Source organism: Zingiber officinale, chromosome 5B (assembly GCF_018446385.1).
Source record: "Zingiber officinale cultivar Zhangliang chromosome 5B, Zo_v1.1, whole genome shotgun sequence".
Taxonomy (NCBI): Eukaryota; Viridiplantae; Streptophyta; class Magnoliopsida; order Zingiberales; family Zingiberaceae; genus Zingiber; species Zingiber officinale.
Window position 1 is genome coordinate 12,894,918 of NC_055995.1, and position 60,054 is coordinate 12,954,971.

Sequence of the window (60,054 nt, forward strand, 5' to 3'; positions counted from 1 at the left end):
GTCAACTTACTTTATGTATGGTTTGACCTCATCATAGTTTAAGAGTATGTATGTTCTTGCAGCATAGTATTCTTGTTGAGTTAACCATCTAGAAATAGATGCACCCATTGGTTTATTAGAAAATTTGAAAATAGAAAGCATTGATGGATCTATATTCTGAGCATCATCAAAATTTCTAAGACACTTGTGATATCTGATTTTAACATTATCAGTAAAATAATAGGAGAAGAAAGAAGATGCTTCTTCAACCAGATAAGCATTACATATTGACCCCTCCTCTTGCTTTGTTACGAACATTATATTATTATTTAATTTTTTTCTAAAATTGTTCAAATGGATACATCTATTTGTATTGCACATAACTAGTTATTCGTGCCTTATATGGTAAATGTACTGGTAGATGTTTCATTGAATAAAAAAAAACTAGGTGGAAATATGTGCTCTAGCTTACAAAGTATGAGAGGAATGTCTGTTTCTAGCCGAAGCATATTGACCATCATAATACACCTCGCTGTCAAATCTCTGAAAAACAGACTCAACTATGTAAGTACTTGCCAAACATTATTGGGAAGTAAATCATGAAAAACTATTAGAATAAGTCTTTGCATGAACACGTGGTAATAATGACTCTTCATTCCAAATATTTTTAATTTGTTCATATCAACATATCGAGCCATATTTAAAGCATATCCATATGAGAATTTGATTGATTTCAATCAACTACATAAAGCTTGTTTACCATCTTTGTTCAATGTATAATAAGCATTTAGAAATTTATTGATTGTTTCATTCTGATGCAATTTTGGTCTGTTGACTAGTTATTTTAATTTCTCACGTGATTTTGTAATGCCCTTAGTTCTTCCAGGTACATTCATCATAGTGTTAAAGATATTATCAAAAAAAAAAAATTCTCAACATGCATCACATCTATATTATGTCAAATGAATAAATACTTCTAATAAGGCAGCTCCCAAAAAATATTCTTTTCTTCCAACCACACTTGCACATTCTATTAAGATATTTATTTATATTATCAGAATTAGGATGAGATACTGAGAGAAATCCATAACTATCTATTTGTTCAATGATTTCTTCACCTGAAGCATGGACTGTTCGGGGAAGTTTTCTGACTACATCATTCTTTAGAAAATTTTTCTTATTTCGCCTAAAAGGGTGACCAATTGGTAAAAATTTATGGTGATTATCAAACTAAGATACCTTCCTACTGCAAGATAATGAAAATATATCAGACTCTGTCATGCAATGTAGGTATGCTAATTTACCAGCTGTGCTCGATCCCAATAACATTGAGTATACTAAAAAATCACTGATCATCCATAATAAGGCAGCATACAATATAAAATTAGTTTTACTTGCAACATCATAAGTCACTGCCCTACACTCCATAATTCATTCAGCTCGGCAATCAAAGGTTGTAAGAAAATATCTATCTTATCTTTGGGATTGGTTAGACTACAAATAAGCACGGTAAGGAATATAAATTCATCTTTCATGTACATCCATGGCGGTAAATTGAACGATGTTAATATGAATGGCCAAGATGAATATTGCTGTCCCGACTGACCAAATGGTTGAAATCTATCTGCAGAAAGTTCCAATCTCACATTACGTGATTCCATTACAAATGAGGGAAATATAGTATCAAGATGTTTCCATGCAGGAGAATCACAAGGATGACACATTATACCTCTTTGTGCTCATGCTCATGATGTCACATCATGTGGCAAGCTGCAGCGGCAGATGCATACAAGCATTGAAGTCTAGCAATTAACGGAAAATAATACATCACTTTCCAAGTAATATTTTTCTTCTTCTTCCCTAGTATGCGAGTATGCTGCTTAAAATGAGGGTGAACATATATTTTGTATTCATTCAAATCACTATCTTTAATCCAAAATATCATGCAGTTGTCTATACAACAATCAATATTCTCTATAGGTAAACCTAAAACTTTGATCAATTTCTTTATTTTATAGAAGCTATCAATCATTATGTTATCAGCAGGGAGCAACTCTGACATCAATTGACAGATGCTATCGTAACATCTTTCAGAAAAATAATGTTTTGCTTTCATATTCAATAACCTTGCAGTAGCTGGTTAAGAATGACCAGAAGAAATGCCTTCCCATACTTCTCTTTCACTAGTCTTTAACATTTCATGTAGTTGCTGATATTCATGTGTTGGTATGTCATCTATATTGGAATAATTAACTGCATTCGTCGCATCGTGAACTATTGATTGCATTACAATATCAATATTAGTTGATGCTTTAGGAGCGGTAACAGTTATCCTAGATAACGAACCACTAGAAGACTCACTTGATTTATATAAATAAGGCTCTCTGTGACAGTACCAATTGTAGTAATTTGGTACAAAACTATTTCTACATATATGTATTTTTACAATATCTTCATCATGAAAAACTCTATTTTGACATTTTTATGATTGCACTATAACTCGGCATCATTCAAATATTCTGGATGAATTTTAGCAAAGTTCACAAATTGTTCAACTTCAACAATAAAATCATCTTTGATAAATTATTTTCTAATTGATTGTACATCCAAGCTTTGTTCATATACATTGTTACCTAATGAGAATATAATTTGAAAAATTATTAAACTTGTATCATTTGAAATAAGCTTAAATAAAACATTATCAGCTCAATTTCATCTCATGATCTTCGTATCATATTTCCAAAAATTCTCTCTACACTAAAGCAAATAAATTATAAACTTAGAATATAATGGTATTGCTTAGGGTATCATTACAAACTTAGAATTTCATGTTATTACTTAGGGAATCATTATAAACTTAGAATTTCTAATAAACCCATATTGTTGCTTAGGGTATCATTAAATGAAATAGCAATACATATAATGAAACTAACTCTAATAAACAAAAGATAATGCAAGTAAAACAAATCTAATCTATAGAATAATGGATATGCAAACTATCAAATCCACCTGAATATCACATCTAAGTTTTGTTTGTCTCAAATATTTGAGATCCTCTTCATGAGTTTAAAGATGTTCAAACAAATAGATATTAGCCACAAATATACAATGAAACAATTAAGGATCTCTATGGCTGAGCAAGCGCCTACGACCGACCGTGAGCAGACCATAGCAGCAGCTAGTTAGCAGCGAGCAGTCCTACGGCGGCCGATAGCAAGGGCCTGAGACCAGCTCATGTGCATGTGAAACTTTATAGGAAGAGACGAGGGAGGAGGAGATGAGCATACTCTGAGTCACCGATTGTCGATCACCAAGAATGGGAGAGGAGAGGGGTTGCTGATCGCCGAGAACACGAAAGAGGTTCGCGGGGAGAGGAGAGGAGTTCGTAATGCCCTAACTTCTATTTGGGCCTACAGAATTTGCATTTAGTCGGTAATTTTTGACGGAATTCAAATTTCGTCGAAAACCCCGAAACCCTAAACCCGCAAGCCCCGAAACCATGCCATGTTTAAGATTTGCCGATTGAATTAGGTAATGACTGATTGAAATTAATATTCAGTCAAGAAATACTGACTAAATTAAATTCAGTTGGTAATTACTGACTGAATTAAATTCAGTCAGGGATTCCGTCGTTATTCACATGATTTTTTGTAGTGTTTTTATATTTTAAGCTTGTTTGGTTGTTTGTTAATATAAATTTGTTTATTTATTATTATTTTTTAAATTTATTTAACATGTTGATAAAAGTTTTATTGATAAATATAATTCATTAATATTCTTCACGAGTCCTTGCAAGGTGCCCAGTTAGCTAGAGGGTGGTAGATTTATTATAGTGGGGCAGAAAACAATTCCTCAGGAGAAAATTACTCCCGCTCCTTAGTCACTTAACGATCTAAACACATATGTGTTTAAGCGTGTTCATTTAGTTTATGAGTTGTCTAAACTTGTTATTTAATTGATCTTGTGTGTATTGAACGAATATAAATAAGTTCTTACTTATTGAACATCAAGCTTGTTCACGAATGTTTGATTCATTTATAGTCCTATAAAAGAATTCTCTTCGATTTTATCATTTTCGAGAAAGAAACTGCTAAGCAAAGACACTTCTTATTTTTTGAAAGTTAAAAGGGCCTTTTTAAAAAGTTAAAATGACACTCTTATACATGGATGGATCCAAGATTTTAAATTTGGAAGTGTTGCATACTAAGTGACAAGTCTAGTACTATCGGATTAACTTTACACATTTATCTTTAGATGAGCTACAGTTGATTCTAGGAGAGAAGGGCTTCAGCTTGCAAGGTGGATAATTTATACATTTTATCTTACTCTTCTTCCTTGTTTGTCAATGTTTATTATTTCATTTTTTTGTTGTTCAACTGTTATGTCATGAGAAGATTTTAAAACTTTATTTTGTGTTTTGGTAGCGTTGATTGTGGTTTGAGAAATCGGGAGAGAGAAAAATTTTCGTGACAAATTAGGGTAGATATATGAGCAGAAATAGGGATATAAATGAACCAAATAGTTCGCGAGCTATTCAGAGCTCGATTCAGTAAAAAGCTCGTTCAAGTTTGTTCGTTTATCTTATCGAGTCGAGCTCGAGCTCGATTTTGAGCTCGACAGTTTTATCGAGCCGAGCTCGAGCTTATGGACATTCAGCTCATGAGCTCGCAAACATGTTTGTTTATAGGCTCACGAGCTCAAGCTCGAGCTTGGCTCGTTTAAAGGGCTCGAGCTTGACTCGTTTAAAGGGTTCGAGCTCAGTTCGATTAAAAGGCTCGCGAACATGTTCAGTGATATCTTGAGTTATGAAAGTTTAATGTAGTAGTTTGGGATGTTCAATGATGTGTTTAGTTTATATTATTTTAGTTGTTAGGTTTGTTGAATATCTATTCAAATGAGTTTTCGAACTCGCTTAATAAGCTTGCAAAACGAGTCAAAAATGAGCTTTAAAATGAGCCCGAGCTCGCTTAACGAGTTAAGCTCGTTAACTACGATAATCGAGCTAATAACGAGCCAAGCTCGAACTTTTTGTGAGCTTAGTAATTCCAAAATGAGTCGAGCTCGAGCCTTGTCATAAAAGCTCAATTCGAGCTCGAGCTGAGCTCGAGCTCGAATATAACTTAAATGAACCGAACTCGAGCTTAATACTGTTCGGCTCGGTTCGACTCGTTTACATCCTTAAGTAGAAATCTATTGATTTATTACATTCATGTGTGTTTACTAAAGTATTGATTGATTTTAATGGGTTTGAAAGAATTCCCTCGACAAAAGGTGCATCAGTATTAAGTATTAAGTATTAAGTATTAATTATCTTATAATGAAAGTCAAGTGACAATGAAGAGCGATTAATTAAGTTGTTGAATGCATACCCTATTGGCTGTATTTGACAGGATTACGACACATGCTTCGCTGATTGGCCATCGCTAATTGGCCAACTAATTATTCGACTAATTAGACACTAAAAATTCTTGCATTGCCTTTATTTGCAATTTAATTACCGTTGCCGCTTAATGAATCCATCCTCTTTCCTAATCATGTCGTTTAGTTGGAAAATTACCTGCCCAATGATGCCACCACCACGACGACATCATCGTCATTCCATCCATGCAACCGCAATGTGTGGCAGGATTCCCTTGCCGTGGCCATGTGTACGGGATCTAGCCGTACCAATCACCACAATGAAGGTGTGGAATGGCGAAGTGCAGTGGCACAACATGCGCATATACATGTAGCGTAGGTGTGGCAGGATTCCCTTGCCGTGGCCATGTGTATGGGATTTAATTGTACCAATCACCATGTTGAAGCTGTGGAACGACAGAGTGTAGCGGCGCGACACGTGCACATACACGTAGCGTAGTGTAGGTACTAAGGCGTCGCCTATCCAAGTGTTGGGTCCACTTGACATGCTAGGGCTGGGGTCATAACCCTCGCTAGTCCTATTCTAAATCTGCCCCTACTCCTATATCAAAAATGCGTATATGAAATATATTCTTACTTCAAAATGGTTAGAATAACTGGAAGTAAACTACTAAGAGGGGTGTTTGGAAGAGTTTTTGTTTATTTAAAAATGATTCTTATAGAGATTATTTTGAAGTTTGTGAGAAGTGAAAGTATTGAGTGTTTAAAAATAAAAGTCAAAAGCTAATACAAAGTAAAGTTGGAGTGTTTGATGAATAATTGCTTCCCAGCTTAATTTTTTGTTAAATGGCAATAATATCCTTAAACTATATAAATTATTTTTTAATTATCTAAATATAATTTTGATACACTATTTATTTATATAATTATTATTATATTTTAAATATGGTATCAAAATTATTATTTTTTATAATGAAAAATATATAAAATTAATAAAAATAAAAAAATAACAAAATTTATATAAATACAAAAAAATATGTATAAAAAAGTATAGAAATACAAATTATACAAAATAAAATATTATTTAAAAATAAATATCACACACATATATATATATATATAATTTTGAATTAAAAAATTAATTAAAATATTTTTTTTAAGATTTTATTTCTAGGATTCAGGCTTTCCAATTGGGTCATAATTTTTAAGATATTTTTTTTAAAAAAGATTTTACCTCTAGGGTTCAAGCTTTTAAATTGGGTTATAGTATTTAGTTAAAAGAAAAAAAATTAAAAATGAAACAAATTTAAGTATTTATGGAGTATTGTAATATGTTTAGGGGATATATTAATGTATTAGGGATTTATATAAGGAAATATTGATTTTTTAAATTTAAAATCTAAAAAAAACATCATCTTCATTTCTTTTATTTTTTTTTAATTTTTTTAATTTTAAATTTTAAAAAATAATTATAATATATTTTTTAAGATTTTATTTCTAGGGTTTAGGCTTCCCAATTGGGTTATAATATTCAAGCTAATTTTTTTTAAGATTTTATCTCTAGGGTTTAAACTTTCTAATTGGATTATAGTGTTTAGTTAAAAGAAAAATTAAAAATGAAATAAATTTAAGTATTTATGGAGTATTGTAATATGTTTAGGAAATATATTAAGGTATTTGAGATTTATATAAGAAAATGTTGACTTTTTTCATTCAATATATATATATATATAGTTTCGTGGTGTGTGGTGTTTTTAAAGATTCTGCCGTCTTTATTTTTCGTCCATCATTGTACCAATTTTGATATAGTAAAATTTTCTCCTCTTCCCATGGTTTTTTACCCACAAGGTTTTTCATGTAAATTTTGGTGTTCTATTCGCTCTATGTTTCGTTAAGTTTTTGGTTGGATTCTATCAAACTGGTATTAGAGCCTGATTTGTTTTGCTTTCTTTCGAATTAATGACAACCATGAAGTACGATATTCCATTGTTGGATTGAAATAGTAGATTCTCGTTGTGACAGGTGAAGATGAGAGCTATTCTAGCGCATAGGGATTTAGATGATGCTCTGTTAGGGATTGACAATATGCCATCATCGTGGGCCGCTGAGGAGAAGAGTTGCAAAGATCGCAAAGCTCTCTCTCAGATTCATCTGCATCTGTCGAACCAAATTCTTCAGAACTACTTGAAAGCAATGTCGACTACGACACTGTGGAGAAAATTAGAGCAATTGTGTATGACGAAAAGTCTCACCAACAAGTTGCATCTGAAGCGATGTCTCTACTCACATCAAATGTCAGAAGGTATTATTCTAGAAGACATTGAATGTCAGAAGGTACAATTCTAGAAGACAACTTGATAGTGTTTAAGGAAATCATCTTTGATTTGGAATCCGTGAAAGTAAAGTATGACGAAGAGGACTTAGCCTTGATTTTACTATGTTCGCTGCCTACTTCGTATGCAATTTTCAGAGGTACAATTTTATACACTCGTGATTCCTTAACACTAGATGAGTTGTATGATGCTTTGCTATCTAAGGAGAAGATGGATAAGCTCGTAGGTGGATCAGAGGCAAAGAGCGAGAGTCTAGTTGCTCGAGGGAGACCTCATGAGAGAAGTTCAGGTGGTGATTCATGGAGCAGGCCGAAGTTCAGGAACAATAAGGACAAGACGTGTTGATATTGCAAGAAGAGGGGTCACATTAAGTCAAACTGTTACAAGCAGCAAAATAAGAACAATAGATTTGAGAAGAAGGGAAAACAACTAGAGAAATCTGGTGTTGCTGATGTTACTGAGGACTATAGTGTTGGAGAACTTATAGTCGCATTTGATGGCGACCCTAGATCCAGTGAGGAATAGATTCTAGTTCCGGCTCTACATTTCACATGTGTCCCAGTCGAGATTGGTTTACTACATATGAAATTATCTCAAAAGGCATTGTGTTGATGGGACACAATGCCTCTTGTAAGATTGCTGGTATTGGATCAGTCAGGGTGAAGATGTTTGATGGGGTCATTCCAACCTTGGCTGATGTAAGGCATGTTCCAGAAATGAAGAGAAATCTGATCTCTCTGAGTACCCTTGATTCTAAAGGGTATAAGTACATTGGTGAAGGTAGAATTCTAAAGGTCAGCAGAAGATCTCTTATAGTGATGAAGTGGATCAAAAGAGTTGCTAGTTTATACGTTCTTCATGGCTATATAGTTACGGGTGATGCTACTGTCTCTAGTTCATCTATGCCTGATTCTGATGTCAGGAGACTTTAGCATATGCGTCTCGGTCACATGAGTGAGAATGGAATGATTGAATTGAGCAAAAGAGGACTTCTTGATAGACATAGTATTACGAAGCTAAAGTTCTATGCACAGTGTGTTCTTGGGAAGCATAAGAGAGTTAAGTTTTCAGCGGGCATCCATAACACAAAGGGGACACTTGACTACATACATTCTGATCTTTGGGGGGTCATCAAGAGTGCCATCTAAGGGTGGCATGTTCTACATGTTGATGATTATTGATGATTTCTCCATGAAGGTTTGGGCATTTTTCCTGAAAAAGAAGAGTGACATTTTTACTACTTTCAAGGAGTGGAAGATCATGATTGAGAAGTAGACAGGGAGACAAGTGAAGCGTCTCCAAACTGATAATGGCTTGGAGTTATGTTATGATAAGTTCAATGCTTATGTAGAGCTACGGGAATTGTAAGGCACAACACAGTTTGTTGCAATCCTCAACAGAATGGCGTAGCAGAGAGGATGAATCGAACTTTAATAGAGAAGGTGTGTTGTATGTGTTGGTTGCTATGTAGAATATCATACTGATTCCCCTATATAAAAATTTTGTACAAGTCCTGAACTTGTACTAACAACCTATTGTGTTCTTTAGAAATTAAATTAGGAATCGTAAACCATACTTAACATTATTGATTCCAAATTTAACTTATCTGTTTTTAATGGTTTAGACTTGAATCGCAAATGATGCTTAACATTATTGATCCAAATCCACCTATGTTATAAATTCAATTAAATATTAATTTCTAAAATTGACTTCCAGGACTGCATGGTGAGGTACTAGGCCTTCTTGGGTATAAGATCATCCACTACTGCCTAGACAAAGCCTTTTAAAGAAATCTAATATTTAATTTCCTTATATAACTCTAGGTTTAACCAAATAGAACAATCGAATCAAAAATTTTAAAAACAAAAAAAAACACAAACTCGAATCACAAATTCGAAACCTAGAAATCATATGCCTCTTGTGTTTGGTATTTCAAAAAGTATACAAAGAAAACTAGTATGATGCGGAATAGAATTACTAGTTATACATTTCTTTGTAAACAACAACATCTTGATCTTCTACCGTATTCCTCTTCTTATCTCGGACGTCGTGTGGGTGAAGATCTACCGAGACGAGAACCACCCAAGCTACCTTCTTCTTCAAGTAAGTTTCGGCCACCACAAGAACTACAAGAGAAGATGAGGTTCAACCACCACTAAACTCCAAGAGATGCTAAGAAACAAGACCTCCTATCTCTCCTTCTTCCTTAAGCAAGATCCAGCCACCAACCAAGCTCCTTGAGATGAAGATGTCGGCGGCCAAGGAAGAAGAATAGGAGAGGGAGAGGATGTGAAGGGTCGACCACCAACCAAGGGAATAGAAGAGAAGAAAACTAGAACATCAGTTATGAGGTGAGGCACCTCTACCATCTCTTTTATATTCCTTAGTCTTGACAAATAAGGCAAATTTTATAAAAAAACTTCCTTATTCTCTTAGCCAATGAAAAGAAAGTTTAATAAAAAATTTCCCTTTCAAACTCAATGTGACCGACCACCTCTTAATCATCCAAGCAAGGAAAGTTTTAAACACAAAATTAAAACTTTTCTAATTTGTTTCCAGAAATTTTTAAAATAAAAAATTTCTCTATTAATTTTCCCTTCATGGTTGATTATAAAAGGAAATTTTATAAGTTAAAATCTCTCTATTAAAACATGTGGATGATTTCCAAAAAGGAAAGTTATCTTTAAAATTAAAATCTTCCTCTCAATCTACAAATAAGGAAAGATATCAAATCTTTTCTTAATTTTTTGTAGAAACTATAAAAGGAAAAATTTATTTTTAAAACTTTCTTTTAAATCATGAGGATGGTTAAAAAAGGAAAGTTTTATCAAAAATTAAAATATTCCTTTCAACTACAAATAAGGAAAGATATCAAACCTTTCACTTAATCTTTTGTAGAAAGCTATAAAAGGAAATATTTAAATTTTAAACTTTCTTTTAAAATCATAGAATCCACATAAGAAAATTTAAAAAAAAAATAAAATCCTTTTAATTTTATTGTGGCCAGCCACCTAAGCTTGGACTCAAGCTAGGGTCGACCACACTTCAACCCATCCAAGCCATGTCTTGGCCGACCCTTGCTTGGGCTCCAAGCTTGGCTTGGCCGGCCACATAAGGATGGATAAGAAGGTGGGTATGAGTGGATATAATACTTTATAAATAAGAGGCTACGATAGGGACCGAGATGATGAATTGATTTTGGTCTCTCGATGAAATTAAGATTCTCGTGTTCGCCCCGAAAGCCCAACTTAATTTCATCAATAATAATTCATACCATTAAAGAATTATTATTAAACTACCGCACCAATCCCAAGTTACATTTTGGGCTCCTTCTTATTATGATTGTATTAGTCTCCTTGTGTTTAAGATAAAATGTCCACTAATTAAATGAGTTACTGACAACTCACTTAATTAATATCTAGCTCTAAGAGTAGTACCACTCAACTTCATTATCATGTCGGACTAAGTCCACCTGCAAGGTTTACATGACAATCCTTATGAGCTCCTCTTGGGGACATCATCAACCTAGATTACTAGGACACAGTTTTCTTCTATAATCAACAACACACACTATAAATAATATCATTTCCCAACTTATTGGGCCTCTTAATTTATCGAACTAAATCTCACCCATTGATAAGTCAAAGAAATAAATACTAGATATATGTGTTTGTTATTATATCAGGATTAAGAGCACACACTTCCATAATAACAAAGGTGTTGTTCTTTTATTCAGTCAGTATAAAAAGAACTTACCTTAAATGGTCAAGCTCAATACACTTAGAGTATACTAGTGCAATTTTATAGTTAAGATAAACTAATATCAAATTACACTACGACTACTCCAATGGTTTGTTCCTTTCCATCTTAGTCGTGAGCTAATGTTTATAATTTATAAGAAATTGATAACACGATCTTCTGTGTGTGACACCACACACCATGTTATCTACAATATAAATTAATTGAACAACTACACTTAACATATAAATATAGACATTTGACTAGTATGATTCTTATATGTTTATACAAAAGCTAGACTTTTAGTATACACTCTAACAATCTCCCACTTATACTAAAAGACTATGCTGCCATATACCCTGCCATACATCTGATTCCCAATCCTTCAACATGCTCATCAAAAGCTCTTGCCTTAAGGGCCTTAGTGAAAGGATCTTTCAAGTTATCATCTGATGCAATATAGGCGGCAACAACTTCTCCTCGTTATACGATGTCTCGTATTGGGTGGTACTTATGCTCTATTGTGTTTGCTTGCCTTATGGACTTATGGTTTCTTCGAGTTTGCTACTGCACCACTATTATTCTAATAAATTATAATAATTTTGGGCAAACCAGAAATCATGTCTAAGTCTATCATGAAATTTCTGAGTCATTCAGCTTATATGATTGCCTCAGAGGCTGCCATATTCTTAGCTTCCATAGTGGAATCTGAAAAAGTACCAATGTTTAATATTCCTCCATAGTTATGACTTCACTTCCTAAAGTAAACACAAAAACCCCGAGGTCAACTTACTATTATCCCTATCTGATTGGAAGTAAAAAATTGGTGTAACCTTCAGGGAGCAAATCGTCTGCTTGGTAAATTAGCATATAATCTCTAGTCATTCTCAGGTACTTTAATATATGTTTTACAGCAGTCCAATGTCACTATCCTGGGTTACTTTGATATATGTTAACTATGCCCACGGTAAAATAGATATCCGGTCTCGTACACAGCATTGCATACATTAGGCTTCCGATAGCCGAAGCATAAGGGACTGCCTTCATGTCCTCTATCTCCTATGATGTCTTCGGAGACATAAAGCTACTCCATGCCTAAAAAGTAGAAAGTCTTTCTTGGAGTCTTGCATGCTAAAACGAGCTAGGATAGTATGAAGCTCAAGATAAGTACAACATTTTTTTCTTGTGATCCCTTTGATCCTGAGAATATGTGCGCATTCTCCCAAGTCCTTCATATCGAATTGCTTAGACAACCATACTCTTACTTCCGACAACACTTTGATATTGTTTCCAACTACCAAAAATGTCATCTACGTATAGTACAAGAAATACCACCACGTTTTCATCACACTTCTTGTATACGTAAGACTTATCCGGACACTGGATTACTTCATTAAACCAGATGTTCTAAGACCTCAAAGCTTTTCTTCAGTCCATAAATAGAGCGATTTAGCTTACATACTAGATGCTCTTTGCCCTTTGCAGTGAACCCTTCTGGTTACTTTATATGGATGCTTTCTTCAAGACTTCTACTAAGGAAAGCTGTCTTGACATCCACTTGCCAAATCTCATAATTCATATGAGCAACAATAGATAAAAGAATCCGGATAGAATTAAGCATGACTACCGGTAAAATGTTTCCCTTTTTCAACAAACTTTGCTTTGAAAGTTTTCACCTTCCCGTCTGTCCCTCTTTTTCTATTGTAGACCTATTTTCATCCAATGACTTTTACACCATTTGGTGGTTCTATAAGCTCCCAGAATTTATTAGAATACATAGATTCTATTTTTGTATTCATCGCTCTTTGCCAAGATACTGCATCTTTATCTTGGAGCTCTTCGTCATATGTCCGAGGATCATATTCATGTTCACCAGGGATCAAATCCAAAGACTCTCCCAAAACATGAATTTTCCAAGTTGCCTAACAACCCTCCCACTATGACGAGACATTGTTTGTAATTGTGTATCATTTGTGATACGTGTTGCAGTTTCTTATGATATTTCATCTTGTATAGTTGGTACTAGATTAGACGTGTCCTTTATTATTTCCTTAAACAAATTTACTTATGGGCTTGTGGTTTATTATATAGTCCTATTCTAAAATCGAGCATTGGTGCTAACCATGACCTTCTGATTTTTAGGACTATAAATTTCCTTTCGTTTCTCTAGAATAACCCACAAACAAGTGAACTCCTGTTCTTAATTCCAATTTATCAGTGTCTCCCTTCAGCATATGTGCTGGACTACCCCAAATCCGAATATGCTTTAGATTATGCTTACACCCATTCTACAATTCTATGGGAGTAGAGGGTTCTGACTTATAAGGTACTATGTTCACTTTCGTTTCCAAAGTTTATCCTAAAAATGAATTTGATAATTCTGAATAAATCATCATTGATCTAACTTTTTCCATAAGAGTCCTATTCCTTTGATCTATTACACCATTCTGTTGGGGTGTACCAGGTGTAGTCAGTTGGGATTGAACCCCGACTTCTGATAAGTGACTCCTAAACTCTCCTAAGAGGTACTCGCCACTACAATCTGACCATAGTATTTTGATACTTTTACCTTGACGCTTCTCCACATCAGCTTTGTACTTTTTGAACATATCAAAGCACTTAGACTTGTAGCACATCAAGTAAATGTACCCGTATCTCGAATAGTCGAAATATTCGAAACCACCTCTTGCCTGGATAGTCAAAGGTCTACACAAATCAGAATGAACCAATTCCAACACATCTTTGGCTCTATACCCCTTAAACTTAAAAGGCCTCTTGGTCGTTTTTCCTTCCAAGTAAGACTCGCAGGTTGAAAAGTTTTCCACCACCAATGAACCCAAAAGTTTATCGCTATTATCCTTTGAATCTTACTTAAGTTAATATGACCTAGCTTTAGATGCCAAAGATATGATTGGTTCATTTCCGAAGGTTGCTTTCTCTTATTAGAGTTAGAAGATGTGTTATTAATTACCGTTTATTGCATCGTGGGAGTTATTGGATTATAAATTGACAACCAACGTACTAGAACAGATAACTTCCCTATTTATCTTGATAACAACTTTGTTATAAAAAAAATATATAATATCAAGTTCTTTGAATACTTTAGAAACTGAAATCTAGTTCTTTCTAAACTTGGTACATAAAGACAATTTCTCAAAATTCATGTTTTATTCTTATTAGAGGATAAACATCTCCCACTGCAACAGCTGCTACTTTTGCAGTAGTGCCCATGTAGACGGTGATTTTCCCTTCATATAGTTGTCGGATTTCCTGGAACCTTTGCAATGAATTGCAAACATGATCAATGACTCTCGTATCTACACACCAGGTACCGGTAGATAACACCACTAAACATGTTTCAACAACTAATGAATAAAATACACTTTTATTGTTCTCATTTATGAGAGGACAGTCCACCTTAGAGTCCAAGTTTTGTTTCCAATCATAATTGGGACTACTAAGTCTATTATATAGTATAACAGCTAGGGGATTGACTAACATTTGAAATCTTAAAAATCACAAAAATATTTGGTCAAGACCAACACCTCAAAATCCCAGTGAATTTTGTATGTCACGTTAGTGTGGACGTATACAAATTCAATTTTTAAGAGAAGATTTTATCCATTAATTTTATTATCTCGTCAACTTAACTTTATGATAAATAAAATTAATAGTTGGTCTGTCTTCGATCAAATATTTGGTCAAAACTTTAAAATTTAAAATAATATTAATTCCTCAAAATAATATCATTTAAATTCACCAACACTCCAAACACCGTAAATTTTGTATGTCACGATAGTGTGAACGTATACAAATTCAAACATTTGTAAGAGGAGAGTTTTACCCATTAATAACCTTGTCAACCTATCTTTATGACAAATAAACTTACCTCAAACACCGTGAATTTTATATGCCACGATATTATGGACGTATACAAATCCAAACATTTGTAAGAGAGGTTTTACCCATTAATTTTATTATCTTGTCAACCTGACAAATAAAATTACCTCAAACACCATGAATTTTGTATGCCACGATAGTGTGGACGTATACAAATTTAAACATTTGTAAGAGGGGGTTTACCCATTAATTTTATTATCTTGTCAACTTGACAAATAAAATTACCTCAAACACCGTGAATTTTGTATGTCACGATAGTGTGGACGTATACAAAGTCTCAACATTTGTAAGAGGGAGTTTTAATTTTATTATCTTGTCAACCTATCTTTATGACAAATTAATAGTTGGTTTTCCTTCGGTCACACAACTAATAGCAGTGACTCCGATGAGCAGGATACTATTAAATGTGCCTAACTATATACCATTACTTGATACTTAGTCCATTAAATAAGATTGTGTCCCTTCCGATGGAGAAGATCACACGCTCCTAATTAATTTCCTATAATCATCTAAAATGGAAGTTTGATCTAGTGATCTGCAAACAAACTCATCCGATGGGGAGGGAGGCACTCAGAGCTAACACGCAAGTTTGTCACATCACTTACAAAACAGTAATGGAGACCGTGAAATTTATTAACTAATCCTTCTCCCACTTAGTTATTTAAGGTGAGGAATTTTAAACTATGCACACACACATCACAGTAAATAAAAGCAATAAATATGGAAATTAATTTTCCAACTATTATGGTCTCTTCCGTCACTGCCCTCCTTGTGCTGCCAACCCTAGCTGTTGCCATCTTTAGCCACTGCAATCGAGTCTAGTCGCCGCATCTATCTTGCTTCTTTTTCCGCTGCGCCTCTGGTCCACAAATAATACCACGCCTCGCAAGGATATGATCCGCGACAAAAATAGAATTTTACATATATCGATCCTATATTCCACAAAAGAATGTACATGTAATCTAGATCGAAACAAAAATATAAAATCCTAATAACTAATACAGCTCCTGTTGTATTTAATATTACAATCATGCACACACAATATAATGGCCTTGACATGTCTAAGGGTCCAATCACACACAATATCTATAAGCCATAATAGTTAGAGTCTGCAACCACAAAGTTAGCACATCCTACTATTATCCTGCCTAAATTATGTATGACATGTGCATAATTAAACTGAAAACTAAATACACAGAGGAAAACCCTAGCTCTGATACTAATTGTTGGTTGCTATGCGGAATATCATACCGGTTCCCCTATATAAAAATTTTGTACAAGTCCTGAACCTTTACTAACAACCTATTGTGTTCTTTAGAAATTAAATTAGGAATCGCAAACCGTACTTAACATTATTGATTCCAAATTTAACTTATCTGTTCTTAATGGTTTAGACTTGAATCGCAAACGATGCTTAACATTATTGATCCAAATCAACCCATGTTATAAATTTAATTAAATATTAATTTCTAAAATTGATTTCTAGGACTGCATGGCGAGGTACTAGGCCTTCTTGGATATGAGATCATTCACCACCGCCTAGACAAAGTCTTTTAAAGAAATATAATATTTAATTTCCTTATATAACCCTATGTTTAACCAAATAGAACAATCGAATCAAAATTTCGAAAAAAAAAATACAAACTCGAATCACAGATTCGAAACCTAGAATCATATGCCTCTTGTGTTTGGTATTTCAAAAAGTATACAAAGAAAACTACTTGAAAAGCGATGACTACCTTGCGGTGGAAAATTAGAGCAATTGTGTATGTGAAAGTCTCACCAACAAGTTGCATCTGAAGCGATGTCTCTACTCACATCAAATGTCGAAGGTATTATTCTAGAAGACATTGAATGTCGGAGGTACAATTCTAGAAGACAACTTGATAGTGTTTAAGGAAATCATCTTTGATTTGGAATCCGTGAAAGTAAAGTATGACGAAGAGGACTTAGCCTTGATTTTACTATGTTCGCTGCCTACTTCGTATGCAATTTTCAGAGGTACAATTTTATACACTCGTGATTCCTTAACACTAGATGAGTTGTATGATGCTTTGCTATCTAAGGAGAAGATGGATAAGCTCGTAGGTGGATCAGAGGCAAAGAGCGAGAGTCTAGTTGCTCGAGGGAGACCTCATGAGAGAAGTTCAGGTGGTGATTCATGGAGCAGGCCGAAGTTCAGGAACAATAAGGACAAGACGTGTTGATATTGCAAGAAAAAGGGTCACATTAAGTCAGATTGTTACAAGCAGCAAAATAAGAACAATAAATTTGAGAAGAAGGGAAAACAACCAGAGAAATCTGGTGTTGCTGATGTTACTGAGGACTATAGTGTTGGAGAACTTATAGTCGCATTTGATGGCGACACTAGATCCAGTGAGGAATAGATTCTAGTTCCGGCTCTACATTTCACATGTGTCCCAGTCGAGATTGGTTTACTACATATGAAATTATCTCAAAAGGCATTGTGTTGATGGGACACAATACCTCTTGTAAGATTGTTGGTATTGGATCAGTCAGGGTGAAGATGTTTGATGAGGCCATTCAAACCTTGGCTGATGTAAGGCATGTTCATGATATGAAGAGAAATCTGATCTCTCTGAGTACCCTTGATTCTAAAGGGTATAAGTACATTGGTGAAGGTAGAATTCTAAAGGTCAGCAGAAGATCTCTTATAGTGATGAAAGGGATCAAAAGAGCTGCTAGTTTATACGTTCTTCATGGCTATATAGTTACGGGCGATGCTACTGTCTCTAGTTCATCTATGCCTAATTCTGATGTCAGGAGACTTTAGCATATGCGTCTCGATCACATGAGTGAGAATGGAATGATTGAATTGAGCAAAAGAGGACTTCTTGATAGACATAGTATTACGAAGCTAAAGTTCTATGCACAGTGTGTTCTTGGGAAGCATAAGAGAGTTAAGTTTTCAGCGGGCATCCACAACACAAAGGGGACACTTGACTACATACATTCTGATCTTTGGGGGGTCATCAAGAGTGCCATCTAAGGGTGGCATGTTCTACATGTTGATGATTATTGATGATTTCTCCATGAAGGTTTGGGCATTTTTCCTGAAAAAGAAGAGTGACATTTTTACTACTTTCAAAGAGTGGAAGATCATGATTGAGAAGTAGACAGGGAGACAAGTGAAGCGTCTCCAAACTGATAATGGCTTGGAGTTATGTTATGATAAGTTCCATGTTTATGTAGAGCTACGGGAATTGTAAGGCACAACACAGTTTGTTGCAATCCTCAACAGAATGGCGTAGCAGAGAGGATGAATCGAACTTTAATGGAGAAGGTGCGTTGTATGTGTTGGTTGCTATGCGGAATATCATACCGGTTCCCTATATAAATATTTTGTACAAGTCCTGAACTTTTACTAACAACATATTGTGTTCTTTAGAAATTAAATTAGGAATCGCAAACTGTACTTAACATTATTGATTCTAAATTTAGTTTATCTGTTCTTAATGGTTTAGACTTGGATCGCAAATGATGCTTAACATTATTGATCCAAATCCACCCATGTTATAAATTTAATTAAATATTAATTTCTAAAATTAGCTTCCAGGACTGCATGGCGAGGTACTAGGCCTTCTTGGGTATGAGATCATCCACTACCGCTTAGATAAAGCCTTTTAAAGAAATCTAATATTTAATTTCCTTATATAACCCTAGGTTTAACCAAATAGAACAATCGAATCAAAAATTTGAAAAACATAAAAAAACATAAACTTGAATCACAAATTCGAAACCTAGAATCATATGCCTCTTGTGGTTGGTATTTCAAAAGGTATACAAAGAAAACTAGTATGATGTGGAATAGAATTACTAGTTATACCTTTCTTTGTAAACAACAACCTCTTGATCTTCTACCGTATTCCTTTTCTTATCTCGGACGTCGTGTGGGCAACGATCTACCGAGATGAGAACCACCCAAGCTACCTTCTTCTTCAAGTAAGTTTCGGCCACCACAAGAACTCCAATAGAAGATGAGGTTCAACCACCACTAAGCTCCAAGGGATGCTAAGAAACAAGACCTCCTATCTCTCCTTCTTCCTTAAGCAAGATCCGGCCACCAACCAAGCTCCTTGAGATAGATGCCTCCGGCCAAGGAAGAAGAATAGGAGAGGGAGAGGATGTGAAGGGTCGGCCACCAACCAAGGAAATAGAAGAGAAGAAAATTAGAACATCAGTTATGAGGTGAGACACCTCTACCCTCTCTTTTATATTCCTTGGTCTTGGCAAATAAGGAAAATTTTATAAAAAACTTCCTTATTCTCTTAGCCAATGAAAAGAAAGTTTAATAAAAAATTTCTCTTTCAAACTCAATGTGGTCGGCCACCTCTTAATCATCCAAGCAAGGAAAGTTTTAAACACAAAATTAAAACTTTCCTAATTTGTTTCCGGAAATTTTTAAAATAAAAAATTTCTATATTAATTTTCCCTTCATGGTTGATTATAAAAGGAAATTTTATAAATTAAAATCTCTCTATTAAAACATGTGGATGATTTCCAAAAAGGAAAGTTATCTTTAAAATTAACATCTTCCTTTCAATCTACAAATAAGGAAAAATATCAAATCTTTTCTTAATCTTTTGTAGAAACTATAAAAGGAAAATTTTAATTTTAAAACTCCCTTTTAAATCATGAGGATGGTTATAAAAGAAAAGTTTTATCAAAAATTAAAATCTTCCTTTCAACTACAAATAAAGAAAGATATCATATCTTTCACTTAATCTTTTGTAGAAAGCTATAAAAGGAAATATTTAAATTTTAAACTCTCTTTTAAAATCATACAATCTACATAAGAAAAAATTTTAAAAAAAATAAAATCCTTTTAATTTTATTGTGGCCGACCACCTAAGCTTGGACTCAAGCTAGGGCCGGCCACACTTCAACCCATCCAAGCCATGTCTTGGCCGGCCCTTGCTTGGGCTCCAAGCTTGGCTTGGCCGGCCACATAAGGATGGATAAAAAGGTGGGTATGAGTGGATATAATACTTTATAAATAAGAGACTACGATAGGGACCGAGAGGAGGAATTGGTTTTGGTCTGCCGATGAAATTAAGATTCCCGTGTTCACCCTGAACACACAACTTAATTTCATCAATAATAATTCATATTACTAAAGAATTATTATTAAACTACCGCACCAATCCCAAGTTATATTTTGGGCTCCTTCTTATTATGAGTGTATTAGTCTCCCTGTGTTTAAGATATAAAATGTCCACTAATTAAATGAGTTACTGACAACTCACTTAATTAATATCTAGCTCCAAGAGTAGTACCACTCAACTTCATTATCATGTCGGACTAAGTCCACCTGCCGGGTTTACATGACAATCCTTATGAGCTCCTCTTGGGGACATCATCAACCTAGATTACTAGGACATAGTTTCCTTCTATAATCAATAACACACACTATAAATAATATCATTTCCCAACTTATCGGGCATCTTGATTTATCGAACTAAATCTCACCTATTGATAAGTCAAAGAAATAAATACTAGATATATGTGTTTGTTATTATATCATGATTAAGAGCACACACTTCCATAATAACAAAGGTCCTGTTCTTTTATTTAGTCAGTATAAAAAGAAATTACCTTAAATGGTCCAGCTCAATACACTCAGAGTGTACTAGTGTAATTTTATAGTTAAGATAAACTAATATCAAATTACACTACGACTACTCCAATGGTTTGTTCCTTTCCATCTTAGTCGTGGGCTACTGTTTATAATTTATAAGGAATTGATAACATGATCTTCTGTGTGTGACATCACACACCATGTTATCTACAATATAAATTAATTGAACAACTACACTTAACATATAAATGTAGACATTTGACCAGTGTGATTCTTATATGTTTATACAAAAAGCTAGACTTTTAGTATATACTCTAACAATCTCCCACTTATACTAAAAGACTATGCTGTCATATACCCTGTCATACATCTGATTCCCAATCCTTCAACATGCTCATCAAAAGCTCTTGCCTTAAGGGCCTTAGTGAAAGGATCTTTCAGGTTATCATCTGATGCAATCTAGGCGGCAACAACTTCTCCTCGTTATATAATGTCTCGTATTGGGTGGTACTTGCGCTCTATTGTGTTTGCTTGTCTTATGGACTTATGATTTCTTCGAGTTTGCTACTGCACCACTATTATTACAATAAATGATAATAATTTTGGGTAAACCAGAAATTATGTCTAAGTCCATTATGAAGTTTCTGAGCCATTCAACTTCTATGGATGTCTCAGAGGCTGCCATATTCTTAGCTTCCATAGTGGAATTTGAAAAAAGTACCAATGCTTAATATTCTTCCATAGTTATGACTTCACTTCCTAAAGTAAACACAAAAATCTCGAGGTCGACTTACTATTATCCCTATCTGATTGGAAGTAAAAAATCGGTGTAACCTTCAGGGAGCAAATCGTCTGCTTGGTAAATCAGCATATAATCTCTAATCATTTTCAGGTACTTTAATATATGTTTTACAGCAGTCCAATGTCCCTATCCTGGGTTACTTTGATATCTGCTAATTATGCCCACGGTAAAATAGATATTCGGTCTCGTACACAGCATTGCATACATTAGACTTCCGATAGCCGAAGCATAAGGGACTGCCTTCATGTCCTTTATCTCCTATGATGTCTTCGGAGACATAAAGCTACTCCATGCCTGAAAAGTAGAAAGCCTTTCTTGGAGTCTTGCATGCTAAAACGAGTTAGGATAGTATGAAGCTCGGGATAAGCACAACATTCTTTTCTTGTGATCCCTTTGATCCTGAGAATATGTGCGCATTCTCACAAGTCCTTCATATCGAATTGCTTGGACAACCATACCCTTACTTCCGACAACACTTTGATATTATTTCTAACTACCAAAAATGTCATCTACGTATAGTATAAGAAATACCACCACGTTTCCATCACACTTCTTGTATACGCAAGACTTATCTGGACACTGGATTACTTCATTAAACCGGATGTTCTAAGACCTTGAAGCTTTGCTTCAGTCCATAAATAGACCGATTTAGCTTACATACTAGATGCTCTTTGCCCTATGCAATGAACCCTTCTGGTTGCTTTATATGGATGCTTTCTTCAAGACTTCTATTAAGGAAAGTTGTCTTGACATCCACTTGCCAAATCTCATAATCCATATGAGCAACAATAGATAAAAGAATCCGGATAGACTTAAGCATGACTACCGGTAAAAGGTTTCCCTTTTTCAACAAACTTTGCTTTAAAAGTTTTCACCTTCTCGTCTGTCCCTCTTTTTCTATTGTAGACCTATTTTCATTCAATGACTTTTACATCATTTGGTGGTTCTATAAGCTCCCAGAATTTATTAGAATACATAGATTCTATTTATGTATTCATCGCTCTTTGCCAAGATGCTGCATCTTTATCTTGGAGCTCTTCGTCATATGTCCGGGGATCAGATTCATGTTCACCAGGGATCAAATCCAAAGACTCTCCCAAAACATGAATTTTCCAAGTTGCCTAACAACCCTCCCACTACGATGAGACATTATCTATAATTGTGTATCATTTGTGATACGTGTTGCAGTTTCTTGTGATATTTCATCTTGTACAGTTGGTACTAGATTAGACGTGTCCTTTATTATTTCCTTAAGAACAAATTTACTTATGAACTTGTGGTTTATTACATAGTCCTCTTCTAAAATCGGGCATTGATGCTAACCATGACCTTCTGATTTTTAGGACTATAAATCTCCTTTCGTTTCTCTAGAATAACCCACAAACAAGTGAACTCCTATTCTTAATTCCAATTTATCAGTGTCTCCCTTCAGCATATGTGCTGGACTACCCCAAATCCGAATATGCTTTAGACTAGGTTTACGCTCATTCTACAATTCTATGGGAATAGAGGGTTTTGACTTAGAAGGTACTATGTTCACTTTCGTTTCCAAAGTTTATCCTAAAAACGAATTTGGTAATTCTGAATAACTCATCATTGATCTAACTTTTTCCATAAGAGTCATATTCTTTCGATCTACTACACCATTCTGTTGGGGTGTACCAGGTATAGTCAGTTGGGATTGAACCCCGACTTCTGATAAGTGACTCCTAAACTCTCCTAAGAGGTACTAGCCACTACGATCTTACCGTAGTGTTTTGATACTTTTACCTTGACATTTCTCCACATCAGCTTTGTACTCTTTGAACTTATCAAAGCACTTAGACTTGTGGCACATCAAGTAAATGTACCCGTATCTCGAATAGTCGAAATATTTGAAACCATCTCTTGCCTGGATAGTCAAAGGTCTACACAAATCAGAATGAAATAATTCCAATACATCTTTGGCTCTATACCCCTTAAACTTAAAAGACCTCTTGGTCGTTTTTCCTTCCAAGTAAGACTCGCAGGTTGGAAAGTTTTCCACCACCAATGAACCCAAAAGTTCATCGCTATTATCCTTTGAATCCTACTTAAGTTAATATGACCTAGCCTTAGATGCCAAAGATATGATTGGTTCATTTTCGAAGGTTGTTTTCTCTTATTAGATTTAGAAGATGTGTTATTAATTACCGTTTATTGTATCATGGGAGTTATTGGATTATAAATTGACAACCAACGTACTAGAACAGATAACTTCCCTATTTATCTTGATAACTTTGTTATAAAAAAAATAGAATATCAAGTTCTTTAAATAGTTTAGAAACTAAAATCTAGTTCTTTCTAAACTTGGTATATAAAGATAATTTCTCAAAATCCATGTTTTATTCTTATCAGAGGATAAACATCTCCCACTATAACAGTTGCTACTTTTGCAGTAGTGCCCATGTAGACGATGATTTTCCCTTCATATAGTTGTCGGGTTTCCTGGAACCTTTGCAATGAATTACAGACATGATCAGTGGATCTCGTATCTACACACCAGGTACCGGTAGATAACACCACTAAACATGTTTCAGCAACTAATGAATAAAATACACTTTTATTGTTCTCATTTATGAGAGAACAGCCCACCTTAGAGTCCAAGTTTTGTTTCCAATCATAATTGGGACTACTAAGTTTATTATATAGTATAACAGCTAGGGGATTGACTAACATTTGAAATCCTAAGAATCACAAAAATATTTGGTCAAGACCAACACCTCAAAATCCCAGTGAATTTTGTATGCCACATTAGTGTGGACGTATACAAATTCAATTTTTAAGAGGAGATTTTATCCATTAATTTTATTATCTCGTCAACTTAACTTTATGACAAATAAAATTAATAGTTGGTCTATCTTCGATCAAATATTTGATCAAAACTTTAGAATTTAAAATAATATTGATTCCTCAAAACAATATCATTTAAATTCACCAACACCCCAAACACCGTGAATTTTGTATGTCACAATAGTGTGAACGTATACAAATTCAAACATTTGTAAGAGAAGGGTTTTACCCATTAATAACCTTGTCAACCTATCTTTATGCCAAATAAAATTACCTCAAACATCGTGAATTTTGTATGCCACGATAGTATGGACGTATACAAATCCAAACATTTGTAAGAGGGGTTTATCCATTAATTTTATTATCTTGTCAATCTGACAAATAAAATTACCTCAAACACCATGAATTTTGTATGTCACGATAGTGTGGACGTATACAAATTCAAACATTTGTAAGAGGGGGTTTACCCATTTATTTTATTATCTTGTCAACTTGACAAATAAAATTACCTCAAATACCGTGAATTTTGTATGCCACGATAGTGTGGACGTATACAAAGTCTCAACATTTGTAAGAGGGGGTTTTAATTTTATTATCTTGTCAACCTATCTTTATGACAAATTAATAGTTGGTTTTCCTTCGGTCACACAACTAATAGCAGTGACTCCGATAGGGAGGATACTATTAAATGTGCCTAAGTGTATACCATTACTTGATACTTAGTCCATTAAATAAGATTGTGCCCTTCCGATGGAGAAGATCACACGCTCCTAATTAATTTCCTATAATAATCCAAAATGGAAGTTTGATCTAGTGATCTGCAAACAAACTCATTCGATGGGGAGGGAGACACTCAGAGCCAACATGCAAGTTTGTCGCATCACTTACAAACTAGTAATGGAGACCGTGGAATTTATTAACTAATTCCTCTCTCACTTAGTTATTTAAGGTGAGGAATTTTAAACTATGCACACACACATCACAGTAAATAAAAGCAATAAATATGGAAATTAATTTTTCAACTATTATGGCCTCTTCCGTCACTGTCCTCCTTGTGCTGCCAACCCTAACTGCTGCCATATTTAGCCACCGCAATCAGGTCTAGTCGCCGCATCTATCTTGCTTCTTTTTCCGCTGCGCCTCTGGTCCATAAATAGTACCACGCCTCGCAAGGATACGATCCGTGACAAAAATAGAATTTTACATATATCGATCCTATATTCCACAAAGGAATGTACATGTAATCTAGATCGAAACAAAAATGTAAAATCCTAATAACTAATACAGCTCCTGCTGTATTTAATATTACAATCATGCATACACAATAAAATGCCCTTGACATGTCCAAGGGTCCAATCACACACAATATCTATAAGCCATAATAGTTGGAGCCTGCAACCACAAAGTTAGCACATCGTACTATTATCCTACCTAAATTATGTATGACATGCTCATAATTAAACTGAAAACCAAACACATAGAGGCAAACCCTAGCTCTGATACCAATTGTTGGTTGCTATGCGAAATATTATACCGGTTCCCCTGTACAAAAATTTTGTACAAGTCTTGAACCTTTACTAACAACCTATTGTGTTCTTTAGAAATTAAATTAGGAATCACAAACCGTACTTAACATTATTGATTCTAAATTTAACTTATCTGTTCTTAATGGTTTAGACTTGGATCGCAAACGATGCTTAACATTATTGATCCAAATCCACCCATGTTATAAATTTAATTAAATATTAATTTCTAAAATTGGCTTCCAAGACTACATGGCGAGGCACTAGGCCTTCTTAGGTATGAGATCATCCACCACCGCCTAGACAAAGCCTTTTAAAAAAATCTAGTATTTAATTTCCTTATATAACCCTAAGTTTAACTAAATAGAACAATCGAATCAAAAATTCGAAAAAAAAAAAACACAAACTTGAATCACAAATTCGAAACCTAGAATCATATGCCTCTTCTGTTTGGTATTTCAAAAAGTATACAAAGAAAACTAGTATGATGCGGAATAGAATTACTAGTTATACCTTTCTTTGTAAACAACAACATCTTGATCTTCTACTGTATTCCTCTTCTTATCTCGGACGTCGTGTGGGGGACGATCTACCGAGACGAGAACCACCCAAGCTACCTTTCTTCTTCAAGCAAGTTTCGGCCACCACAAGAACTCCAAGAGAAGATGAGGTTTAGCCACCACCAAGCTCTAAGGGATGCTAAGAAACAAGACCTCCTATCTCTCTTTCTTCCTTAAGCTAGATCCGACCACCAACCAAGTTCCTTGAGATGAAGATGCCGCCGGCCAAGGAAGAAGAATAGGAGAGGGAGAGGATGTGAAGGGTCGGCCACCAACCAAGGAAATAGAAGAGAAGAAAACTAGAACATCAGTTATGAGGTGAGGCACCTCTACCCTTTCTTTTATATTCATTGGTCTTGGCAAATAAGGAAAATTTTATAAAAAACTTCCTTATTCTCTTAGCCAATGAAAAGAAAGTTTAATAAAAAATTTCTCTTTCAAACTCAATGTGGTCGGCCACCTCTTAATCATCCAAGCAAAGAAAGTTTTAAACATAAAATTAAAATTTTCCTAATTTGTTTCCGGAAAATTTTAAAATAAAAAATTTCTCTATTAATTTCCCTTTCATAGTTGATTATAAAAGGAAATTTTATAAATTAAAATCTCTCTATTAAAACATGTGGATGATTTCCAAAAAGAAAAGTTATCTTTAAAATTAAAATCTTCCTCTCAATCTACAAATAAGGAAAGATATCAAATCTTTTCTTAATCTTTTGTAGAAGCTATAAAAGGAAAATTTTAATTTTAAAACTTTCTTTTAAATCATGAGGATGGTTAAAAAAGGAAAGTTTTATCAAAAATTAAAATCTTCCTTTCAACTACAAATAAGGAAAGATATCAAACCTTTCACTTAATCTTTTGTAGAAAGCTATAAAAGGAAAGATTTAAATTTTAAACTCTCTTTTAAAACCATAGAATCCACATAAGAAAAATTTAAAAAAAAAATAAAATCCTTTTAATTTTATTGTGGCCAACCCCCTAAGCTTGGACTCAAACTAGGGCCGACCACACTTCAACCCATCCAAGCCATGTCTTGGCTGACCCTTGCTTGGGTTCCAAGCTTGGCTTGGCCAGCTACATAAGGATGGGTAAGAAGGTGGGTATGAGTGGATATAATACTTTATAAATAAGAGGCTACGATAGGGACTGAGAGAAGGAATTGGTTTTGGTCTTCCGATGAAATTAAGATTCTCGTGTTCTCCCCGAACATCCAACTTAATTTCATCAATAATAATTCATACCACTAAAGAATTATTATTGAACTACCGCACCAATCCCAAGTTACATTTTGGGCTCCTTCTTATTATGAGTGTATTAGTCTCCCTGTGTTTAAGATATAAAATGTCTACTAATTAAATGAGTTACTGACAACTCACTTAATTAATATCTAGCTCCAAGAGTAGTACCACTCAACTTCATTATCATGTCGGGCTAAGTCCACCTGCAGGGTTTACATGACAATCCTTATGAGCTCCTTTTGGGGACATCATCAACCTAGATTACTAGGACACAGTTTCATTCTATAATCAACAACACACACTATAAATAATATCATTTCTCAACTTATCGGCCTCTTGATTTATCGAACTAAATCTCACCTATTGGTAAATCAAAGAAATAAATACTAGATATATGTGTTTGTTATTATATCAGGATTAAGAGCACACACTTCCATAATAACAAAAGTCTTGTTATTTTATTCAGTCAGTATAAAAAGAACTTATCTTAAATGGTCCAACTCAATACACTCAGAGTGTACTAGTGTAATTTTATATATAGTTAAGATAACTATAATTATAATTTTTTATTGGATATCCTACCCATTAAAATTTCTATCTAACTATTATTGATCCGATGGTAAGAATCCGGAACCCCATAACGAGGGGTCAACACCACGGGGAGGTCAAAGGGCCTAGTGGCCCGCCGGAGAAGGACGAGCCGATCGGATTTAGAAGAAAGGGACATCTGGTAGTAAAAGGCACCCTGGTAGAGACCAGGGTTCCGACGCTCAATGAAACAGTACATAATGATCGAGCGGAGGGACGGGCCGCCCGGCCGACGCAGGGAATTAAGGCCGTCCGGACGACGTTCTTCGCCCGGTCGGCCGGATGGACGTCCCGGCCGGGCGGTGGGTAAAGGAAGGGAACACCCTCTGACAGCCGTCAAGTCGTATAGCTACGCCATACTCCTAGTCTGACAACGGGGTGTCCTGTTGTCCCATCGAAGACGTGCTCGGACTGTAGCAGTATGGTGTCAGGTAAGCTCTCTGACAAGTGCATACCGAGGTGTGGGTTGCTGACACGTCTGCACCTCGGTGAACGTGCATTGGTTCTCTCCTCGCTCTATATATAGAGCCTCTTACTTCGCCGCAGGTAAGAAAAAAGAAAAAAATCATCTCTGGAGCCACCTTTTGCATTATTTGCTTGCCTGACTTGAGCGTCGGAGGGCCGTCGCCGGGACACCCCTCCCGGCTCGGTTTTGTTGCAGGTTCGCCGGAGCACTCGAGGATCCAGCAGGGAGCGCCACGTGCCCAGTGTCCGTTGACTCCTGATTCGGACAGGATCAATTATCATTTAATAAAAATATATTAAAATTAACATCCTTTATTTATATATATATATATATATATAACTAAGTTAAATTAAAAAATTAATTTTTTAAATACGTTATTGACTTACACTAGTTATGACTTATGATACAACTATTATAACAACGAGTATTTTTATATTAGAGGGAGCTCTAACTTTCTTTTTTCTTTTAAAGATTTTACTAATTTGGCAACTCGTCTTAATTTTTTTTCAAAATATATTTAGTATCTCCATCTATACCCAAGACGTGAAGCCATACCATTCATTATTTAACACTTTATGCTCGGTTTCCTTCCTAAGTGCGGATTGAGGACGGAAAGAAATGCTGGAGAAAACACATATTTCGAACGAAGGAAGAGGAAGGGAAGGAGAAAGAAATGAATCCTGCGGATGGAAAGGGGAAGATAAAAAAAAAATTGGAAGAAAAGAAGAAGAATAGTAGAGCTATGTACATAATTAAGTATTAGTTGTTCATGATAAATTAAGAATGTATCAGTTGTGTTTATACATGAGTCAATTAAATACCGTGCAATTCGAATCTTAGATTTGTAATCCTTATGTATCATGCGTGAAAGAGAATTTCTTCCCATGTATTTGTTCACATTATATATGTGAAATAATATAAACCAATCAATATGGAATTAAAGTCTCATTCACAATGAAAATTCTTTACCTTTTCATCTCTTATCCATTCACATATATCCAATATTAAATAGCAAACAACAAAATTAACTATTTCTTCAAAATCTGAAATCTTGCTCAACTAAGTTTTGATGTGCCTACCTTAATCAAACCCTCCGTCATAAGAGATGACGAGGTGACCAATGAGCACAAGGCGGCCAACGAGAGCGATCATGAGGTGGCCCTACAAGGGCACCCCTGTTGCTCGCGGCGAGCACGAGCACGAGGGGGCCCTGCAGGCAAGCCCGACTCAAGGCATATACCATTAAGACCTATGCTTAGGGTCCCAATATTATTGGGACCCATTGATTAAATAATTAAGTAAAGATATTAAAAAAAATTAAATTGAGTTATTAATATTAATTAATGATAGCATACACATTAATAAATAGTATGATAACCCATTAATGATATATTATTAATTAATTCATTATTTCTATTTATACATTACACGTTTCCTCATAATTACAATTAGTCAAGATTTTATTTTCTTTAATCTTATTTCCTTATAATTACACTTAGTTAAGATTTTATTCTATTTAATTATATATTTTATAAAACTAATAAACTCTTTTCTTCTAAATATCTCTAAAAAAACCTTAATTGTTCTTTCACTTCGTGCCTATTTCTTTTCTCCTCATTAATTTAATTTTGTATGTTTATATTCTCTCGTTGGTGTCTTTTTTTTTTCTCATCAATAATTTTGTACATTTATGCTCTCTCACCGATGATACTTTCAGAGAATGCCCTTCTTCTCCCTCGCTGATAATATTTCTTTCTCACTCTTTTTTTTTCGATAATAACATAATCAGAGATTTTTTTTATTCATACTACATAGAGTAAAATGCTTCATAAAAAAAATTAAAATTAAAATTAATAAAATTTTATTTACGTTCAATGTCTCAAAAAAATTAAATAATTTAAGGTGTTAAAAAAATTATCTAAATATTAACGAGAAAGCTAAATTTTATATAAAAATAATATTTTATTTTTTAAAAAGTAAATCAATTTTTTTAAACTAAGGAATTTTTTTAAATTTATTTTACTTAGGGCCTCAAGAAATCTTGAGATGATCCTGCTTGCAAGTTGCCCTTGCTGCTCACGACGAGCGTGAGGCGGCCCTAGCGAGCACAAGCTGATCTTGTAGGACCGGTTGCTAGCTACTTGCGACGAGTGCAAGGCAGCTGACGAGTGCGAGGTTTCAGCGAGCTGTCAAGTGAGGTGGTGGTTGAGGACAGCATAGTTGATGAAGAAGGAAGGATGGAGTTTGATTTTGGATGTACGAAAATATATTCATGGTAGTAACCCCATATGATTGATCGTACGATCTTTTGGGAGGAAAAATATAATTCATAGATGAGACGGAGATGGATTTATAAATCCATTGTCACAATTAAACAACCAAAAGAATTAATAATTCATCCTCTTTGATCGAGAAACCGACAGATAGAAATTTTTTCTCAATTTTTGAATCCGCTCTCCAACTAAACAACATTAAAATCTTTTTAGTAGAAAAGATCAACTATTCCCACGAACTATGCCATTTATTTATATATTTTATCTTTTTTATTATTGTCTAGCTTAAATCCCTTAAATGAAAATTAAAAAAAAAAAATTCTTTTGTTTGAAAGAGCCGCCCTCCACGGCGAACGGGTAAGCCGACGCGTGCTCCGAGCCACGACGTCCGTCCTCGGCCCTCCCTAATCGTTTAACGGCCCGCACCCAACTTCTTACGCGGGCCATATCCGCCACCCGGTTCATCAGTTCAAAAATGAAACGCCAACGTCCGCATAGATGCGATCCCGCGTGCCGGGCTTGTTTACCCACGTATTATCCGCGTTCGAGGCCGACAGATGGGTCCCGCCTACGAGGACATGCGTCAAAATGATGGGTAGAACCGTGGGCCTCGATTGGGTTTTTTAATGTTTTTTTCCCTAGTGATTTGAAAACGATAACGAAGAGAGAAATTAAAAGAGGACTAATAAAAGTTCCCCAAGTTCAAAGCTACCAAATGACTTCGGTTCAAAATTGGGTCAGCACATGTGAAAAAAAATCACTTTATACCCTTTTTTAAATTAAATTTTAAAAAATAAATTTACTTTACTATTTTTATGACATTTCCTAAAATAATAGTATTGCCTAACAAAACTGCAAATCCCCACAGGCGGTTGCTCATCCCATCGGTTGCGTTTTGTACAGCTCGAAAGCATAATATCAGAAAAGATCGCAGCGGAGCGAGGGCTTACTACGAGAGAAGGGGAAGCAACTCTCAGATCTGAGGAAGGTATGAGCCTCCGCCAGCGAGGAAACTGGCCAGGATCCGGCGGTGGCTACGGCACGGAGTCCCCCGTGCCGCCCCGTGCGACGGCCGAGGGCTCCGGGGAGGAGGGGGAGGATGCTTTCAACATTATTCCCATCCATAACTTCCTGGCGGATCATCCGTCGCTCCGCTTCCCGGAGGTGCGAGCCGCCATGGCTGCGCTGCGCGCCGTCGGGGAGCTCCGGAAGCCGCCCTTCGTCCGCTGGCACGACGGCCTCGACCTCTTCGACTGGCTCGGGGCCTTCTTCGGCTTTCAGCGCGACAGCATCCGCAACCAACGGGAGCACCTCGTCCTCCTCCTCGCCAACGCGCAAATGCGAACCCAACCGCCGCCGGAAGACATCGACGTCCTCGATGCCAAGGTCGTCCGCCGCGTGCGCAAGAAACTCCTCCACAACTACACCGCATGGTGCTCTTATCTTGGCCGCAAGTCCAACGTCTGGATCGCCGATTCCCGCAACCGCCGCGCCGCCCCGGACCCGCGCCGCGAGCTCCTCTATGCCGCCCTCTACCTCCTCATCTGGGGCGAGGCAGCTAACGTCCGTTTCGTTCCCGAATGCCTCTCCTACATCTTCCACCACATGGCCATGGACCTCAACCGCATTCTCGAGGATTACATGGACGAGGCGACGGGCCAGCCTGCTCTCCCCGCTATATCTGGCGAGAACGCTTTCCTCGCCCGCGTCGTCACCCCTATCTACGAGACCATCAAGCGAGAGGTCGACGCCAGTCGCAACGGCACAGCGCCTCATTCCGCCTGGCGCAACTATGATGATATCAACGAGTACTTTTGGAACAGCCACTGCTTCGAGCGCCTCCGTTGGCCGCTCGACAGGTCTAAGAACTTCTTCGCCACTCCGCCCACCAAGAACCGCGTGGGGAAGACGGGCTTCGTGGAGCAGCGCTCTTTCTGGAATCTCTACCGCAGTTTTGATCGCCTCTGGGTCATGCTCGTCCTCTTCCTTCAGGCAGCCATCATCGTCGCGTGGCATGGCAACAAGACGTACCCATGGCAGAACCTCCAAACTCGAAATGACCAGGTCCGCCTCCTGACCATCTTCATTACCTGGGCTGGCCTCCGCTTGCTCCAGTCGCTTCTCGACGTGGGCACCCAGTACAACCTTGTCTCGCGTGAGACCAGATTGCTCGGTGTGCGAATGGTGCTCAAAATATTCGTTGCTGCGTCGTGGACGGTCGCATTCACGATCCTATACTCTCGGATGTGGAGGCAGAGGAACCAAGACAGAGTGTGGTCGACTGCAGCGAACCGGCGGCTGATGAACATTTTGGAGGCTGCCGCAGTGTTTATCCTCCCTGAACTGCTTGCCATCGCACTCTTCATCATCCCTTGGCTCCGAAACTTCATTGAGAAGACCAATTGGAGGATTCTTTATGTTCTCACCTGGTGGTTCCAGAGTCGCACCTTCGTTGGTAGAGGGCTACGTGAAGGTCTGTTGGACAACCTTAAGTATGCTCTTTTCTGGGTTGCACTCCTTGCTGTAAAGTTCATCTTCAGCTACTTCTTGCAAATCAAGCCAATGATCTCCCCTACCAAAGCCATACTTAATCTTCAAGGTGTTCAATACCAGTGGCATGAGTTTTTCTCCCATACTTCCAGGTTTGCAGTGTTCATTTTGTGGCTTCCTGTTGTTCTGATTTATCTAATGGACATTCAAATCTGGTACTCGATCTTCTCTTCAATGGTTGGGGCGCTAGTAGGCCTGTTCTCACACCTGGGTGAGATTCGTGATGTGCAACAATTGAGGCTGAGGTTCCAGTTTTTTGCTAGTGCCTTGCAGTTCCATCTGATGCCAGAAGAACAGGTTTTTCAGCAGCATGGCTCGCTACGAAGTAGATTCAGAGACGCTGTAAACCGGCTGAAGCTGAGGTATGGCTTGGGCCGCCCATACAACAAGATTGAATCAAATCAAGTTGGTCCTAGCAGGTTTGCATTGATATGGAATGAGATCATTCACACATTTAGAGAGGAGGATATTGTGAACGATCGTGAAGTGGAGCTTCTTGATCTACCTCCAAATGCATGGGATATCCGAGTGATCAGGTGGCCGTGCTTATTACTCTGCAATGAACTGCTTCTGGCTCTTGGACAAGCAAAGGAATATAAGAACAATGACAGAAGACTCTGGAGGAAGATTTGCAAAAATGAATATAGGCGATGTACAGTCATTGAGGCTTATGACAGCATTAAATATTTGCTCCTCGAGATCATCAAAGTGGGAACTGAAGAACACTCCATTGTTACTGGATTATTTGACGAGTTTGATGGCAGCATTCGTGCGGAGAAGTTCACAGTAGAATATAATATGAGTGTGTTGCAGAATATCTATGACAAACTGGTTGCCCTACTGAGCACATTAGTCAAGCCAAATAAAGATCGGTACAAGGTGGTCAACACACTGCAAACCCTGTATGACATAGTTACACGTGATTTCCCTAAAAACAAGAAGAGCATAGAGAAACTTAAAGAAGCAGGTTTGGCACCAACTGGATCAACTGAGTTGCCCTTTGAGAATGCTGTTGTGCTTCCGGCTGCAGGAAATGAAACCTTCTATAGGCAGATAAGGAGACTACACACAATACTTACATCTAAGGATTCCATGAATAACATTCCAAAGAATCTTGAGGCACGAAGACGCATTGCATTCTTCAGCAATTCATTGTTCATGAACATGCCTCGAGCTCCCCAGGTTGAAAAGATGCAGGCTTTCAGTGTGCTGACTCCATATTACAATGAGGAAGTTTTGTACAGCAAGGAACAGCTTCAGTCAGAAAATGAGGATGGCATCTCCATCATGTTTTATTTGCAAAAGATTTATGAAGATGAATGGGTAAACTTCTTGGAACGCATGAAGAGAGAGGGAATGACTGATGAGGAGGAGCTATGGGGTAAAAGATCAAGGGATCTCCGACTTTGGGCCTCATATAGGGGGCAGACCTTGTCAAGGACGGTGCGGGGAATGATGTACTACTACAAAGCTCTTAAGATGCTTGCATTTCTTGATTCTGCTTCTGAGATTGACATAAGGGAAGGATCAAGGGAACTAGCTTCAGTTGGTTCCTCGAGGAGGCAAATAGAAGACTTAGATAACTTGGAGGATGGTGGTAAGTCATCACCATCCCAAAGTCTAAGTAGAGCTAGCAGCAGCATGTTGTTGTTTAAAGGTCACGAACATGGAACTGCTCTGATGAAGTATACTTACGTGGTTGCTTGCCAGATTTATGGAAACCAGAAAGCTAAGAATGACACACGTGCCAATGATATTTTGTACCTGATGAAGAACAATGAAGCCCTCCGTGTTGCTTATGTTGATGAAGTGAAGTCAGGCAGAGATGAAGTGGAATATTTTTCTGTTCTTGTTAAATATGATCAACAACTGGAGAAAGAAGTGGAGATATACAGGGTCAAGCTGCCTGGGCCTCTAAAGCTTGGAGAAGGCAAGCCAGAGAACCAGAACCATGCCCTTATCTTCACAAGGGGCGATGCAGTGCAAACAATTGATATGAACCAAGACAACTACTTTGAGGAGGCCCTCAAAATGCGCAATCTGTTAGAAGAATACTCATCCAACTATGGGGCCCGAAAACCAAATATCTTGGGAGTTCGTGAACATGTTTTTACTGGTTCTGTTTCTTCCCTGGCTTGGTTCATGTCAGCTCAGGAAACAAGCTTTGTCACCCTTGGACAGAGGGTTCTGGCAAACCCTTTAAAGGTACGGATGCATTATGGCCATCCTGATGTCTTTGATCGCCTTTGGTTTTTAAGTCGAGGAGGCATTAGTAAGGCTTCAAGGGTCATCAATATTAGTGAGGATATATTTGCAGGATTTAATTGTACACTTCGCGGCGGCAATGTTACCCATCATGAATATATACAGGTTGGTAAAGGCCGAGATGTGGGCCTGAATCAAATATCTATGTTTGAAGCCAAAGTTGCTAGTGGTAATGGCGAACAGACCTTAAGCAGAGATGTTTATAGGTTAGGCCATAGGTTAGATTTCTTCCGGATGCTCTCTTTCTTTTACACAACTGTGGGTTTCTATTTTAACACAATGATGGTGGTACTGACTGTCTATGCTTTTGTCTGGGGTCGCCTTTATCTGGCTCTCAGTGGCCTTGAGAGTTCCATCAGAAGCAATGCTGACTCTACAAATAATGCAGCTCTTGGTACTGTTCTCAATCAGCAATTCATTATCCAGCTGGGGCTTTTTACTGCATTGCCAATGATTATAGAAAACTCACTTGAGCACGGGTTTCTTCCTGCGATCTGGGACTTCTTGACAATGCAGTTACAACTTGCATCAGTGTTCTATACTTTCTCAATGGGAACTAAGACCCATTACTATGGGCGAACTATTCTTCATGGAGGTGCAAAATATCGGGCTACCGGACGTGGTTTTGTGGTTGAACACAAGAAATTTACTGAGAATTATAGACTTTATGCACGCAGCCATTTCATAAAAGGAATAGAACTAGGGATAGTATTGACCTTGTATGCTGCCTATAGTGCCATTGGGAAGAATACATTTGTTTACATAGTAATGACCATCTCAAGCTGGTTTTTGGTTGTATCATGGATCATGGCTCCATTTGCATTCAATCCGTCTGGCTTTGATTGGTTGAAAACTGTCTATGACTATGATGATTTTATGAACTGGATTTGGTATCCTAGTCTTATTTCTGCAACATCTGATCAATCTTGGGAGAAATGGTGGAATGAAGAAAATGATCATCTTCGGACAACTGGTCTTTGGGGGAAATTATTGGAGATCATATTAGATCTCCGTTATTTCTTCTTCCAGTATGGTATTGTGTATCAGCTAAACATTGCAAGTCATAGCCACAGTGTTTCTGTGTATCTTCTTTCTTGGATAGGCATCTTTGCTGCCCTTGGCATTTTTGTCATCATGGATTATGCTCAGGATAGATATGCTGCCAAGGAACACTTGACATATCGAGGCATTCAATCTTTCATAATAGTCTTTCTGATACTTGTCATCATTGTATTGCTGCAGTTCACTTCCTTCAAAATTGTTGATTTCTTTACAAGCCTGTTAGCATTCATTCCTACTGGCTGGGGTTTAATCTCAATTGCTCAGGTTTTCAAACCATTCCTTCAATCTACTGTTCTATGGGAATCTGTGGTTGCTGTGGCTCGGTTATATGAAATAATGTTTGGAGTAATTGTAATGGCTCCTGTGGCATTCCTATCCTGGTTGCCTGGTTCCCAGGAAATGCAGACAAGAGTACTCTTTAATGAAGCATTTAGTCGAGGTCTCCAGATATCACGAATACTTAATGCGAAAAAGTCTACTGACATTTGAGGTACTAATTCATGCTTCTTTTGCTGTATTTGTCATTATGAGTTGTCTATCAACTTTTATTTTTGTGCGACTAAAATTGGAAAGGATGTGAATCTTGTTCAAAATTCACTATTTTCCTCTTGGTTCTTTGTATGGTCAGAGAGTTTACAAGTTGGCTTGTTGCTATCTACTTTTCTTCACTAAGTAACTTGAAATATAGCTATCTCATACCTAGACTAAAGTAGAAATCTTCTCTCAGTTTGGCCCAAGCTTAAAGTTGACTTGCTGTGTAGTTCACATCTGTAGTAATTCTGCTAGGTTTAAGTCTTGAATTTTAAAGCTAAAATCTTGTATCAGCATGCTGAGTCTTGTTGCATTTGATCTCAGGTTCAATCAAATGATCAGTTTTAGTTTACAGCATATGGTTGAATTAGTAAGTTAGGACATCTTTGCATTATTTATTTCCTGAGGTTCAAAAGTCTTTTGATCTTACTACCAGCTACTTTTATATGGTATCCAGTTCCTTATGCTACAAGGTTGAGTTAATACATGGTTAGTTTAAGTTTCCTAATTTACTCCCTCCCAATGGTGTGAGGCAGTCGTGGGGGCCGCCAGGATGACAGATTTCACCTTTTGTAGAAGGTTGAGTTAATACATCCTGATTATTCCCAGTATCGTAAAAGACACATTTTCATTTATTTAGTTTTTGTTTCTATAAAATTTGGAATACTTCTCACAGATTCATTTGAAATCCATTTTCCAACTATCTTAACTACGTTTTTTTAAGCCAATACAGAAAAAGCCAATTTACATTTAGCTGAAACACTGAATGAATTTGGATTAATACAAGTTATGAAGGTTAGGTGAATAATTTTCAAGTTCTAAACTTTCCAAAAGATGACTTGATGTGTTGTTATTTGAATTAATCTCTTTAATCATTGAAATTTTACCACAACCACATAAAATATCAGTCAGAGTATCTTTGTTACCGGTTTCTTTTAAGTCTATTGCAGGTCCTTTGATTTTGAGTTGTTAAAAGGAAATTTTGCACTTTAGAGTGGTTAAGACTTAAGAGAATGTTTCCTTACCTACTCAGATAGACAACAGCTTAAGCATTGAGATCTAGGGTTGACTGGCAAAAAAATATGAACTATTGCAAATTATTTTCATTTCACCGTATCATTTTTCCATTTCTTATGTTCTGGTTAGGGTATTCAATTTTGTATCGTAAATTTTTGTTCTAAATGATGATCAATACATATTCTACAAAGTTGAGGATGAACCTATCTTACATGGAATGTGTCTATACAAATACCTCAATGCATGTGCTAATAATTTCCATCAGATTAGAATGCCTTTCACTATGAACAAAACGATTTATAACATAAGGATCACAGTATAAACGAAGATTTTCTGTAAATTACCTAAGTGTTTTTTATTTAATTGTTTGTATGATTCCAGTTAGCCTTCTAAAATTGACACTCAACAAGTCATATTAGTTTTTTTGGTGTTGGAATTCATGTGGAGGCAAATCTCATCCTTGGAGTTCTAAAGATTGTCTAATGAAGGTTTGGATCAATGGGTAATCCTGGATAAGTGTAACAGTGCAAGCCCAACCTAGAGATACTGCAAAAATATAGAATGTGTTAAGAATAAGCCCTGTGATGGCTCGGTCCATGCATAAGTCAACCTTAGTGGTGGTGGCTATAGGGAAGTAAATGAAGAAATGATAGTAAATGAGATAGAAAGAATTCCTTCAACTCACAAATGTTGTTTAGTGAGTAATGGTGAAGAACGGTTAGAGATTGGTAATTGAGCATGTGGTTGACATGCATTTGCACTAGATGAGATCATTGTCTTTATCTTTGGTAAAATCTAAAAGAGAGTCAAATCTGTAGAATTAACAGAGGTAAAACTTTTTCACAGCTTCAATATTCAAATGACATAAATTAACTTCATTACAAATTGAATTAATTTTTTAAAGATTAATAACTTTTTTTGTGATATAAGATGCCTAGTTATTAGGGATGTAATGTTTCAACTCTTATCCCTTCCTCTTCACCTCAGTTGGCATGTCTTCTTACATACTGCCTCTACATTCATAATCACTAGAGGTAGGGGATTGACTTGAGTACTATGGTAAAAACTTGAGAGAGAGAGTTTGCAATCAATAAAAAAAAGCGAAGTTAGTTCGCTTGTTCATCAGCTGGGCTACATCAGCTTCTAATTGCATTCATTTAACAATGTTAAATTGCTTGCGATACATCGGATTAGGATCCTCTTAACGACTAGCCCATATAAAATTGAAATATATCAAAAATATCTGAGGAAAGAAATAATATAATGCATAAAATAGTTCACAATTAAAATTGGAATAAATCTCTTGTTTTTAAATAACAACTTACAAATTAAAACTACCAAAATAACTTGATCTCTTATATAAAAGGATCTTTTAAAGGTTTTGCAAAGGCTAAGCCTTTAAAATTAAATTTCTAATTTGCATTATTCTTCCTTAACATGAAGAACACAACGTAAACTAGTTATCAACATTCTGTCATGTTGTTCTTTCCATGCGTAAAAATAATTCATCATCAGCATTGTTTAGTTTGGTTATTTTATTATCTTTTCTTGGTCTCTTTTCCAATGAGTAAGGAACTATTGTATTTTGTTTCTCATAGTTTTTGAGAAATTGAGATTTTATTTTATTTTATTATTTTGATTGCCCCTTCCAAAAAATAATAAAAATTGCAATTAATCATAAGGAATATGTTTGGATCTGATTGACCATTGAAATTAGGTGCTTCAAATCCACTATGTTTCTCATTTTCTGATTTTTGTTGCCTTTGTTATTGATTATTATGCTATACATTAAAAAAAGTTCACGTTTTTAAAGATTGGGTAATGCAAATATGAGTGAGAATGCATGTAATGCATTGTTTGTGTATAGAGGATGAAATTTGTTAAAAAATTTAGATTGTTCATGTTACTTCTCATGAATTTAAGCATGTCATTCACGTATGACTATTTGTGATCTTCACTCTCAATGTCTACATCTCTTGTGGATCTCAAATCTCCATCAATCCGTGAGTGTGTATTGTATTCAGATTTGATCTTAAAAAAAAAAGGGCAGCCCGGTGCACGAAGCTCCCGCCATGCGGGGTCCTAAGGAAGGATCCATTGTACGTAGCCTTACCTTGCTTTTTGCAAGAGGTTGTTTCCAGATTTGGTCACATGACAACAACTTTACCGTGGCAATAAGAGATTTGATCTTCTCTTATGAAATTTAAAATAGCGTTGCACTAGAATTCTTGTATTAATCCCCCCTTAACTATCCTGTATTACATCCCAACTTGCACAATATCTAACAAGTGGTTGGGTTGTGCCTTAAGAGCCCTTCCTTCCTTCCTTTCTTTCTTTCTTTCTCATGATAAAATAAAATCTCCAAGTTAATCAAAACAGAAGGGATATCAGAATAGTAACAATCCAAGTTGCTTGCATCTGAACCTGTTTATCTGAATGAATGTAGTAGGCAGTTAGGAGAAACATCAAGGTTGGGCCTATAGTATAGGAGGCAACGACTGCATTTTCTGCTAGCTAGAGCAATGTCAGGTCAACCACCAAGAGGGAGCATATTTGCATTTGGGGAGGCACATGGTTCTTTCAGTCCTTATATGATTAGGAGTGAGTATTCAGTTAAAATCAAATCAAATCAACCAACATATTTTTTTTCTAACTAACTGAACCGACCGAATGTTTTAATAAAAACCCAACAATCGAACCCATAAAATGTCGGTTTATTCGGTCGAAGATCAAATTAATCGAATTTTTCTAATTAGGGTCTAAAAATTCAGTTTGGTTTAACAAAATTCAATTTCGGTCTAAAAATTGGGGTCAAAAATTTGATTCGGTTAAAAAATTCAGTTTATCCGGTTTAACCGAATAAGAAATTTTAAAATTGAACCCAAATTAATTGAATTAACTGATTTTTTTTAGAAAAAAAATACTGAAATTCTGAATAAACATAACCGAATTTTAAAATTCGGTTGGTTTAGTCAAACTTTTGCTCACCCCTATATATGATGGCATAAGATCTCCGCTTTGCTGGTGAAGCTGTGGTCGTGCAGCTTCTGCTGAGAGGGCTGAGATGAGGCATCTGTTCGGACAGACCAAGGGCGCACTAATGTGAGGGTTTGTCGTGTCTGCTTGTAAAGATGGATGGGCTTGCAAAGCTGGAGCAAGAAGTCAAAGCCTTTTGGTGGGGATGGAGTTTGCCTGGCATAGAGGGTACAGGGGATGATCTTTGATTTTCTCGCAGGTGAGAGCGGTGGTGTTTGAGTTACTTTTCATGATGGGTTCTTGTATAGATGGTGCAAGAGGAGGCACGGTGGATTGTCTTGGGCTTTAGCTTCTCTGGGAACACAGATAGGTGTTTCTGTTGTGCAATCAATGGGAGGAGCACATTAGGACTTTTCCTTTGCTACTTATTCTGTTGAGGTGGATTCAGACAAAGCAAGGCTTCTCGAGATCAGTGTTTGGGAGTTGATGCAATGGCTTCTGGAGGAAGCTTCCTTGGTGGACCTGTAAGTCCAGCAAGCGGGTGGCGCAAGAAAATTATGAGGTGACAAAAAAAATTGATAAACGAGCATGGAGCTTGTTTTACAGGATATGAATCCTTTTCACCTAGGATAATTCATTTCTAAAATAACTTAGCCACCTATTCTCTTAAAATAACTTGTTCTACTAAACAAGAATTAAATTTATCTAGTTTACTATAACTAATAAAAAAATTAAATCTTAAAAGTTGTAAACACCTTTCTCTGTTCTAAAGATTGCTACAAACTTCAGAACAATCTTCTCTGGGACAAACATACCTGTAAACTTCTTGGTTGTGTCTAACTCTTTGTCCGATGGTTTAGCACAAGTTGGTTAGTTCCAATCTATTTCTTGACACTTTTGCAGAAACTGTTCAAAGACTTCCCTTGGATGCATTACAGATTAGTGGGACAATTAATTTGTCAATGAGTTATGTCCTGACAACATTTAGTTACATTTTGCTTGAAAGTTGAAGATAACAATTATTTCTAAGAAAATGGTTTGCTTTAATGGACAAATGGAACTCTGGCCAAACATCATCACCAATGTTTACAGTATGAACATTGTATTGAGAATTTGCAAACCTCACTGAAATTATTCATCTAACTAATTCAACTAAACTAATTAGGTCGCTGGATCATCTTAACTCTTTTGTATGCTTTCATGGTCTGCAAATTTATTATTGCCCTAGAAATAACTAACGCCCCATGATTTTTACCAGTTACTGAGAAATCATATTCTGCAGCATAATCTTATAGTGTGATAATATTTCAGGAGTATTTAATGTGGAAATAAAATCTACAGGTTAACGTCTAGTTCATGCTTGCTTAGTGGAGATACATTTGTGCGGCTAGAATTTTCTCCATTGTTACTGGTGGGGGAATGCAGAATGTAGGAGGTAACTTTTTCTTAGCTAAATTCCCTTTTCATATGGGATCTGCTTGTATGTATGTATGTAATCATGGAACTGATTGACCCATATTTCCTGCTTTAGATTCAGATAGTTTGAGATATGTTATAATTGTGACCATAATTTGGTATCGATACTGGTGATTTGTTGACTTCTGTAAAAATATTTCATTCTCTTGGCATGGTGGTCACAAGCTATAGATGCATATTCTCTTTCCATGTCAATTATAAAACTTTTCAACCATGCTGCAGTTCAATTGGATGCTTGTGAGGATTAGACTTTGATATTTGTTCAATGGAGATTTCTCTTACAGCTGTCTAATTTTGACTAAGAGTGAAAGTAAAGATTGCTCGTTTCCTCTAACCTTCTAAATAGGTTTTCCTTTAAGTCTCAGATTGTCTCCATGTTACTTTCTCTGTTGTGCAACTCTGCAAACAGCCAATTTCTCTCCAATCCTTCCAGTTTGCAACAGTTGGAATTGCCTTCTTTCACTTTGGAGTTATATTTCCTTTCTTCTTCCTGTGTACATGGTATCGGAAATAAGGTGAGAAGTTCCTAAAAGAAGCAGAGAAGCTAAAATTAGGTTTCTAGATATTAGGAGCAGGGATTTTCTAGGTTTTATTGGTGAACATGGAAGCCAAACATATTAATGCCTAAAAATAGATTCGATATTGCACGTGTTACTACTACACTTTCTTCTTCAACTTTTTTTTTTCTCCTATTTATTTTTGAGAGTTTGGTAAACAATAATTAGATAACATGCCTCGTATCACATTGAATATCAATTTAGCTTGGTCTTGGTTAACTAATTTTAGTTAGCTAGCCATTCTCCAGAAGCTTCAACAATGAAACCAAATTCAAGCATGTGCCATCCTTGCTCGAAAGACAGGAATGCCCACCATATTTCTTGTGCTTGTTTAATTTGTTCGTCATAGCAAACTGTTGAACTTCTTGCCAATCCTTTATAGGTTAGGAACTTGGGTTGCACATTTCCAGATCTTGAACAGCTTTGTTGGACATCTTGGAACATCTTTAGGAGAAAGAAGTAACTCGAGGAAGGTTGTCTAGCATTTCAGACCACTTTGGGAAAAAGCTTGTCTAATTTTTCAGTATAAAGAAACACACTTGACTAACTGATGCCTTCGGTTTGAGCCGACAAACACAGTTCGACCTGCTATTTTCCAAAGAATTCAGTGAATTGGATAAATGAGGCTCGAGTATTGCTAGGGGGATAAGATTTTGTCCAAAGGAACCATGTGTATATATACTCGACCATTGAGTGAGATTAATGCACTCTAACTCATCTTGCCCGCCTAATTGGTTTGGCCATTCAACTCATCTAGCTTAGTCAGGCAATCAAGTAGGGTTCTGATTTGTTTGGCCTGGTTACCTCATCTAACTTTAACCACTTTGCCCCTAGATTTCTTTGCCTATCCCTTTAGGTTTCTCTAATTCGATTGACTCAACTCATCAAATTTGTTCATTAGTGTTCTCCAGCCCTATACAAAGCCATCCCTCTAATTGGGTCGATCCCCACAAGTCCATGAAGTATACCAGGAATAATTTTCATTTTTACAAGTAAATATAGGAATACTCATTTCATAATTTATAGGGGATCAAATAACTTTTCTTATAAATCAAATGGCATTTTTGACAAACGCAATAATCACTTTCCCCAGCGTGAAAGAAAATCAGAACGAAGCCGAATCTCCCTCAAACCCTCTCAAGGATAATGAAAGGCTATTCTATAGATCTGACATGCTAAGCTCATGCCGTATCCATCGTCAATATTGAGTTTTGCAATTCATCGCAATTACAAATTAACTAAAGTCACACCACTTCATCCACGACGAAATCACGAAGAGATTCGATGGCCATGCCAGCCAAGACTTTTTTTTCTTCCTTTTCTTTTTTTAATGGTAAAATTTGCACATGCTTCAATTTTTTTATTTTTTTATTTTTTTATTTTATTTTTAATTTCTTTTCTAATTGTATCCCATTTTTCGAACCATAAACGTCTCGTTACTCGTCGGCCAATGTTTCAAAGTTTTCGTTCCACTGAGCAGAAATCATTCTGTAGTGTATCGTCTAATTCATTGCCGTTGCACCGTAGCATGAGTACTACTCATGCTTCATTTTTTTTTTATTATTATTTTTTTATACCAAGTTGCTAGACAGTTCTAATATTTTGCCCATCAAATAAATTCAGGAAACATTGGCAGCCTAGCACATGAAGTTTTCGGGCACCGCAAGCATTTGATAAACACACTGCTGAAGAATTGAACTCTCGATGTCGCCCCCCAATACCAACTCATGCTTCATTTCCTTTCTGCACCCCGCCCGTACCACACGCTTTATCCTCCTTCCTGGAGATTTGACATGACCATCTGGCCCAGATTTGTCAAATGTAGGGCTGTAAATGACAGTCTATGCGCTGTACACGATAAAATATACCTTAATTTAATTATTATATATATAATCTCTCTCTAACAACCGCCGTTGATAAAATAAAATTTTCAAAATAAATAATCTTTTTTTCATGTCATAATTCTCAGCAGGAAGTTGATTTAATTTTTTAAAGAAAGAGAGTAGTTGAGACAGATCTCCGAGAAAGATCAGATCATATATATCGAATCTACAGTCTTACTTGCATTGTTGGAAATTATTTCTACAATTTGAACGCATGACTTTTAGATATATAATAATTTAATCGTTGGGTTAAAGTTCCTTTTCATTGAAATTTTTTAAGTAAAAGAAATTCTATTATGAGTTGCCACCCAACTTCCTACATGGTCTGATATCCAAGTACTTCCTCCGTTCTTTTGTGACTTATGAAATCTGCAAATCCAAGTCGGCTCATTTTTGGAAACCTTCGACGACTTATGCATGCTGAAACTTTCCTATCGTGGAAGTTAATGAAATGACACTATTTGCAAGTGCGTTCTGGATCTTACTTAATGGCTGTTGTAGACTCGTTGAGTTAATTACCAAATCGTTTCAGCAATTTGAGTGGACTGAGAACCTTCAATCGTGTGGCAAAGGTGAAATCGCTCGTCCCCAACGCTCCCGCCGCACACGACCCAAGGTCATCACGAGGGAGGTAAATCACAGCATCCTGAGCGAGCATGTGGTAGGTGGGGTGAGTTGCACAGGGACCGGAGATTTACGCCCCGACTATCCTGAGTTTCGACCCCGCGACCTCATGTGACAAGCATCCCACCACATACCAACTCAGATGACCTGTGAGATCACCTTCAATCAGAATCAAAGCTAAAGGGTCTTTCATACATTAAAGCTATATCAAAATTAAGGAAATAAGGTTTTCACAGGGGTGATGCATTGATAAAGCATTCAAGAAAACAAATAAGATTGCCCTAGGGACTATAATGGGATGCTAAGTTGTGGGATGAGTTCTTTAGATAATAAAGGTTTAAATTTCATCTAGAGCATATTACATTTAGGAAGTTAGAAAATTTTGTGATGCTAGGCCGTCCTAGGACTTCTATTTGGGTGGTTGATCTTGTCTTAAAGCGGAAAAGATGACTGGCTGACTGGGAAAGGTAGCTCTGATGTTGACCAAATGAAGACTCCTCACTATATTCAAGTAACTCTTAAGCGCTCCTGCATGCAAGAAGAGTGTTAGCGACTGGGCCAGGGAAGGAGTCCTCAGCGTTAATCCTCCGACGTTCAAGTCAGTGATTGACTTCTGGGAATGAATAGTCGAAACAATAGTAGCGATGAGTGTATCAAATCATGTATCAAATCATGTAGCGTAGCATACTTGTGCCTATAGATGGAGATCCCTTTTATAGTGTTATATTATGTCTGTGCATAAATCTCAAAGCATTTCCAAAAAATGAAGGTACTCTGACACCTTTCCAAAATGAATTCGCAATCTCTGCAATTGACAGGATGGAAACTTTGAATGCGCATCTTACATATAGAATATTTTTTGTCCTTTATGATGCCAAAAAGGAATATGAGGTCGTTGAGTCGTGGGGTCCACCATAGGGTCACTTGGTAAGTCAACTGAGTCCTTAATATAGTTCGACCAGCCATAACTCACAAGAGTCATCCGATCGACTCCAGTGAATGCAATCGATGACTCAGCCTTCGCTCAGGTGGACCAAGCATCCAGTATGTCTAATCCGGTCATATGTCCGATAAGCTAAAACAATCGGTCAAGCTCGTTAATGCTTGACTTTATGTTTTATCAAGGCTTAGGAGTTCAGGGCGTGAGATCCGACCTACAAAAGGGTCTGATCAGACAATATCTCAGTCTAAATGAGGATGCACCTTGGCTAAAAATATTGACTGCCTCTTGACTTTGACTGTCATGACAGTCGGACTCTTGAACTTTGACTTTTGAGGGGGGTCCCACCTTAACTACCGTAGTCGAAGGAGGCTGCAAGTCCGACTAACTTGACTCTAGTATCGCTTGTGCTTCTTGTTTTTTGATCAAGCATTCATTTGCTTCGAACAGGTATTATACTTTACCACCAGTATTTCTGAGACCCCCTTTTTCTCGATCTGACTGTCTTATTTCGTACTGCCGTCCGGATTAAGCTAATAAAATACTTAATTGATGTTGCTTCGTGCGCCCTTGCCTCCCAATCGGACGCTCAAGTTTTCGTACTGCCTTTCGGATTAAACTATGAAACACTTAATTGATGTTGCTTCATGCACCCTTTGTCTCCCGACCAGATGCTCAATTTTTGAAAGGTCACTCAGCTCCAACTAACGTCACCCTGACATCTTGGAAACTAAGCAAATCACTTATCATCCATGCAAAGCATGATGAGCACGACTTTTTAACATAAGTCTTCTTATTGCCTCCATCCCTCATAAATGCGGCCTATATCTTATTAACACGTGTCAGAGGTCTTCATAGAAGAATATCTTATGTGACAAGCTACTGTTGTGATTTGATGTGACTGCTGGTGGTTTCAAATTCAACAATCTAGATTGAACCTCTCTCCTCCATCCTTTTGATCGAACGACTGTGAACAACCATTCTTAGGGTTTTTAACTTGTATGTTTCAACGCCACTGTATCGCTTTCTTCTTTCTCTTCACCGTCTGCTTCTTCGTTTTCTGCTCACCATTATCGATGATCACTTGCTACTCCTCTAGCTTCTAGTAAGTTTCATTTATTTTCTCCTTCTGATTCTTCCCATCTTTCCTCATGGTCTCTGATCCGCTAGTTGTTGTCCATGGACTCTGGTATACCTCTGTCGCCTCTGATCTTAATGGTGACGAGATGGACGAAATGCACCACTCCTATCACATTCCTCCCAACCACAATATTGTGATTCTTTCTGGTTATGATCATCCCCACCTTCCTCCGGCTGACTTCATCACTTTCTTTAAGGACCAGTTAATGGTCGACCGTCGATTTCCTCTATATCCTTTCTTCTAAAAAATTTGTTCTTACTTTCACATTCTCCTATAACAGTTAGCACCTAATTCCATTAGATTACTGTGCGGGGTTATTGTATTATTCCACCTATACCACATCCCTTTGTATCTCCGTATCTTTCATTACTTTTATTATCTAAAGAAGTTCGAGCCGGATGTCTTCCTCTTCCAAGCCCGAGTGGGCACTGTGTTTTTTTGATAAAATGCCGACTTTCAATAAAGACTGGAAATCACATTACTTTTTCCTCCGACCGTCTCATCCAGTAGCATTTTCGACCGGGTGGTAAATGGAACTACCCAATCCTCCCACAGTGACCAAGTATCGCTAGGAGTCAGTCTATCTCATGGCCTCCTCTCAGCTCGTCGGTCTGAAATATCATATTCATAAATTGTTGACTGATGGCATACTGTATATGTTTGGGCTAAGTCCATGATGAGTCCAACTGCCCAACAACTTTAGTGAGTCATTCATCCTTCTATAGCTGTTGGATCTAACTAATTTTTATTTTATAGCCTAAACTATGTGGAAAGCATTGGTAAGTGATTCCATGAAATTGGCGGATGAAGAAATGGAAGCTCGCAGGGAAGCCAAGCTGGAGAGTCATGGGCTTTTTCCGATCGGGCCTTCAGAGGAGCCGACCGACGAGGAGGTAGCGAGCCAAGTCGTGGGGAGTGAAGTGGCGACCAACCTTGAAAAAATGCCTACCAAGCGACCCTCCTTATTTCCCATGACTGTTCCTTCTGAGTCCATGACCTCAATCGAGCCGCTGATCCATCGTCAATGCCGGAAAAGGCACTGATCGGCTATGCCTAGCACTCTACCTCTATAGTTCTGCAAACATCTACTATAGTTTTGACCGCGCGACCGCCCTCCAAGCGGGAGGAGATCTTAACCTCTGTGATCCCTAAAGTCATGTCCGGTTAGCAAACTTTGGCTTCATCTGATCGGACACCTTCCTTGTTTGAGCTACTGCTGAAGCAATTCCCACCCATCCAATTTTATTTTTTCTACCATCGTCGACCGAGCCGGCGTGACCCCTGTCTATCATACACTTTACTCCCCTTTTCAAGTCTAGGAGCAAATCAAAATCCATCTCCATCGACCTGAGTGAGCTAGGCAAGTAGAAGAGACTTTGAGCAATCCTTGTTGGAACCTTGACATTCGCTAGAGGGGGGTGAATAGCGTCTTACCCAAAATATCGTTTCCTACAATGGTTAGTACACACAGTGGAATACAAAAATAAATACTAACAAGAGAAAGCAAACCTAACACGTAGATTTAACATGGTTCGAAGATAAAGCTCCTACTCCACGGCTATCCGTAGGGTGGACGATCCCTATCCGTCGGTGGATGACTCCCTGGAAAACCTTTGGCTAGCTCAAGCTCCTTGTCGGTGGAGAAATCTCACCACAAATACTTGAATACAAGTACATCGATCACACGAGGGCTTGTGAGACTCTAATAGGCTTTAACCAAGTCTATTTCGTCAACTTTGCCCAAGCACCCCGAGCTCTATTAAATAGAGCTCGGGAGGAAAACACCAAGTGTTTTCCCGCCTCTAGTTGACTGGTACAACCACCAGTGGACTGGTCCTAAGAAATTCAACCGTTACAAACCAACAGTCGACAACCAGTCGACTGCTACAGTGCATCAGTCGACTGCTACAGTGTACCAGTCGATTGCTACAGTACTAGTTGGCTGCTATAGTGTCCGTTTGATTGCTACAGTATCGAACGACTATTTTCGTAGCCTTTGGGCACAGAAACACTTTATGCCCTACCCCAATTAACTGATCAAACCCTAACCCTAGGATTTGACCCCCCGAGTACATTCACTCAGAACTCGTCCTCGCCCGACCAACCTAGATCTACCCTTCTAGCCTCCTCCATCAGCCTTGCGTCCCTCGGATGTCTCCCCATCCTTCACGTTTTGGCTTCTGGAGCTTCTTTCGGCCTTGTCCTTGTTGTCGGGTCTTCCTTTGCCAAGAGGCTCCTCACCTCCGGGACTTCATCCATTGTCAAGTCACACTTGGACTTACGTTGTCAAGACTACATGCTTGAACTTACATCGCGAAGACTTATCCTTGGACTTTCCTCTTTTTCCAAGATTACACTTGGACTTTCCTTGTTGTACCTGTATCCTGCACACTCACAATGTATATCAAATATAACAATAAATCTAACTTAAACCTTTGCCCAAACATCAAAATCTAGGGCACCTAGATTGCTCCAACAATCCTTAGACTGTCCACTTAGGATCTTCTATCTACGCACTCTGCTGAATCCCTGGCCTAGAGCATACAATAAGGATTCAAGGGCCCTTGGCCCAGACTTGGGCAGATGCACGAGCCCTTGACCCAGACTTGGGCGGATGCACGGGCCTAAGCAGCCGCTAGTTCTCCAGAGGAGCTAGTTGACCACTTTAGTCAAGGCATCATCGGGGTGAATTTACATTATCCTCATACATTCATCCTTCTTATTTGCTCCCTTTAACATTCTTTTCCTTTTGATAGTTTTGAGTGGAGGACTTAACACTTAACCAAAAATTGTCCAAGTTAAGCCACGAGCATAAGATGTTGTAGGGCTTGATCGGGTGAGAGGGCACATCCCAAGTCTCGGCCAAGAGGTTGTCCATAGACGTGGCTTAGCTAAAGAGAGAGTTAGACATTTAGTTAGAGCAATTGTTGGGGTCCAAGCGAGCTCTCACTGTGAAGAAAGATAAAAATCACAGCCAAGTTGTCCAGCTCGATCGAATTTTGAAACGAGCACAAAACTATGAGTCGTGCCTCCACTCGGTTAACACAAGAAAGCTTAGGGCCATAGATGATTTGGACCTCAAAACAAGGAGGCCCAATCTTTGGCCAAGAAAATGGAAGAAACAGAGGCCAATCTTCTCTCTAAACAAGCCAGCCGAGCGGCTGAGTAGACAATCGGTGTGGTTCAGGTTGGGGAGCATCAACAAGCCCTTGAGGCAAAGGACGTCGAGCTAGCAGTGTTAAAAGTTGAGCTTGAAGCTTCTCGGGAAGAGAAGGCCAACTACCAGGATGGTGAGTCCGGTCAGCTAGAGGCCTTCATAGTGCAATATCTTTGTTCTAGAGAATTCAATCAGATGCTGGCCAATTAGACCAATAAGATGTTCGACTATGGTGCTGAGGGGACTATCAAACAACTAAAGGAAGGAGGCTATCTAACGGTAGATGTTCCCAAAAAATTCATCAAGCATCAAAAGATCACAGAGATTATTCTAGATGACACTTTTGCCGACTTTACCTAACGTTTCTTTTAAGCTTTTCTATGATTCTGCAAAGACTTTAACAACTTGTGATTCTATAAAAAATGCGTATTTAGCACTATTTTCTTGTATGTATTCTCCTTTAGCATTTTTATACCTTAGCATTTTACAATGCTTCCTACTTTCCTTTACTTCTCTAAGTTTATTCGAATGATAAGAATTTGAGACTTAGTCATGAGAGTAAGCTCACTTATAATTTAGCCGAATGATGTGAGAGTCTAAAGTTGGTCATTAGAGCAAGCTTACTTATAACTCGGCCGAACGGCATGAGATTCTATACTTGGTCATAAGAGCAAGATTACTTATAACTTGGATGATCGACGTGAGAATATGGGACTTTGTCGTGAGAGCAAGCTCACTTATAACTCAGCCAATCAATGCGAGAATTTAGAACTTGGTTGTAAGAGCAATCTCACTTATAACTCGGTTGATCGGCATGACAGTCTGGGACTTGGTGGTGAGAGCAAGCTCACTTATAATTCGATCGAATGATGTGAGAGTTTGAGACTTGGTAGTGAGAGCAAGCTCACTTATAGCTCGAGCGAATAGTACGAGAGTCTGAGACTTGGTCGTGAGAGCAAGCTCACTGAAAACACAGTCGAACGGTGCTAGCGTCTCGGACTTAGTCATGAGAGCAAGCTCACTTATAACTTGATCGATCAGTGCAAGAGTCTGAGACTTAGTCGTGAAAGCAAACTCACTTATAACTTAGCTGAATGGTCAAAGAGTCTGGAACTTAGTTGTGAGAGCAAGCTCACTTATAGCTTAGCCAAACGACGCAAAATTCTGGGACTTGGTTGTGAGAGCAAGCTCATTTATAACTTGGTCGAACGATGCAAGAGTTAGGACTTGGTCGTGAGAGCAAGGTCATTTATAACTCAATCGATCGAAGCGAGAGTCTAGACTTGGTCATGAGAGCAAGTTCACTTATAACCCGATCGATCGGTGCGAGAGTCTGGAACTTGGTAGTAAGAGCAAGCTCATTTATAACTTGGTCAATTAGTGCGAGAGTCTGAGACTTGGTTGTGAAAGCAAGCCCATTTATAAACCAGCCGATCTACGCAAGAGTCTAAGACTTAATTGTGAGAAAAAGATCACTTATAACTCGACCGATTGATGTGATAGCCTAAGACTTAGTCGTGAGAGCAAGATCACTTATAACTTGGCCGATTGATGTGAGAGTCTAAGACTTGGTCGTGAGAGAAAGCTCACTTATAACTCGGCCGATCGGCGCGAGAGTCTGGGACTTGGTCATGAGAGCAAATTCCCTCATAACCTGGTTGATCAATATGAGAGTCTGAGACTTAGTCGTGAGAACAAACTTACTTATAACTTGGCCGATCATCGCGAGAGTCTGAGATTTAGTCGTGAGAGCAAGCTCACTTATAACTAGGTCGATCGATGTGAGAATTTGGGACTTAGTATTTTAAACTTGAATTCGCCTGCATTCATTAAGCATAAAATTTTTGCAAGCTGTATCGTTTTAATTCAGACATACTCTCTATTCGATAGGGCTGTAGATGATTTACACTCCATGGTCGATTCACAATTTTTTCTTCCACATCTTGAAGATAATAAGAGTCTGAGCCGAGTTTTTGCACCACCCTGTAAGGTCGCCCCACTTTGGCTCCAATTTATTGACGTCGCTGATCATCTTGATCCATTTCCAGACTAAATCACTAACGTGAAAGAATCTTGGGAAAACTCACTTATTATAATTTTGCTTCATTCGGTGTCTATACGCTATCAGCCGAGTAACTGCTATTTCTCTGATTTCCTCTACCATATCAAGCTCCATAAGATGTTGATTGATATTATCTTTATCATATAATTGCCTCCGACCGAACTCCACTCCAACCTCTACCGGTACCACTACTTCTCCTCCATATACCAAATGAAAAGGCGTTATATCAATGGCCTATTGGGGTATGGTGCGATAAACCCACAATACACTTGGTAATTTATCAACCCAACTGCCTCTGCTGTGATCGAGCCTAATTTTGAGTCCCCCAAACGGTCTCTCTATTAGTGACCTCTGCTTGTCCATTACTTTGTGGGTAAGGCCACAAAAGTGAAGGCCTGATGAATATCATAAGTTAAACACCATTCTTGAATCTTCGTCCCTTCAAACTGTCTCCCATTATCCGACACAAGTTTATATGGAAACTCGAACCGACACACGATGCTCTGCCATAGAAATTTGATGACCATCTGTTGAGTTATCTTGGCTAGTGACTCAGCATCCACCCATTTGAAGAAATAATCAACAGCTACCAAAAGAAACTTTTTCTGATCAGGTGTCATCGGAAAGAGATTTACTATATCTATACCCCACTGATCGAACGGGCAAGAGACAATCGAGGTTTTTAATAGCTCCATGGGTTGGTGTGAAATGTTTTAACGTGGATACTAGCTTAGCTGGGTCCTCTTGAAGAATGAGCTAAAAAAATACCCAGCTAATAGAATCTTCTGTGCGAGCGATTGATCGTCCGCCCGAATGACTTTCACATGAACCTTGATGCTTTTCTTGTAAAATGTATTGGATATCGTTAGTTCTGACATACTTGAGTAGCAGATGAGAAAAAGCTCTCTTGTATAAGTGATCTCCCACTAATGTAAACCAAATGACTTGTTTCTTTTTCAAACGTGTTTGTTTCCGGTCGGCCGACCAAATTCCTTGTTAGAGAAATGAGATTAGAGGTACTCACCAATCACTTTGTATTTCTTCTTCAGTTTGGCGCTCAATATGAGCTATCAATAGTGTTAGCTTGAGTGGCTTATCCAGCGCCCCCAGGGCTAGCATGACATTTTTGGCATAATGGCTAGGGGTCAATTCTCAGAAACTGAAGACCTGATGTTTACCCTACCATGCACATATGGCCTGTGTACCTACATGTACCTCCTTCCATATCTATGGGGTCGACACTAGGGGGGTCATTAAGGTAGCGGATCTACCTTTGAGTGGCTTATCCAACGTCTATGGGTTTAGAGAATTGGCCAACTTGGCCACTTGTCTGCGTACTAGTTCTCTTATCAGTAGTACCACCTTTTAAAATCCTACTTTTAGCTTCTTAAATGCCTCCACATATAACTTCAACAAATCATTATTTATTTCTAAATTATCCAATAGTTGTTAAGTTGCTAGTTGGGAATCCGAGTAAATCAGAACTCGGGAAGCTCCCACATGTTTTGTTGTCTGCAGGCTGACTATTAATGCTTCATACTCCATTATTGGTGGCCCTATATTCCAGCCGAACGAACAGCTACATCCTATCCTCTCACGGTGATATCATAAGGATCTCGACTCTACTGTCCTGCTGAGTGGATGATCTGTCTACATAAATCCTCCATGTCTCTTCTAGCTTGGGATTTTGTATTTTTGTCACAAAATTGGATAAGGCTTAAGCTTTGATGGCCGGCTGGGATTGATATTGTATGTCATGTTCACTTAACTCCATGGTCAATTTGATCAACCTTCCCGATACTTCTGAATTGATAAGTACTCGGCCCAGGGTACTGTTAGTTAAAACAATAATAAGATGCGAGAGAAAGTAAGGACGTAACCTCCGAGCGGCTTAAATTAGCTCGTATGCCAACTTTTCAAGGGTACTGTAGCGACATTCAATATCTTTTAATAAATGACCTAAAAAATACATAGGTTGCTACTCATTATCGTCCTGTCACACCAATGCTGACCCGACAACTTTCTTAGTGGAAGACAAGTATATCCACAATAGCTTGCCAGTGATAGGCTTTGTAAGTACAGGTAAAGAAGATAAATAATTCTTGAGCTCCTCTAGTGCCTTATCACACTCGGCGTCCCACTGAAATTTGATGCCTCGGCGAAGCATCTTAAAGAATGGTAGACTTCGATCTGACGACCTTGAGATGAACTTTGAAAGAGCTGTGATCTGTCCAGTCAGGCGTTGAGTTTCCTTCAAATTATGTGGCGGGGGTATATCTTAAAGAGCCTTCACCTTGCTTGGGTTAGCTTAGATCCCCCTCTCGGTCATGATGTAGTCGAGGAATCATCCACTTTTAGTCTCGAATAAATACTTCTTGGGGTTGAGCTTGAGTCCATATTTTCTTAGGGTTTGGCACGTCTCCTCTATATCAACACAAAAGTCAACAGCTCAGCAGGACTTGATTAGAATGTTATCAATATATACTTCCATATTTCTACCGATTTGCCTTCGAAATACCTTGTTCATAAGTTATTGGTAGGCGCTGGTAGGTTGCTCCTACATTCTTTAGTCTAAACGATATAATATTATAATAGTATGTTCCTTCAGTAGTGATAAAGCTAATGTTTTCTTGGTCTTCCTTGACAACATGTATTAACTTGTATCTAGCAGTTGAGTCTACCACTTGATCAATGCATGGTAGGGGTAGTAATCTTTTGGTTACACCTTGTTTAAATCTCTGAAGTCCACACAAGTCCACACAGATCTACCATTTTTTACTGGGTTCGACACTAGTACCACATTTGTTAGCCAGCTCGGGAATTGAACTTCACGAATATGCCCAGCTTTAAGTAGTTTATCCACCTTCGTCTGGATAATTTGATTCAGCTCAGCTCTGAGGTCTTTTTTCCTTTGTTTAACTGGACGAGCTTTCGGGTGGACATGTAGGGCGTGCTCCATCACTGTTGGTGAAATACATGTGAGTTCCTGGAGTGTCCAGACAAAAATGTCATCGTTGCGTGTGAAGCAGCTGACCAACTCTGCTTTGTTCTCTGGGCTCAGATGGGCCGCGATTTGGGTGGTAGCCTCTGGTCAGCTAGGATGGATCTGTACTTCCTCCTTTTTTTCATAGACCAAGGTTGGAGGAGCTTCTTGAATAGCATTAACTTCAAGATGCTGAACTTTTCGAGCAGCCCTAGCTTTGGCTCTGATCACTTCCACATAGCACTTTCGTGCCACCAACTGATCTCCCTTCACCTTGCTGATCGAGTTGTCTATCGGGAATTTGATTTTCTAGAAAAATGTAGAGATGACAGTTCAAAACTTGTTAAGCGTCAATAGACCCAAAATTATATTGTACACCAAGGGTGCATTCACCACGATGAAATTTGAATGTCAGGTCCTCATGAGGGGCTTCTTCCCAAGCGAGATAGCTAGTTGGATTTGTCCGATCGGCTGCACGTCGTTACCAGTAAACCCGTACAGGGGCGTTACCATTGGTTGGACCTCATTCTTATCTATCTGCAGCTATTTAAATGCTTTCTTAAAAATGATATTAACCGAGCTGCTTGTATCAACAAAAATATGATGAATATTGTAGTTAGCGATCACAACTGTAATAATCAAGGCATCATCATAGGGTATCTCCACCCCTTCCAAGTCTCTCAGACCGAACCTAATCTCTAGTCCTTGTGCTTTCTCATGACTGCACCCAACCGCATATATCTCTAGTCAGCGTGCATGTGATTTTCTGGCCCGGTTGGAATCACCATTAGTTTGGTCATCCGCTATCATACCGATGTCTCCCTGAGAGGCATTGCCTTGGTTTTCTTCTTCTCGAGTCGGTCGTGAGGGCCGCTATGCAAAAGCCCAAGCCAATACTTGATTATCTCTTGGTTGGGGCCTTTGCTGGTTCTGATCGGCCTGAGCTAGACTCCAATCTGAAGGCCCGTTCGGTCAGTGATGATGCTGACGACTAGGCGAAGGAGATCACTGGAGAAACCCCTGATTGGCCGGTCGGCGTTGCTCTTGATTATAATGGTAGCTGATGCAGTGATGAGAAGGGGCCCCGCCTCGCGGAGGATAGCGACCATGGTGGAGGTCAAAGTTGTTGGGACCCAAAAGTTGTTTTGATGTAATCAACCAAGTTAGGTTAGGTCCTGTGGTATTTTAACCTTGTGTCTAAGTGTGCAGAAGCTTAGGAACACAAGAAGTCGAGCACAAGATGCAACTAACAAGAAGGACAGTGTGGGAGAGAGACGACGGGCTCGGTGCGTTCGAAGAACGAGGTGCTGTAGAAGAGTATGCGGGAAGACGAGAAAGAAGCACGCGACATTTCCGAGGGACAAGAAGCCGGAGTGGAAGATTGCTCGAGAAGGCCGAAATTAGGTTCGGGTGAACCTTATTTCGGTTAGCTGAAATCATCAAAGCGAGCGGAGCCAGAGCGAAAGATTCAGGCGAGCATCATTGGAGCAAAGGGGCCGGACTGAAAAAAGTCAACCATGTTGACTTTAGTGGTCCGGGCGCTCGGAGCGATTCCGGGCGCCCGGAACCCGACTTTGACCAGAACACATTTGACCGTGATCCGTTGCGAAGGGGATAAAGTTATTGTTGGATCGAGACGCGCTAGAGGGGGGTGAGTAGCGCTCATGGCTTTCACACGTTTCGTATTCGGAAAACGGATCGACAAGAGTAAAGCAGTGAAATAAGAAATAAAGATAATACACAACGACACCAAGATTTACTTGGTTCGGAGCCTTGGGTGACTCTTACTCCAAGGTCCACGGTCATTGAGCCTTTACTTTGGGCAGCAACTATTATGCGCAAAAGTTTACAAATATGTAATACAAGTAAAGCAATAATTAACTTTATACCGACAACAGAAATGAGAAATTTGAAGCTCCTGGTCGTCGGGGTGTTGCTACAGTAGTTCTGGATCGTCTCTTGAGCAGCGTGTTGAAGAAGGATTGCTTTTGAAGTGATGATCTGAGCTGCTGGTCGAATACCCCTTATAAAGACTATTGAAGGTGCCTCAAAGCCCCTTGAAGGCGCCTCCATCAAACCGAGTCAGCCGCACGTATAAACGCTGAAGAAGTCCTCGCTGATCCTCTTGAAGGCGCCTCCAGCCTGTTGTCCGAGGCGCCTCAAGCCACCATAAGGGCGCCTACAATGTGGCTTCCAACGCAACTTCTGCCTTGAACCCAAGGCGCCTCAAGTCCCATGAGGATGCCTCGGGTACTGTTCATCCGAGGCTAATCTTGCTCCTTTGTCCTTGCAAAATATGTTAGTCCACAAACCAACCACATATCCTGTAAAACAAAGTTAGCACACACAATAAACATAACAATATGAAAGTTTGACAGTCACGATCTGTCCAGTTCTGACTTCGGATTTCCGATCGAAAACCCTAGGTCGAACCGATGCCTATTGTTCCCTCTTTCGGGGAACGCGTCCTCACCTACTCCATTTAGGAGAGCATACCTGATGTCAGTCCGGTCCTTCAGACCGACTGGACTTTCTACCTAGGGTTACCACCCCTTAGGAACTAGGGTTACTACCCCATAGGATTTTTCGCCACCTAGGATTACCTCCCCCTTAGGATTTCCACCACATAGGGTTACCACCCCCTAGGACATAAGGTTGTCACCCCTTAGGGTTTTCCTCCACCTAGGATTACCACCCCCTAGAATTTTCCACCTGCCTAACCACAGTTAGGACTTTCCTACAACATCATTCGCATACGTTAAATAACAAAACAACTTAACTTGAACCCTTTGACATAATCAAAACATAGGTTCAATCATCGGATGTTTCTCGCACCAATAGTTTTATCCCTCTCCAGGCGTCTGGAACCCTCCAGGCGCTACGACCAAGGCTATAAATACAACCTTGGTCCAAAAGTTTTTTAATTTAATAAACAATCACTGTAACAACACTTGTGCACTTTCCTGTTTTGTTTAGCTTCCTTCTTTCTATGCCTACACTGCTGTAAAAGAGGCTTCTCCGTCTGAAGGAGAATTTAGTGCGATCATTTTTCTTGGATTAACAACCTCTCCGGTTGTAACCAAGTAAACTCCGATGTCTCTTTTCTTTTAAGTTCAGTCTTTAAATTATTTATGCAAGTGTTTTTTTAAGTTCGAGAAGGGTATTTTTTTTATTTGTGTAGGGCTATTCAACCCCTCCGATAGCCGACCAACTAGGGTCCCAACAAGAGGTATCAGAGCTAGGATGCTTTAGGAGGACTAATCGTCGATCGAAGCAAAGACGATGGCTGGACCGAGCATATACCCGCCGAACTTCGAGGGGGAGCTCGCTAGCTGGAAAAAGCGAATGCAGGTAGTTTTTTTAAAACTGATTTTGATTTACTTTTGATAATGGAATTCAGTTTTATAGTACTAGAAGGTAAAGAAAAATACCAGTGGACAAAAAGGAGCAGGCCAACTGCGTGGTAAACGGTAAAGCAGAGTTCCATCTGCTGAACATCCTTCCGCCACAAGAAGTCAACCTGATCGGCAACTACAACTCAGCAAAGGAGCTTTGGGAGAAGTTCCTTGAGCTACACGAAGGGACGTCCGAAGCCAAGCTCATGAGACGAGACTTACTTTGCAACCAGCTGACCAACTTACGGCTTGGAGAAAACGAAATAA

At 38.0% G+C, this 60,054-nt stretch overlaps 1 protein-coding gene and 1 non-coding gene across 2 annotated transcripts; both read left to right on the forward strand.

Moving 5' to 3' along the window:
• Positions 1–32,036: 32,036 nt before the first annotated feature.
• On the forward strand, positions 32,037–43,232 carry LOC121984132 (callose synthase 12-like). The gene is made up of 2 exons (XM_042536938.1): positions 32,037–37,535; positions 42,911–43,232. The coding sequence occupies exon 1, from the start codon at positions 32,159–32,161 to the stop codon at positions 37,532–37,534; it is 5,376 nt and encodes a 1,791-aa protein (XP_042392872.1). The 5' UTR covers positions 32,037–32,158; the 3' UTR covers position 37,535; positions 42,911–43,232.
• LOC121988224 lies at positions 35,160–35,239 on the forward strand. Its single transcript, XR_006113959.1, has one exon. It is a non-coding gene; the product is annotated as a small nucleolar RNA J33 (small nucleolar RNA).
• Positions 43,233–60,054: the final 16,822 nt, after the last annotated feature.

What these genes read in the sequence shown, in the direction of transcription:
- LOC121984132 (XM_042536938.1), top strand. Translation starts at nt 32,159, where the DNA reads ATGAGCCTCCGCCAGCGAGGAAACTGGCCAGGATCCGGCGGTGGCTAC.